The sequence below is a fragment of the Ambystoma mexicanum genome, chromosome 3p (genome assembly GCF_040938575.1).
Source record: "Ambystoma mexicanum isolate Mex_15411 chromosome 3p, UKY_AmexF1_1, whole genome shotgun sequence".
Taxonomy (NCBI): domain Eukaryota; kingdom Metazoa; phylum Chordata; class Amphibia; order Caudata; family Ambystomatidae; genus Ambystoma; species Ambystoma mexicanum.
Window position 1 is genome coordinate 666,089,129 of NC_090925.1, and position 72,089 is coordinate 666,161,217.

Below are 72,089 nucleotides of genomic sequence, written 5' to 3' on the forward strand. Positions count from 1 at the left end.
CCCCCTTTACCCCCACCCCCCAGCACTGAGGGGAACCTGCCAGCAGGCCCCACTCATGTCCCCCTGCACCCCCACCCCCAGCACTGAGGGGCACCTGCCAGCAGGCCCCTACTCATGTCCCACTCATGTCCCCCTGCACCCCCACCCCCCAGCACTGAGGGGCACCTGCCAGCAGGCCCCACTCATGTCCCCTTGCACCCCCAACACCCAGCAGTGAGGGGCACCTGCCAGCAGGCCCCCACTCATGTCCCACTCATGTCCCACTGCACCCCCACCCTCCAGCACTGAGGGGCACCTGCCAGCAGGCCCCCACTCATGTCCCCCTGCACCCCCACCCCCCAGCACTTAGGGGCACATGCCAGCAGGCCCCCACTCATGTCCCACTCATGTCCCCCTGCACCCCCAGCCCCCAGCACTGAGAGGTACCTGCCAGCAGACCCACACACATGTCCCCCTGCACCCGCACCACCAGCACTGAGGGGCACCTGCCAGCAGGCCCCCACTCATGTCCTCTTGCACCCCCACCCCCCAACAGTGCAGGGCACCTGGCAGCAGGCCCCCACTCATATCCCCCTGCACCCCCACCCCCCAGCACTGTTGGAAACCTGCCAGCAGGCCCCCACTCATGTCCCCCTGCACCCCCACCCCCCAGCACTGAGGGGCACCTGCCAGCAGGCCCCCACTCATGTCCCACTCATGTCCCTCTGCACTCCCAGCACTGAGGGGCACCTGCGAGCAGGCTCCCACTCTTGTCCCCCTGCACCCCCCCAACAGTGCAGGGCACCTGCCTGCAGGCCCCCACTCATGTTCCCCTGCACCCCCACCCCCCAGCACTGAGGGGTACCTGCCAGCGGGCCCCCAATCATGTCCCCCTGCGCCCCCATCCACCAGCACTGAGGGGCACCTGTCAGCAGGCCCCCACTCATGTCCCCCTGCACCCCCACCCCCCAGCACTGAGGGTACCTGCCAGCATGTCCCCACTCATGTCCCCTTGCACCCCCACCCCTCAGCAGTGCAGGGCACCTGCCAGCAGGCCCCCACTCATGTCCCCATGCACCCCCACCCCCCAACACTGAGGGGCACCTGCCAGCAGGCCCCCACTCATATCCCCCTGCACCCCCACCCCCCAGCACTGATGGGAACCTGCCAGCAGGCCCCCACTCATGTCCCCCTGCACCCCCACCCCCCAGCACTGAGGGGCACCGGCCAGCAGGCCCCCACTCATGTCCCCCTGCATCCCCACCCCCCAGCACTGAGGGGCACCTGCCAGCAGGCCCCCACTCATGTCCCACTCATGTCCCCCTGCACCCCTGCACACCCAGCACTGAGGGGTACCTGCCAGCAGACCCACACACATGTCCCCCTGCACCCCCACCCCCAGCACTGAGGGGCACCTGCCAGCAGGCCCCCACTCATGTCCTCTTGCACCCCCACCCCCCAATAGTGCAGGGCACCTGGCAGCAGGCCCCCACTCATATCCCCCTGCACCCCCAACCCCCAGCACTGTTGGGAACCTGCCAGCAGGCCCCCACTCATGTCCCCCTGCACCCCCACCCCCCAGCACTGAGGGGCACCTGCCAGCAGGCCCACATTCATGTCCCCCTGCACCCCCACCCCCCCAGCACTGAGGGGAACCTGCCAGCAGGCCCCCACTCATGTCCCACTCATGTCCCCCTGCACCCCCACCCCCCAGCACTGAGGGGCACCTGCCAGCAGGCCCACATTCATGTCCCCCTGCACCCCCACCCCCCAGCACTGAGGGGAACCTGCCAGCAGGCCCCCACTCATGTCCCACTCATGTCCCCCTGCACCCCCACCCCCCAGCACTGAGGGGCACCTGCCAGCAGGCCCCCACTCATGTCCCCCTGCACCCCCACCCCCCAGCACTGAGGGGCACCTGCCAACAGGCCCCCACTCATGTCCCACTCATGTCTCCCTGCACCCCACCCCCCAGCAGTGCAGGGCACCTGCCAGCAGGCCCCCACTCATGTCCCCATGCACCCCCACCCCCAAGCACTGAGGGGCACCTGCCAACAGGCCCCCACTCATGTCCCAATCATGTCCCCCTGCACCCCCACCCCCCAGCAGTGCAGGGCACCTGCCAGCAGGCCCCCACTCAGACCCCCCTGCACCCCCACCCCCAGCACTGAGGGGCACCTGCCAGCAGGCCCCCACTTATGTCCCCTTGGACCCCCACCCCCCAGCTGTGCAGGGCAACTGCCAGCAGGCCTCCACTCATGTCCCCCTGCACCCCCACCCCCCAGCACTGAGGGGAACTTGCCAGCAGGCCCCCACTCATGTCCCACTCATGTCCCCCTGCACCCCACCCCCAGCACTGAGGGGTACCTGCCAGTAGGCCCCCACTCATGTCCCCCTGCACCCCCACCACCCAGCACTTAGGGGCACCTGCCAGCAGGCCCCCACTCATGTTCCCCTGCACCCCTACCTCCCAGCAGTGCAGGGCACCTGCCAGCAGGCCCCCACTCATGTCCCACTCATGTCCCCCTGCACCTGCACCCCCCAGCAGTGTAGGGCACCTGCCAGCGGGCCCCCACGCATGTCCCCCTGCACCCCCACCCCCCAGCACTGAGGGGTACCTGCCAGCATGCCCCCACTCATGTCCCCTTGCACTCCCACCCCTCAGCAGTGCAGGGCACCTGCCAGCAGGCCCCCACTCATGTCCCCATGCACCCCCACCCCCCAACACTGAGGGGCACCTGCCAGCAGGCCCCCACTCATGTCCCCTTGAACCCCCACCCCTCAGCAGTGCAGGGCACCTGCCAGCAGGCCCCCACTCATGTCCCCATGCACCCCCACCCCCCAGCACTGATGGGAACCTGCCAGCAGGCCCCAACTCATGTCCCCATGCACCCCCACCCCCCAGCACTGAGGGGCACCTGCCAGCAGGCCCCCACTCATGTCCCCCTGCACCCCCACACCCCAGCACTGAGGGGCACCTGCCAGCAGGCCCTCACTCATGTCCCACTCATGTCCCCATGCACCCCCACCCCCCAACACTGAGGGGCACCTGCCAGCAGGCCCCCACTCATATCCCCCTGCACCCCCACCCCCCAGCACTGATGGGAACCTGCCAGCAGGCCCCCACTCATGTCCCCCTGCACCCCCACCCCCCAGCACTGAGGGGCACCTGCCAGCAGGCCCCCACTCATGTCCCCCTGCACCCCCACACCCCAGCACTGAGGGGCACCTGCCAGCAGGCCCTCACTCATGTCCCACTCATGTCCCCCTGCACCCCCACCCCCCAGAAGTGCAGTGCACCTGCCAGCAGGCCCCCACTCATGCCCCACTCATGTCCCCATGCACCCCCACCCCCAAGCACTGAGGGGCACCTGTCAGCAGGCCCCCACTCATGTCCCAAACATGTCCCCCTGCACCCCACCCCCCAGCAGTGCAGGGCACCAGCCAGCAGGCCCCCACGCAGGTCACCCTGCACCCCCACCCCCAGCACTGAGGGGCACCTGCCAGCAGGCTCCCACTCATGTTCCCCTGCACCCCTACCTCCCAGCAGTGCAGGGCACCTGCCAGCAGGCCCCCACTCATGTCCCACTCATGTCCCCCTGCACCTGCACCCCCCAGCAGTGTAGGGCACCTGCCAGCGGGCCCCCACTCATGTCCCCCTGCACCCCCACCCCCCAGCACTGAGGGGTACCTGCCAGCATGCCCCCACTCATGTCCCCTTGCACTCCCACCCCTCAGCAGTGCAGGGCACCTGCCAGCAGGCCCCCACTCATGTCCCCATGCACCCCCACCCCCCAACACTGAGGGGCACCTGCCAGCAGGCCCCCACTCATGTCCCCTTGAACCCCCACCCCTCAGCAGTGCAGGGCACCTGCCAGCAGGCCCCCACTCATGTCCCCATGCACCCCCACCCCCCAGCACTGATGGGAACCTGCCAGCAGGCCCCCACTCATGTCCCCCTGCACCCCCACCCCCCAGCACTGAGGGGCACCTGCCAGCAGGCCCCCACTCGTGTCCCCCTGCACCCCCACACCCCAGCACTGAGGGGCACCTGCCAGCATGCCCTCACTCATGTCCCACTCATGTCCCCATGCACCCCCACCCCCCAACACTGAGGGGCACCTGCCAGCAGGCCCCCACTCATATCCCCCTGCACCCCCACCCCCCAGCACTGATGGGAACCTGCCAGCAGGCCCCCACTCATGTCCCCCTGCACCCCCACCCCCCAGCACTGAGGGGCACCTGCCAGCAGGCCCCCACTCATGTCCCCCTGCACCCCCACACCCCAGCACTGAGGGGCACCTGCCAGCAGGCCCTCACTCATTTCCCACTCATGTCCCCCTGCACCCCCACCCCCCAGAAGTGCAGTGCACCTGCCAGCAGGCCCCCACTCATGTCCCACTCATGTCCCCATGCACCCCCACCCCCAAGCACTGAGGGGCACCTGTCAGCAGGCCCCCACTCATGTCCCAAACATGTCCCCCTGCACCCCACCCCCAGCAGTGCAGGGCACCAGCCAGCAGGCCCCCACGCAGGTCCCCCTGCACCCCAACCCCCAGCACTGAGGGGCACCTGCCAGCAGGCCCCCACTCATGTCCCCTTGCACCCCCACCCCCCAACAGTGCAGGGCACCTGCCAGCAGGCCCCCACTCATATCCCCCTGTACCACAACCCCCCAGCACTGATGCGAACCTGCCAGCAGGTCCCCACTCATGTCCCCCTACACCCCCACCCCCCAGCACTGAGGGGCACCTGCCAGCAGGCCCCCACTCATGTCCCATTGCACCCCCACCCCCCAGCACTGAGGGGCACCTGTCAGCAGGCCCCCACTCATGTCCCACTCATGTCCCCCTGCACCCCCAGCCCCCAGCACTGAGGGGCACCTGCCAGCAGGCCCCCATTCATGTCCCACTCATGTCCCCCTGCACCCCCAACCCTCAGCAGTGCAGGGCACCTGCCAGCAGGCCCCCACTCATGTCCCACTCTTGTCCCCCTGCACCCCCACCCTCCAGCACTGAGGGGCACCTGTCAGCAGGCCCCCACTCATGTCCCACTCATGTACCCCTGCACCCCCAGCCCCCAGCACCGAGGGGCACCTGCCAGCAGGCCCCCATTCATGTCCCACTCATGTCCCCCTGCACCCCAACCCTCAGCAGTGCAGGGCACCTGCCAGCACGCCCCCACTCATGTCCCACTCATGTCCCCCTGCACCCCCACCCTCCAGCACTGAGGGGCACCTGCAAGCAGGCTCCCACTCTTGTCCCCCTGCACACCCACCCCCCAGCAGTGCAGGGTACCTGTCTGCAGGCCCCCACTCATGTTCCCCTGCACCCCCACCCCCAGCACTGAGGGGTACCTGCCAGCAGGCCCCCACTCATGTCCCCCTGTGCCCCCACCCACCAGCACTGAGGGGCACCTGCCAGCAGGCCCCCACTCATGTCCCCCTGCACCCCCACCCCCCAGCAGTGCAGGGCACCTGCCAGCAGGCCCCCACTCATGTCCCACTCATGTCCCCCTGCACCTCCACCCCCCAGCAGTGTAGGGCACCTGCCAGCGGGCCCCCACTCATGTCCCCCTGCACCCCCAGCCCCCAGCACTGAGGGGTACCTGCCTGCAGGCCCCCACTCATGTCCCCTTGCACCCCCACCCATCGGCAGTGCAGGGCACCTGCCAGCAGGCCCCCACTCATGTCCCCATGCACCCCCATCCCCCAACACTGAGGGGCACCTGTCAGCAGGCCCCCACTCATGTCCCCCTGCACCCCCACCCCCCAGCATTGAGGGGCACCTGCCAGCAGGCCCCCACTCATGTCCCCTTGGACCCCCACCCCCCAGCAGTGCAGGGCACCTGCTAGCAGGCCCCCAGTCATGTCCCCCTGCACCCCCACCCCCAGCACTGAGTGGCACCTGCCAGCAGGCCCCCACTCATCCCACTCATGTCCCCCTGCACCCCCACCACCCAGCTTTGAGGGGCACCTGCCAGCAGGCCCCCACTCATGTCCCACTCATGTCTCCCTGCACCCATACCCCCAGCACTGAGGGGCACCTGCCAGCAGGCCCACACTCATGTCCCCCTGCACCCCTACCCCCCCAGCACTGAGGGGCACCTGCCAGCAGGCCCCCACTCATGTCCCGCTCATGTCCCCCTGCACCCCACCCCCCAGCAGTGCAGGTCACCTGCCAGCAGGCCTCTACTCATGTCCCACTCATGTTCCCCTGCACACCCCACCCCCCAGCACTGAGGGGCAACTGTCAGCAGACCCCCACTCATGTCCCCCTGCACCCCCATCCCCCAGCACTGAGGGGCACCTGCCAGCAGGCCCCCACTCATGTCCCCTTGCACCCACACTGCCCAGCCGTGCAGGGCACCTGCCAGCAGGCCCCCACTCATGACCCCTTGCACCCCCACATCCAGCACTGAGGGGCACCTGCCAGCAGGCCCCCACTCATGTCCCCCTGCACCCCCACCCCCCAGCAGTGCAGGGTACCTGCCAGCAGGCCCCCACTCATGTCCCCCTGCACCCCCACCCCCCAGCACTGAGGGGCATCTGCCAGCAGGCCCCCACTCATGTCCCACTCATGTCCCCCTTTACCCCCACCCCCAGCACTGAGGGGAACCTGCCAGCAGGCCCCACTCATGTCCCCCTGCACCCCCACCCCCAGCACTGAGGGGCACCTGCCAGCAGGCCCCTACTCATGTCCCACTCATGTCCCCCTGCACCCCCACCCCCCAGCACTGAGGGGCACCTGCCAGGAGGCCCCACTCATGTCCCCTTGCACCCCCAACACCCAGCAGTGAGGGGCACCTGCCAGCAGGCCCCCACTCATGTCCCACTCATGTCCCACTGCACCCCCACCCTCCAGCACTGAGGGGCACCTGCCAGCAGGCCCCCACTCATGTCCCCCTGCACCCCCACCCCCCAGCACTTAGGGGCACATGCCAGCAGGCCCCACTCATGTCCCACTCATGTCCCCCTGCACCCCCAGCACCCAGCACTGAGGGGTACCTGCCAGCAGACCCACACACATGTCCCCCTGCACCCCCACCACCAGCACTGAGGGGCACCTGCCAGCAGGCCCCCACTCATGTCCTCTTGCACCCCCACCCCCCAACAGTGCAGGGCACCTGGCAGCAGGCCCCCACTCATATCCCCCTGCACCCCCACCCCCCAGCAGTGTTGGAAACCTGCCAGCAGGCTCCCACTCATGTCCCCCTGCACCCCCACCCCCCTGCACTGATTGACACCTGCCAGCAGGCCCCCACTCTTGTCCCCTTGCACCCCCACCCCCCAGCACTAGGGGGCACCTGCCAGCAGGCCCCCACTCATGTCCCCCTGCACCCCCAGCCCCCAGCACTGAGGGGCACCTGCGAGCAGGCTCCCACTCTTGTCCCCCTGCACCCCCCCAGCAGTGCAGGGCACCTGCCTGCAGGACCCCATTCATGTTCCCCTGCACCCCCACCCCCCAGCACTGAGGGGTACCTGCCAGCGGGCCCCCACTCATGTCCCCCTGCGCCCCCATCCACCAGCACTGAGGGGCACCTGTCAGCAGGCCCCCACTCATGTCCCCCTGCACCCCCACCCCCCAGCAGTGCAGGGCACCTGCCAGCAGGCCCCCACTCATGTCCCCCTGCACTCCCACCCCCCAGCACTGAGGGGCACCTGCCAGCAGACCCCCACTCATGTCCCCCTGCACCCCCACCACCCAGCAGTGCAGGGCACCTGCCAGCAGGCCCCCCACTCATGTTCCCCTGCACCCCCACCCCCCAGCACTGAGGGGTACCTGCCAGCGGGCCCCCACTCATGTCCCCCTGCGCCCCCATCCACCAGCACTGAGGGGCACCTGTCAGCAGGCCCCCACTCATGTCCCCCTGCACCCCCACCCCCCAGCAGTGCAGGGCACCTGCCAGCAGGCCCCCACTCATGTCCCCCTGCACTCCCACCCCCCAGCACTGAGGGGCACCTGCCAGCAGACCCCCACTCATGTCCCCCTGCACCCCCACCACCCAGCAGTGCAGGGCACCTGCCAGCAGGCCCCCACTCATGTCCCACTTATGTCCCCCTGCACCTCCACCCCCCAGCAGTGTAGGGCACCTGCCAGCGGGCCTCCACTCATGTCCCCCTGCACCCCCACTCCCCAGCACTGAGGGGTACCTGCCAGCATGCCCCCACTCATGTCCCCTTGCACCCCCACCCCTCAGCAGTGCAGGGCACCTGCCAGCAGGCCCCCACTCATGTCCCCATGCACCCCCACCCCCAACACTGAGGGGCACCGGCCAGCAGGCCCCCACTCATGTCCCCTTGAACCCCCACCCCTCAGCAGTGCAGGGCACCTGCCAGCAGGCCCCCACTCATGTCCCCATGCACCCCCACCCCCCAACACTGAGGGGCACCTGCCAGCAGGCCCCCACTCATATCCCCCTGCACCCCCACCCCCCAGCACTGATGGGAACCTGCCAGCAGGCCCCCACTCATGTCCCCCTGCACCCCAACCCCCCAGCACTGAGGGGCACCTGCCAGCAGGCCCCCACTCATGTCCCCCTGCACCCCCACACCCCAGCACTGAGGGGCACCTGCCAGCAGGCCCTAACTCATGTCCCACTCATGTCCCCCTGCACCCCCACCCCCCAGAGGTGCAGTGCACCTGCCAGCAGGCCCCCACTCATGTCCCACTCATGTCCCCATGCACCCCCACCCCCAAGCACTGAGGGGCACCTGTCAGCAGGCCCCCACTCATGTCCCAAACATGTCCCCCTGCACCCCACCCCCCAGCAGTGCAGGGCACCAGCCAGCAGGCCCCCACGCAGATCCCCCTGCACCCCCACCCCCCAACAGTGCAGGGCACCTGCCAGCAGGCCCCCACTCATATCCCCCTGTACCCCCACCCCCCAGCACTGATGCGAACCTGCCAGCATGTCCCCACTCATGTCCCACTACACCCCCACCCCCCAGCACTGAGGGGCACCTGCCAGCAGGCCCCCACTCATGTCCCATTGCACCCCTACCCCCCAGCACTGAGGGGCACCTGTCAGCAGGCCCCCACTCATGTCCCACTCATGTCCCCCTGCACCCCCAGCCACCAGCACTGAGGGGCACCTGCCAGCAGGCCCCCATTCATGTCCCACTCATGTCCCCCTGCACCCCCAACCCTCAGCAGTGCAGGGCACCTGCCAGCAGGCCCCCACTCATGTCCCACTCTTGTCCCCCTGCACCCCCACCCCCCAGCACTGAGGGGCAGCTGCCAGCAGGCCCCCACTCATGTCCCCCTGCACCCCCACCCCCAGCACTGAGGGGCACCTGCCAGCAGGCCCCCACTCATGTCCCACTCATGTCCCCCTGCACCCCCACCCCCCAGCAGTGCAGGGCACCTGCCAGCAGGCCCCCACTCATGTCCCACTCATTTCCCCCTGCACCTCCACCCCCAGCAGTGCAGGGCACCTGCCAGCGGGCCCCCACTCATGTCCCCCTGCACCCCCACCCCCCAGCACTGAGGGGTACCTGCCAGAAGGACCCCACTCATATCCCCCAGCACCCCCACCCCCCAGCACTGATGGGAACCTGCCAGCAGGCCCCACTCATGTCCCCCTGCACCCCCACCCCCCAGCACTGAGGGGCACCTGCCAGCAGGCCCCCACTCATGTCCCCCTGCACCCCCACCCCCCAGCACTGAGGGGCACCTGCCAGCAGGCCCCCACTCATGTCCCACTCATGTCCCCCTGCACCCCCAGCCCCCAGCACTGAGGGGCACCTGCCAGCAGGCCCCCATTCATGTCCCACTCATGTCCCCCTGCACCCCAACCCTCAGTGCAGGGCACCTGCCAGCACGCCCCCACTCATGTCCCACTCATGTCCCCCTGCACCCCCACCCTCCAGCACTGAGGAACACCTGACAGCAGACTCCCACTCTTGTCCCCCTGCACCCCCACCCCCCAGCAGTGCAGGGCACCTGTCTGCAGGCCCCCACTCATGTTCCCCTGCACCCCCACCCCCCAGCACTGAGGGGTACCTGCCAGCAGGCCCCCACTCATGTCCCCCTGCGCCCCCACCCACCAGCACTGAGGGGCACCTGTCAGCAGGCCCCCACTCATGTCCTCCTGCACCCCCACCCCCCAGCAGTGCAGGGCACCTGCCAGCAGGCCCCCACTCATGTTCCCCTGCACCCCCACCCCCAGCACTGAGGGGCACCTGCCAGCAGGCCTCCACTCATGTCCCCCTGCACCCCCACCCCCAGCACTGAGGGGCACCTGCCAGCAGGCCTCCACTCATGTCCCCCTGCACCCCCACCCCCCAGCAGTGCAGGGCACCTGCCAGCAGGCCCCCACTCATGTCCCCATGCACCCCACCCACCAGCAGTGCAGGGCACCAGCCAGCAGGCCCCCACGCAGGTCCCCCTGCACCCCCACCCCCAGCACTGAGGGGCACCTGCCAGCAGGCCCCCACTCATGTCCCCTTGCACCCCCACCCCCCAACAGTGCAGGGCACCTGCCAGCAGGCCCCCACTCATATCCCCCTGTACCCCCACCCCCCAGCACTGATGCGAACCTGCCAGCAGGTCCCCACTCATGTCCCCCTACACCCCCACCCCCCAGCACTGAGGGGCACCTGCCAGCAGGCCCCCACTCATGTCCCATTGCACCCCCACCCCCCAGCACTGAGGGGCACCTGCCAGCAGGCCCCCACTCATGTCCCACTCATGTCCCCCTGCACCCCCAACCCTCAGCAGTTCAGGGCACCTGCCAGCAGGCCCCCACTCATGTCCCACTCATGTCCCCCTGCACCCCCACCCTCCAGCACTGAGGGGCACCTGCCAGCAGGCTCCCACTCTTGTCCCCCTGCACCCCCACCCCCCAGCACTGAGGGGCAGCTGCCAGCAGGCCTCCACTCATGTCCCCCTGCACCCCCACCCCCAGCACTGAGGGGCACCTGCCAGCAGGCCCCCACTCATGTCCCACTCATGTCCCCTGCAACCCCACCCCCCAGCAGTGCAGGGCACCTGCCAGCAGGCCCCCACTCATGTCCCACTCATTTCCCCCTGCACCTCCACCCCCAGCAGTGCAGGGCACCTGCCAGCGGGCCACCACTCATGTCCCCCTGCACCCCCACCCCCCCAGCACTGAGGGGTACCTGCCAGCAGCACCCCACTCATATCCCCCTGCACCCCCACCCCCCAGCACTGATGGGAACCTGCCAGCAGGCCCCCACTCATGTCCCCCTGCACCCCCACCCCTCTGCAGCGCAGGGCACCTGCCAGCAGGCCCCCACTCATGTCCCACTCATGTCCCCGGGCACCCCACCCCCCAGCAGTGCAGGGCACCAGCCAGCAGGCCCCCACGCAGGTCCCCCTGCACCCCCACCCCCAGCACTGAGGGGCACCTGCCAGCAGGCCCCCACTCATGTCCCCTTGCACCCCCACCCCCTAACAGTGCAGGGCACCTACCAGCAGGCCCCCACTCATATCCCCCTGTACCCCCACCCCCCAGCACTGATGCGAACCTGCCAGCAGGTCCCCACTCATGTCCCCCTACACCCGCACCCCCCAGCACTGAGGGGCACCTGCCAGCAGGCCCCCACTCATGTCCCATTGCACCCCCACCCCCCAGCACTGAGGGGCACCTGCCAGCAGGCCCCCACTCATGTCCCACTCATGTCCCCCTGCACCCCCAGCCCCCAGCACTGAGGGGCACCTGCCAGCAGGCCCCCATTCATGTCCCACTCATGTCCCCCTGCACCCCCAACCCTCAGCAGTGCAGGGCACCTGCCAGCAGGCCCCCACTCATGTCCCACTCATGTCCCCCTGCACCCCCACCCTCCAGCACTGAGGGGCACCTGCCAGCAGGCTCCCACTCTTGTCCCACTGCACCCCCACCCCCCAGCACTGAGGGGCAGCTGCCAGCAGGCCCCCACTCATGTCCCCCTGCACCCCCACCCCCAGCACTGAGGGGCACCTGCCAGCAGGCCCCCACTCATGTCCCACTCATGTCCCCCTGCAACCCCACCCCCCAGCAGTGCAGGGCACCTGCCAGCAGGCCCCCACTCATGTGCCACTCATTTCCCCCTGCACCTCCACCTCCAACAGTGCAGGGCACCTGCCAGCGGGCCACCACTCATGTCCCCCTGCACCCCCACCCCCCAGCACTGAGGGGTACCTGCCAGCAGCACCCCACTCATATCCCCCTGCACCCCCACCCCCCAGCACTGATGGGAACCTGCCAGCAGGCCCCACTCATGTCCCCCTGCATCCCCACCCCCCAGCACTGAGGGGCACCTGCCAGCAGGCCCCCACTCATGTCCCCCTGCACCCCCACCCCCCAGCACTGAGGGGCACCTGCCAGCAGGCCCCCACTCATGTCCCACTCATGTCCCCCTGCACCCCCAGCCCCCAGCACTGAGGGGCACCTGCCAGCACGCCCCCACTCATGTCCCACTCATGTCCCCCTGCACCCCCACCCTCCAGCACTGAGGGGCACCTGCAAGCAGGCTCCCACTCTTGTCCCCCTGCACACCCACCCCCCAGCAGTGCAGGGCACCTGTCTGCAGGCCCCCACTCATGTTCCCCTGCACCTCCACCCCCCAGCACTGAGGGGTACCTGCCAGCAGGCCCCCACTCATGTCCCCCTGTGCCCCCACCCACCAGCACTGAGGGGCACCTGTCAGCAGGCCCCCACTCATGTCCCCTTGCACCCCCACCACCCAGCAGTGCAGGGCACCTGCCAGCAGGCCCCCACTCATGTTCCCCTGCACCCCCACCCCCAGCACTGAGGGGCACCTGCCAGCAGGCCTCCACTCATGTCCCCCTGCACCCCCACCCCCCAGCAGTGCAGGGCACCTGCCAGCAGGCCCCCACTCATGTCCCACTCATGTCCCCCTGCACCTCCACCCCCCAGCAGTGTAGGGCACCTGCCAGCGGGCCCCCATTCATGTCCCCCTGTACCCCCAGCCCCCAGCACTGAGGGGTACCTGCCAGCAGGCCCCCACTCATGTCCCATTGCAGCCCCACCCCCCAGCACTGAGGGGCAACTGCCAGCAGGCCCCCACTCATGTCCCACTCATGTCCCCCTGCACCCCCAGCCCCCAGCACTGAGGGGCACCTGCCAGCAGGCCCCCATTCATGTCCCACTCATGTCCCCCTGCACCCCCAACCCTCAGCAGTGCAGGGCACCTGCCAGCAGGCCCCCACTCATGTCCCCCTGCACCCCCACCCTCCAGCACTGAGGGGCACCTGCCAGCAGGCTCCCACTCTTGTCCCCCTGCACCCCCACCCCCCAGCACTGAGGGGCAGCTGCCAGCAAGCCCCCACTCATGTCCCCCTGCACCCCCACCCCCAGCACTGAGGGGCACCTGCCAGCAGGCCCCCACTCATGTCCCACTAATGTCCCCCTGCAACCCCACCCCCAGCAGTGCAGGGCACCTGCCAGCAGGCCCCCACTCATGTCCCACTCATTTCCCCCTGCACCTCCACCCCCAGCAGTGCAGGGCACCTGCCAGCGGGCCACCACTCATGTCCCCCTGCACCCCCACCCCCCCAGCACTGAGGGGTACCTGCCAGCAGCACCCCACTCATATCCCCCTGCACCCCCACCCCCCAGCACTGATGGGAACCTGCCAGCAGGCCCCCACTCATGTCCCCCTGCACCCCCACCCCTCTGCAGTGCAGGGCACCTGCCAGCAGGCCCCCACTCATGTCCCCCTGCACCCCACCCCCCAGCAGTGCAGGGCACCAGCCAGCAGGCCCCCACGCAGGTCCCCCTGCACCCCCACCCCCAGCACTGAAGGGCACCTGCCAGCAGGCCCCCACTCATGTCCCCTTGCACCCCCACCCCCCAACAGTGCAGGGCACCTGCCAGCAGGCCCCCACTCATATCCCCCTGTACCCCCACCCCCCAGCACTGATGCGAACCTGCCAGCAGGTCCCCACTCATGTCCCCCTACACCCGCACCCCCCAGCACTGAGGGGCACCTGCCAGCAGGCCCCCACTCATATCCCATTGCACCCCCACCCCCCAGCACTGAGGGGCACCTGCCAGCAGGCCCCCACTCATGTCCCACTCATGTCCCCCTGCACCCCCAGCCCCCAGCACTGAGGGGCACCTGCCAGCAGGCCCCCATTCATGTCCCACTCATGTCCCCCTGCACCCCCAACCCTCAGCAGTGCAGGGCACCTGCCAGCAGGCCCCCACTCATGTCCCACTCATGTCCCCCTGCACCCCCACCCTCCAGCACTGAGGGGCACCTGCCAGCAGGCTCCCACTCTTGTCCCCCTGCACCCCCACCCCCCAGCACTGAGGGGCAGCTGCCAGCAGGCCCCCACTCATGTCCCCCTGCACCCCCAACCCCAGCACTGAGGGGCACCTGCCAGCAGGCCCCCACTCATGTCCCACTCATGTCCCCCTGCAACCCCACCCCCCAGCAGTGCAGGGCACCTGCTAGCAGGCCCCCACTCATGTCCCACTCATTTCCCCCTGCACCTCCACCTCCAACAGTGCAGGGTACCTGCCAGCGGGCCACCACTCATGTCCCCCTGCACCCCCACCCCCCAGCACTGAGGGGTACCTGCCAGCAGGCCCCCATTCATGCCCCACTCATGTCCCCCTGCACCCCCACCCTCCAGAACTGAGGGGCACCTGCAAGCAGGCTCCCACTCTTGTCCCCCTGCACACCCACCCCCCAGCAGTGCAGGGCACCTGTCTGCAGGCCCCCACTCATGTTCCCCTGCACCCCCACCCCCCAGCACTGAGGGGTACCTGCCAGCAGGCCCCCACTCATGTCCCCCTGTGCCCCCACCCACCAGCACTGAGGGGCACCTGTCAGCAGGCCCCCACTCATGTCCCCTTGCACCCCCACCCCCCAGCAGTGCAGGGCACCTGCCAGCAGGCCCCCACTCATGTTCCCCTGCACCCCCACCCCCAGCACTGAGGGGCACCTGCCAGCAGGCCCCCACTCATGTCCCCCTGCACCCCCACCCCCCAGCAGTGCAGGGCAACTGCCAGCAGGCCCCCACTCATGTCCCACTCATGTCCCCCTGCACCTCCACCCCCCAGCAGTGTAGGGCACCTGCCAGCGGGCCCCCATTCATGTCCCCCTGCACCCCCAGCCCCCAGCACTGAGGGGTACCTGCCTGCAGGCCCCCACTCATGTCCCCTTGCACCCCCACCCATCAGCAGTGCAGGGCACCTGCCAGCAGGCCCCCACTCATGTCCCCATGCACCCCCATCCCCCAACACTGAGGGGCACCTGTCAGCAGGACCCCACTCATGTCCCCCTGCACCCCCACCCCCCAGCATTGAGGGGCACCTGCCAGCAGGCCCCCACTCATGTCCCCTTGGACCCCCACCCCCCAGCAGTGCAGGGTACCTGCTAGCAGGCCCCCACTCATGTCCCCCTGCACCCCCACCCCCAGCACTGAGTGGCACCTGCCAGCAGGCCCCCACTCATCCCACTCATGTCCCCCTGCACCCCCACCACCCAGCTTTGAGGGGCACCTGCCAGCAGGCCCCCACTCATGTCCCACTCATGTCTCCCTGCACCCCTACCCCCAGCACTGAGGGGCACCTGCCAGCAGGCCCACACTCATGTCCCCCTGCACCCCTACCCCCCCAGCACTGAGGGGCACCTGCCAGCAGGCCCCCACTCATGTCCCACTCATGTCCCCCTGCACCCCACCCCCCAGCAGTGCAGGTCACCTGCCAGCAGGCTTCTTCTCATGTCCCACTCATGTTCCCCTGCACACCCCACCCCCCAGCACTGTGGGGCAACTGTCAGCAGACCCCCACTCATGTCCCCCTGCACCCCCATCCCCCAGCACTGAGGGGCACCTGCCAGCAGGCCCCCACTCATGTCCCCTTGCACCCACACTGCCCAGCAGTGCAGGGCACCTGCCAGCAGGCCCCCACTCATGACCCCTTGCACCCCCACATCCAGCACTGAGGGGCACCTGCCAGCAGGCCCCCACTCATTCCCCCCTGCACCCCCACCCCCCAGCAGTGCAGGGTACCTGCCAGCGGGCCCCCACTCATGTCCACCTGCACCCCCACCCCCCAGCACTGAGGGGCATCTGCCATCAGGCCCCCACTCATGTCCCACTCATGTCCCCCTTTACCCCCACCCCCCAGCACTGAGGGGAACCTGCCAGCAGGCCCCACTCATGTCCCCCTGCACCCCCACCCCCAGCACTGAGGGGCACCTGCCAGCAGGCCCCTACTCATGTCCCACTCATGTCCCCCTGCACCCCCACCCCCCAGCACTGAGGGGCACCTGCCAGCAGGCCCCACTCATGTCCCCTTGCACCCCCAACACCCAGCAGTGAGGGGCACCTGCCAGCAGGCCCCCACTCATGTCCCACTCATGTCCCACTGCACCCCCACCCTCCAGCACTGAGGGGCACCTGCCAGCAGGCCCCCACTCATGTCCCCCTGCACCCCCACCCCCCAGCACTTAGGGGCACATGCCAGCAGGCCCCCACTCATGTCCCACTCATGTCCCCCTGTACCCCCAGCCCCCAGCACTGAGGGGTACCTGCCAGCAGACCCACACACATGTCCCCCTGCACCCCCACCACCAGCACTGAGGGGCACCTGCCAGCAGGCCCCCACTCATGTCCTCTTGCACCCCCACCCCCCAACAGTGCAGGGCACCTGGCAGCAGGCCCCCACTCATATCCCCCTGCACCCCCACCCCCCAGCACTGTTGGAAACCTGCCAGCAGGCCCCCACTCATGTCCCCCTGCACCCCCACCCCCCAGCACTGAGGGGCACCTGCCAGCAGGCCCCCACTCTTGTCCCCTTGCACCCCCACCCCCCAGCACTGAGGGGCACCTTCCAGCAGGCCCCCACTCATGTCCCACTCATGTCCCCCTGCACTCCCAGCACTGAGGGGCACCTGCGAGCAGGCTCCCACTCTTGTCCCCCTGCACCCCCCCAGCAGTGCAGGGCACCTGCCTGCAGGCCCCCACTCATGTTCCCCTGCACCCCCACCCCCCAGCACTGAGGGGTACCTGCCAGCGGGCCCCCACTCATGTCCCCCTGCGCTCCCATCCACCAGCACTGAGGGGCACCTGTCAGCAGGCCCCCACTCATGTCCCCCTGCACCCCCACCCCCCAGCAGTGCAGGGCACCTGCCAGCAGGCCCCCACTCATGTCCCCCTGCGCTCCCATCCACCAGCACTGAGGGGCACCTGTCAGCAGGCCCCCACTCATGTCCCCCTGCACCCCCACCCCCCAGCAGTGCAGGGCACCTGCCAGCAGGCCCCCCACTCATGTTCCCCTGCACCCCTACCTCCCAGCAGTGCAGGGCCCCTGCCAGCAGGCCCCCACTCATGTCCCACTCATGTCCCCCTGTACCTCCACCCCCCAGCAGTATAGGGCACCTGCCAGCGGGCCCCCACTCATGTCCCCCTGCACCCCCACCCCCCAGCACTGAGGGGTACCTGCCAGCATGCCCCCACTCATGTCCCCTTGCACCCCCACCCCTCAGCAGTGCAGGGCACCTGCCAGCAGGCCCCCACTCATGTCCCCATGCACCCCCACCCCCCAACACTGAGGGGCACCTGCCAGCAGGCCCCCACTCATATCCCCCTGCACCCCCACCCCCCAGCACTGATGGGAACCTGCCAGCAGGCCCCCACTCATGTCCCCCTGCACCCCCACCCCCCCAGCACTGAGGGGCACCTGCCAGCAGGCCCCCACTCATGTCCCCCTGCACCCCCACCCCCCAGCACTGAGGGGCACCTGCCAGCAGGCCCCCACTCATGCCCCACTCATGTCCCCCTGCACCCCCAGCCCCCAGCACTGAGGGGTACCTGCCAGCAGACCCACACACATGTCCCCCTGCACCCCCAGCCCCCAGCACTGAGGGGTACCTGCCAGCAGACCCACACACATGTCCCCCTGCACCCCCACCCCCAGCACTGAGGGGCACCTGCCAGCAGGCCCCCACTCATGTCCTCTTGCACCCCCACCCACCAACAGTGCAGGGCACCTGGCAGCAGGCCCCCACTCATGTCCCCCTGCACCCCCACCCCCCAGCACTGAGGGGCACCTGCCAGCAGGCCCCCACTCTTGTCCCCCTGCACCCCCACCCCCCAGCACTGAGGGGCACCTGCCAGCAGGCCCCCACTCATGTCCCACTCATGTCCCCCTGCACCCCCAGCCCCCAGCACTGAGGGGCACCTGCCAGCAGGCTCCCACTCTTGTCCCCCTGCACCCCCACCCCCAGCAGTGCAGGGCACCTGCCTGCAGGCCCCCACTCATGTTCCCCTGCACCCCCACCCCCCAGCACTGAGGGGCACCTGCCAGCAGGCCCACATTCATGTCCCCCTGCACCCCCACCCCCCCAGCAATGAGGGGAACCTGCCAGCAGGCCCCCACGCATGTCCCACTCATGTCCCCCTGCACCCCCACCCCCCAGCACTGAGGGGCACCTGCCAACAGGCCCCCACTCATGTCCCACTCATGTCTCCCTGCACCCCACCCCCCAGCAGTGCAGGGCACCTGCCAGCAGGCCCCCACTCATGTCCCCATGCACCCCCACCCCCAAGCACTGAGGGGCACCTGCACACAGGCCCCCACTCATGTCCCAATCATGTCCCCCTGCACCCCCAGCCCCCAGCAGTGCAGGGCACCTGCCAGCAGGCCCCCACTCAGACCCCCCTGCACCCCCACCCCCAGCACTGAGGGGCACCTGCCAGCAGGCCCCCACTTATGTCCCCTTGGACCCCCACCCCCCAGCTGTGCAGGGCACCTGCCAGCAGGCCTCCACTCATGTCCCCCTGCACCCCCACCCCCCAGCACGGAGGGGAACCTGCCAGCAGGCCCCCACTCATGTCCCCCTGCACCCCACCCCCCAGCACTGAGGGGTACCTGCCAGTAGGCCCCCACTCATGTCCCCCTGCACCCCCACCACCCAGCACTTAGGGGCACCTGCCAGCAGGCCCCCACTCATGTCCCACTCATGTCCCCCTGCACCCCCAACCCTCAGCAGTGCAGGGCACCTGCCAGCAGGCCCCCACTCATGTCCCACTCATGTCCCCCTGCACCCCCACCCTCCAGCACTGAGGGGCACCTGCCAGCAGGCTCCCACTCTTGTCCCCCTTCACCCCCACCCCCCAGCACTGAGGGGCAGCTGCCAGCAGGCCCCCACTCATGTCCCCCTGCACCCCCACCCCCAGCACTGAGGGGTACCTGCCAGCAGGTCCCCACTCATGTCCCCATGCACCCCCACCCCCCAACACTGAGGGGCACCTGCCAGCAGGCCCCCACTCATGTCCCCTTGCACCCCCACCCCCCAACAGTGCAGGGCACCTGCCAGCAGGCCCCCACTCATATCCCCCTGCACCCCCACCCCCCAGCACTGATGGGAACCTGCCAGCAGGCCCCCACTCATGTCCCCCTGCACACCCACCCCCCCAGCACTGAGGGGCACCTGCCAGCAGGCCCCCACTCATGTCCCCCTGCACCCCCACCCCCCAGCACTGAGGGGCACCTGCCAGCAGGCCCCCACTCATGTCCCACTCATGTCCCCCTGCACCCCCAGCCCCCAACACTGAGGGGCACCTGCCAGCAGGCCCCCATTCATGGCCCACTCATGTCCCCCTGCACCCCACCCCCCAGCAGTGCAGGGCACCTGCCAGCAGGCCCCCACTCATGTCCCCCTGCGCCCCCACCCACCAGCACTGAGGGGCACCTGTCAGCATGCCCCCACTCATGTCCCCCTGCACCCCCACCCCCAGCACAGAGGGGCACCTGCCAGCAGGCCCCCACTCATGTCCCCCTGCACCCCCACCCCCCAGCAGTGTAGGGCACCTGCCAGCAGGCCCCCACTCATGTCCCACTCATGTCCCCCTGCACCTCCACCCCCCAGCAGTGTAGGGCACCTTCCAGTGGGCCCCCACTCATGTCCCCCTGCACCCCCACCCCCCAGCACTGAGGGGTACCTGCCAGCAGGCCCCCACTCATGTCCCCTTGCACCCCCACCCCTCAGCAGTGCAGGGCACCTGCTAGCAGGCCCCCATTCATGTCCCCATGCACCCCCATCCCCCAACACTGAGGGGCACCTGTCATCAGGCCCCCACTCATGTCCCCCTGCACCCCCACCCCCCAGCATTGAGGGGCACCTGCCAGCAGGCCCCCACTCATGACCCCTTGGACCCCCACCCCCCAGCAGTGCAGAGCACCTGCCAGCAGGCCCCCACTCATGTCCCCCTGCACCCCCACCCCCCAGCACTGAGTGGCACCTGCCAGCAGGCCCCCACTCATGTCCCACTCATCCCACTCATGTCCCCCTGCACCCCTACCCCCCAGCTTTGAGGGGCACCTGCCAGCAGGCCCCCACTCATGCCCGACTCATGTCTCCCTGCACCCCTACCCCCAGCACTGAGGGGCACCTGCCAGCAGGTCCACACTCATGTCCCCCTGCACCCCTACCCCCCCAGCACTGAGGGGCACCTGCCAGCAGGCCCCCAATCATGTCCCACTCATGTCCCCCTGCACCCCACCCCCCAGCAGTGCAGGGCACCTGCCAGCAGGCCTCTACTCATGTCCCACTCATGTTCCCCTGCACCCCCACCCCCAGCAGTGCAGGGCACCTGCCAGCAGGCCCCCACTCATGTCCCCCTGCACCCCCATCCCCCAGCACTGAGGGGCACCTGCCAGCAGGCCCCCACTCATGTCCCCTTGCAACCACACTGCCCAGCAGTGCAGGGCACCTGCCATCAGGCCCCCACTCATGACCCCTTGCACCCCCACACCCAGCACTGAGGGGCACCTGCAAGCAGGCCCCCACTCATGTCCCCCTGCACCCCCACCCACCAGCAGAGCATGGTACCTGCCAGCAGGCCCCCACTCATGTCCCCCTGCACCCCCACCCCCCAGCACTGAGGGGCACCTGCCAGCCGGGCCCCACTCATGTCCCACTCATGTCCCCCTGCACCCCACCCCCCACAAGTGAGGGGCACCTGCCAGCAGGCCCCCACTCATGTCCCACTCATGTCCCCCTGCACCCCACCCCCCCAGCAGTGCAGGACACCTGCCAGCAGGCCTCTACTCATGTTCCACTCATGTTCCCCTGCACCCCCACCCCCCAGCACTGAGGGGCAACTGTCAGCAGACCCCCACTCATGTCCCCCTGCACCCCCATCCCCCAGCACTGAGGGGCACCTGCCAGCAGGCCCCCACTCATGTCCCCCTGCACCCCCACCCCCCAGCACTGAGGGGCACCTGCCAGCAGGCTCCCACTCATGTCCCCCTGCACCCCCACCCCCCAGCACTGAGGGGCAACTTCCAGCAGGCCCCCACTCATGTCCCACTCATGTCCCCCTGCACCCCACCCCCTAGCAGTGCAGGGCACCTGCCAGCAGGCCCCCACTCATGTCCCCATGCACCCCCACCCCCAAGCACTGAGGGGCACCTGCCAACAGGCCCCCACTCATGTCCCAATCATGTCCCCCTGCACCCCCACCCCCCAGCAGTGCAGGGCACCTGCCAGCAGGCCCCCACTCAGAACCCCCTGCACCCCCAACCCCAGCACTGAGGGGCACCTGCCAGCAGGCCCCTACTCATGTCCCACTCATGTCTCCTTGGACCCCCACCCCCCAGCTGTGCAGGGCACCTGCCAGCAGGCCCCCACTCATGTCCCCCTGTACCCCCACCCCCCAGCACTGAGGGGAACCTGCCAGCAGGCCCCCACTCATGTCCCACTCATGTCCCCCTGCACCCCACCCCCCAGCACTGAGGGGCACCTGCCAGCAGGCCCCCACTCATGTCCCCCTGCACCGCCCACCCCAGCACTGAGGGACACCTGCCAGCTGGCCCCCACTCATGTCCCACTCATGTCCCCCTGCACCCCCACCCCGCAGCACTGAGGGACACCTGCCAGCAGGCCCCAACTCATGTCCCCCTGCACCCCCACCACCCAGCACTGAGGGGCACCTGCCAGCATGCCACCACTCATGTCCCACTCATGTCCCCCTGCATTCCCACCCCTCAGCAGTGCAGGGCACCTGTCAGCAGGCCCCCACTCATGTCGCACTCATGTCCCCCTGCACCCCCACCCTCCAGCACTGAGGGGCACATGCCAGCATGCCCCCACTCTAGTCCCCCTGCACCCCCACCCCCCAGCAGTGCAGGGCACCTGCCTGCAGGCCCCCACTCATGTCCACCTGCGCCCCTACACGCCAGCACTGAGGGGCACCTGTCAGCAGGCCCCCACTCATGTTCCACACATGTCCCCCTGCACCCCCACCCCCCAGCACTGAGGGGCAGCTGCCAGCAGACCCCCACTCATGTCCCCCTGCACCCCCACCCCCCAGCACTGAGGGGCACCTGCCAGCAGGCCCCCACTCATGTCCCACTCATCTCCCCCTGCACCCCCACCCCCCAGCAGTGCAGGGCACCTGCCAGCAGGCCCCCACTCATGTCCCACTTATGTCCCCCTGCACTTCCACCCCCCAGCAGTGCAGGGCACCTGCCAGCAGGCCCCCACTCATGTCCCCCTGCACCCCCACCCCCCAGCACTGAGGGGTACCTGCCAGCAGGCCCCCACTCATGTCCCCTTGCACCCCCACCCCTAAGCAGTTCAGGGCACCTGCCAGCAGGCCCCCACTCATGTCCCCATGCACCCCCAGCCCCCAACACTGAGGGGCACCTGCCAGCAGGCCCCCACTCATGTCCCCCTGCACCCCCATCCCCCAGCACTGAGGGGCACCTGCCAGCAGGCCCCCACTCATGTCCCCTTGCACCTCACCCTCCAGCAGTGCAGGGCACCTGCCAGCAGGCCCCCACTCATGTCCCACTCATGTCCCCCTGCACCCCCACCCCCCAGCACTGAGTGGCACCTGCCAGCAGGCCCCCACTCATGACCCACTCATCCCACTCATGTCCCCCTGCACTCCAACACCCCAGCTTTGAGGGGCACCTGCCAGCAGGCCCCCACTCATGTCCCCCTGCACCCCCACCCCCAGCTCTGTGGGGCACCTGCCAGCAGGCCCCCACTCATGTCCCACACATGTCCCCCTGCACCCCCACCCCCAGCACTGAGGGGTACCTGCCAGCAGGCCCACACTCATGTCCCCCTGCACCCCCACCCCCCAGCACTGAGGGACACCTGCCAGCAGGCCCCCACTCATGTCCCTCTCATGTCCCCCTGCACCCCCATCCCCCAGCACTGAGGGGCACCTGCCAGCAGGCCCACACTCATGTCCCCGTGCAACCCCACCCCCCTCAGCACTGAGGGGCACCTGCCAGCAGGCCCCCACTCATGTCCCCCTGCACCCCTACCCCCCAGCACTGAGGGGCACCTGCCAGCAGGCCCCCACTCATGTCCCACTCATGTCCCCCTGCACCACCACCCCCCAGCAGTGCAGGGCACCTTCCAGCAGGCCCCCACTCATGTCCCCATGCACCCCACCCCCAAGCACTGAGGGGCATCTGCCAACAGGCCCCCACTCATGTCCCACTCATGTCCCCCTGCACCTCCACCCTCGAGCACTGAGGGGCACCTGCCAGCACGCCCCCACTCTTGTCCCCCTGCAACCCCACCCCCCAGCAGTGCAGGGCACCTGCCTGTAGGCCCCCACTCATGTTCCCTTGCACCCCCACCCCCCAGCACTGAGGGGTACCTGCCAGCAGGCCCCCACTCATGTTCCACTCATGTCCCCCTGCACCCCCACCCCCAACACTGAGAGGCACCTGTCAGCAGGCCCCCACTAATGTCCCCCTGCACCCCCACCACCCAGCACTGAGGGGCACCTGCCAGCAGGCCCCACTCATGTCCTCTTGCACCCCCACCCCCCAGCAGTGCAGGGCACCTGCCAGCAGGCCCCCACTCATGTCCCACTCATGTCCCCCTGCACCCCAACCCCCCAGCACTGAGTGGCACCTGCCAGCAGGCCCCCACTCATGTCCCACTCATCCCACTCATGTCCCCCTCCACTCCCACCCCAAGCTTTGAGGGGCACCTGCCAGCAGGCCCCCACTCATGTCCCCCTGCACCCCCACCCCTCAGCACTGAGTGGCACCTGCCAGCAGGCCCCCATTCATATCCCACTCATGTCCCCCTGCACTCCCACCCCCAAGCTTTGAGGGGCACCTGCCAGCAGGCCCCCACTCATGTCCCCCTGCACCCCCACCCCCCAGCACTGAGTGGCACCTGCCAGCAGGCCCCCACTCATCCCACTCATGTCCCCCTGCACTCCCACCCCCAAGCTTTGAGGGGCACCTGCCAGCAGGCCCCCACTCATGTCCCCCTGCACCCCCACCCCCAGCACTGAGGGGCACCTGCCAGCAGGCCCACACTCATGTCCCCCTGCACCCCCACACCCCCAGCCCTGAGGGGCACCTGCCAGCAGGCCCCCACTCATGTCCCTCTCATGTCCCCCTGCACCCCCACCCCCCAGCACTGTGGGGCACCTGCCAGCAGGACCCACTCATGTCCCCCTGCACCCCCACCCCCCAGCACTGAGGGGCACCTGCCAGCAGGCCCCCACTCATGCCCCCCTGTACCCCCGACCCCCCCCAGCAGTACAGGGCACCTGCCAGCAGGCCCCCACTCATGTCCCACTCATGTCCCCATGCACCCCCACCCCCAAGCACTGAGGGGCACCTGCCAGCAGGCCCCCACTCATGTCCCAATCATGTCCCCCTGCACTCCCACCCCCCAGCAGTGCAGGGCACCTGCCAGCAGGCCCCCACTCAGGTCCCCATGCACCCCCACCCCCAGCACTGAGGGGCACCTGCCAGCAGGCCCCCACTCATGTCCCCTTGTACCCCCACCCCCCAGCAGTGCAGGGCACCTGCCAGCAGGCCCCCACTCATGTCCCCGTGCACACCCACCCCCCAGCACTGAGGGACACCAGCCAGCAGGCCCCCACTCGTGTCCCACTCATGTCCCCCTGCACCCCACCCCCAGCACTGAGGGGTACCTGCCAGCAGGCCCCCACTTATGTCCCCCTGCACCCCCAGCACTGATGGGCACCTGCCAGCAGTCCCCCACTCATGTCCCACTCATGTCCCCCTGCACCCCCAGCCCCCAGCACTGAGGGGCACCTGCCAGCAGGCCCCCACTCATGTCCCACTCATGTCCTCCTGCACCCCCAGCCCTCAGCAGTGCAGGAAGCCTGCCAGCAGGCCCCCACTCATGTCCCACTCATGTCCCCCTGCACCCCCACCCTCCAGCACTGAGGGGCACCTGCCAGCAGGCCCCCACTCATGTCCCCCTGCACCCCCACCCCCCAGCAGTGCAGGGCACCTGCCTGCAGGCCCCCACTCATGTTCCCCTGCACCCCCACCCCCCAGCACTGAGGGGTACCTGCCAGCAGGCCCCCACTCATGTCCCCCTGTGCCCCCACCCACCAGCACTGAGGGGCACCTGTCAGCAGGCCCCCACTCATGTTCCACTCATGTCCCCCTGCACCCCCACCCCCCAGCACTGAGGGGCAGCTGCCAGCAGGCCCCCACTCATGTCCCCCTACACCCCCACCGCCCAGCACTGAGGGGTACCTGCCAGCAGGCCCCCACTCATGTCCCACTCATGTCCCCCTTCACCCCTACCCCTCAGCACTGAGGGGCACCTGCCAGCAGGTCCCCACTCATGTCCCATTCATGTCCCCCTGCACCCCCACCCCCCAGCACTGAGGGGCAGCTGCCAGCAGGCCCCCACTCATGTCCCCCTGTGCCCCCACCCACCAGCACTGAGGGGCACCTGTCAGCAGGCCCCCACTCATGTTCCACTCATGTCCCCCTGCACCCCCACCCCCCAGCACTGAGGGGCAGCTGCCAGCAGGCCCCCACTCATGTCCCCCTACACCCCCACCCCACAGCACTGAGGGGTACCTTCCAGCAGGCCCCCACTCATGTCCCACTCATGTCCCCCTGCACCCCTACCCCTCAGCACTGAGGGGCACCTGCCAGCAGGCCCCCACAAATGTCCCCCTGCATGCCCACCCCCAGCACTGAGGGGCACCTGCCAGCAGGCCCCCACTCATGTCCCCTTGCACCCCCACCCCCCAGCAGTGCAGGGCACCTGCCAGCAGGCCCCCACTCATGTCCTCCTGAACCCCCACCCCCAGCACTGTGGGGCACCTGCCGGCAGGCCCCCACTCATGTTCCACTCATGTCCTCCTGCACCCCCACCCCCCAGCACTGAGGGGCACCTGCCAGAACGCCCCCACTTATGTCTCCCTGCACCCCCACCCTCCAGCACTGAGGGGCACCTGCCAGCAGGCCCCCACTAATGTCCCACTCATGTCCCCCTGTTCCCCCACCCCCCAGCAGTGCAGGGCACCTGCCAGCAGGCTTCCACTCATGTCCCACTCATTTCCCCTTGCACCCCCACCCCCCAGCAGTGCAGGGCACCTGCCAGCAGGCCCCCACTCATGTCACACTCATGTCCCCCTGCACCCCCACCCCCCAGCAGTGAACTGCCGATCTCATGACACAAACCAAAAGTCAACTATGGACATCAACACATGTCCGTCACACACATACACTGGTTGTCATTGCTTGTGTATTTTCACATGCATCAACCCAATGAGCGAATCCCACACATGGAACTAAAAAATGAAACTGTATTATGTACATGAAATCAAAAATGAAATGAAAGCATACCAAAATATGAAACATGAAATGAAAAGCATGTGAAAAAGATGATTGAATGAAAATGATAACCAATCAAAAAATAAATAAAAGAAAAACAGTCCAAAGTCAGTGACCCTCCAACAACGCAAATCCAAAGGAAATGTAAAATAAAATCTCCATTGCTTCATGTTCATAATAAAAAAAAAGAGAAATCAATCCATAGTCCAACTTTTTACAATCCATTGTCCGGAAAAAATAAATCCATTGCTTTTGTCCATAATGCAAAAAAAAAAAAATGAATACATGATGAAACTATATACAATCCATTGTCCAAGGATGTAAAGGGTCCATGATCCCAACCAAAGAAATGAAACGTGCCTAACAAACTACCTAAAAATATAACTATATACAAATTTGTGTGGCATTGTCCATTGACCACAAATAAAAGGAAAACGAAAAGGAAACCTAACTCTAAAAACTATTTACAAGGGCAACGGGCTATTCCGACGGCTCACTTTTGGATGTCCCGGTCCAGGGCATCATGGAACTCCTGCTCAATGTCCTGGAGGGGGTCCTCTTCCATGGCCCTGAGGGTTCGCAGGGACAATGACATGTTCTCCTCCAACTCCCTGGGAATTGCCTCGAGGCACTCGGCCCGCCTCAGGGCCCTCCGCATGGAGATCTCCGCCCTGACCATCATGAGCCATGCCTCTTCTGCCCGCTGCCACTCCGCATCTATAGCATGGCCTAACCGCTGCCACAAGGAAGACACTTCCAGTCCTGGGTCCTCCTGCCCTCTGGCCGATGACTGCCCCTCTGATGTTGATGGCCCTGAGCCATTATTGCTCCCATCTAGAGCCTGCTCCTGCTGCTGCTGTCCATGTGCCATGTCTGATGGTGCCTGCACATCCTCCATCAGCTGGTCTACAGTTGTGGTGTCCACCCCAGCTGGGCCGCCGACTCCCGACTGTGGCAGGGATGTGAGCTCCACCAAGCTGGCTGTGTTGGTCGGGCCAGGTCCACAGGTGGCCCTGGTGGAATCTGGGCTGGAAGATGTTGTGGAGAACGACTAGCACATAGTCTCCACAGAGGAGGAGAGGTCCGAAATAGTGCGCGACACATGTAGGAACCCACCAACCAGGGCCCCTCCCAGCAGTGCCACGTCATGACGCTGCTCTCCATGATGGCGTGCGTTCTCCACCCAGGAAGAGCGCACGTCATCATGAATGACACGCGTGCACAACGCGACACCAACCAGGACGGAGCCCATACGTTTGTGGGAGCCCTTGTCCGCAGGTAGTGTAGAGCCAGATGACATGGCACTCTCCCCTTCCTGCAGAGAGGCATGGGACGGGGCCTCCCTGCTGGTGCATGGTGGTGCAGTCACAGGGTCAGGGACAGCAACAATCACAGGCCCCTCTACGGTGACCTGTGCTGCCTCCTGACCCTGGCTCTGCACTGCACCACTTGCACCAGTGGTACTACCCCCACCAGGCCCCATGTGCGGCTCAGTAGTGGGCTCCTCCTCCTCTGTGGAGATCATCAAACCTGGATGTCTCCACACCGTCTTCCGCCATTGGAAGCCCCTGTGGGGGCTCACCCGGCCCTTCCGCCACAGCCGTTGTGGCAGACGCAGCAGCAGCCCCCTCGCTCCCAGATGATGGTAATTCCTGGGAGGGTGGCTGGGCCTTGCGTCGCCACCCAGTGGAGGCATCCCCGCAGCTTGGCTCCACAGCGCTGTTTCCACCCTCTTCTTCACTTGACGCTGCGTAGAGGGAGACATAGAACACAAGAATCAGGGTACAGTACAAAATACCCTAGACAGGAACCAATAACACATGAGTGGCACTGTCAAATGTCACTTCTATCCTCTCATTCCACAACACATGGGTGAATGCACACAACACACATGCAGAAACAGTCCTGGTACCTGCAATCAACATCAACATCCATGTAGAAGGGCCCCTGTAAACCAAGATGTTGCCTTCAAAGTCACATGCATCCATGGTGTTTCAAAGTCACACACACACTTCTCAGGCACACACACATGTGCACCATACATGTACATGACATCAGCACCCATTCCTCACCCCCCTTCATGTCCAGTAAAAGAGACAGCCATGCTTTCATATGTGCATTCTGCATAGAGCTCCCCATGTTGCATTGAAACACATGCACCAACCATCTGGTTCACATATAACTGGTCTCACATGCATGACCATGATGTCCCTGCACACACACATCCATACATGGCCTATGTCACACATACAGGCAAGCATCAGACTACCAGCACACTGCAACATGCACTGTCTCACACAGCAATGCTTGGCCACTTACCGCTCAACTCCAGATGGGTCTGCCTCCGAAGGATCTGGGCGTGGAGCGCTGGGCCTACGCCTTCCAGGACCCTCATCTGGATGTTACTCATGCATGTCCGGCCCCCCTCCGCGAGGCGCCAGGCCTTGTGGAGGGTCCTGGACCTGAAGTCCTCCCAGCGCTTCTTGACATGCTTGATGTCACGGGTTGACACCCCCTCCGTGTTGATGGCAACCACTACATCATCCCAGATCCTCTCCCGTCCTTCATTGTTGGCGGGGGATGTTCCGAAGAGGGCATCATAATGCCCCAGGACATGCTCCAACAGGACAAAAACTTCAGTGGCAGTGAAGCTGGTGGCCCTCTGCCTCTCTGGCTGGGGGTTGCCAGTGGTGCCAGATGGAGATGTGCCCGACATGGCAACCCCAGAGGCAGGAGTGGGTGGGCAACTGGGTCCTGGGGCTGGGCTGTGGAGAGATGGTATCCCAGTTGGGAGTCTTCTGTTTCAGCAGGGGTGGACACAGCAACTGGACCCCTGCAGATCGCTGATGTGCAGGTACCAAATAGCAGGGCACGTGGGCAGAAGACAGTCAGCCAGCTGCAGATGGTAGGTGGGAGCGTGCTCGGGGCTCTGGGGGCAGGAAAATGGCCTGCAGGGCAGGAGTGTGGTCTTCCGTGTGTGTATGTGTGGCCAGCTTGATACGGAGTGATTTGGCACATGAAAAAATTGCACGTCAGTGTGTAATTCGAGGAAAGACCCTTAGCGCGTAAGCCGTCAGCACACGTACGTGATTTCATTGGACCAAAGGCCCTTAGCGCGTAAACGCGTCTGTGACGTTTCATGCACGGGCGTTGCCATTTCGCATGTAAAACTTCACGCAAACCCCAGGAATACAGGTACCCCACTCGCACAGGGCCCTTTCGCATGTAAAACTTCACGCGAACCCCAGGAATACATGTACCCCACTCGCACAGGCCCTTTCACGCGTGAAACTTCCTGCAAACCCCGTAATACACATACCCTGCTCCAATCGCGTGTGAAACTTCCCACGAACCCCAGTAATACATGTACCCCGCTCACACAGGGCCTATCGCGTGTGAAACTTCCCGCGAACCCCATTTATACACATACCCCTCTCGCACAGGCCCTTTCGCATGTGAAACTTCCCATGACCCCCCGTATTACACGTACCCTGCTCCAATCGCGTGTGAGACTTCCTGCGAACTCCCGTAATACACCTACCCTGCTCCAATTGCATGTGAAACTTCCCGCGAACCCCAGTTATACACGTACCCCACTCGCACAGGCCCTTTCGCGTGTGAAACTTCCCACGAACCCCAGTAATACACGTACCCCACTCGCACAGGGCCAATCGCATGTGAAACTTCCCGCAAACCCCAGTAATACACGTACCCCACTTGCACAGTGCCAATCGCGTGTGAAACTTCCCGCAAACCCCAGTAATACACGTTCCCCGCTTGCCGTGCTGGTACAGGGTTAGCGCAGCCCTTTGCGCTGGATTGGGTATTTTGATGGCTTTTCTCTGTGCGAGGGGCGTTCTTGGGGGCGTATCTGGTGCTGCTGCAGGGTCGCTGCGCCACTGTGCGCCACGGCTGGTTTTGGTAGCTAAAATCCATGAATACGCTGTGCGCGGAAATGGATTTTAGCGCACGCGGCTGGTGCAGAGATTCGCACGCGCACACTGTGCGCCAGCCGCCTGCGCCACTTGTACGCTAAATTATATGAATTACCCCCATGGTGTTTTCTACTTCTGTCATGGATAATTCTGCCTCATTTGCTATTAGTGGCTGTCCAAGTGGTTCTTGGCTTCCTGTTACAGAAGGTTGACTACTGTCAGGAGTGTCCACTTGTAGTTGGGCCTGCAGTTTTTTTTTGTGTTGCTGTTCATTGTGCAACATTGTTTGGTACTGTGTAAAGTTTACGTCTGTTATAGTGCTTTCATTTGCTTTGAAAGTATCTCCATAGGTTTCATATGTATCCAGTAACTCTTCCTCTTTTCTGCATGGTTTAAAACGTTGTAGCAGGGACATGTAATACAGTTCTTTATGTTGAGGAGTTTTTAATGACAATCTGATATGATTAAATAAACTGTGTTTGGTAAGTTTCACTAATCTGCCTTCACAATTTCAAACTATGTATCTACCTTTCTTTTCATCTGGTTTAATATTATTTTTGAAAGTGAAGTTTTGGGCTATGTGGTAGAGACACGTGGTTTCCAAAGTGGCACTCCTGTTTGGGTAGTATGTGTCTAGTACATTTTCTTGGTTGTTGGGCTCATTTTTGGCTATTGTTTCTATGTCCTCACATGATTTGAGAACTATTTTTCTAGATTTAGCCGGACCAGGACTTAGCCATACTGTATTGTCAGATTTTCCATACAAGGCAGTACCAGTTAAACGGTCTGCAGCTTCATAGCAGCCACATTCTCCATGAGAGAGCATTTTTATGCCTAAGCTGTACAATTTGTGTGATAGTGTTTTGTCAGATGATATGTCATCCCAGAGGTCCTGGACCTCTGTTTTCTTTGCTTTGGTCAAGTAGGCTTTGACATATCGTGCAACTGCAGTGGAATTGACTGCAATGTACTGCACATCTATGTTTGCATTCCATAGGAGGGCAATGATTTCATTGTAATCATTGATGTATTTTGATTATTCTGTTCTTTTCATGTAATATGTGTTCTTAGGTGATTTACCTTTGACACTATGGCTAACTGAAGACATGAAGTAGCTTACTTGACCTGTTGCTGAAACTGGTCTAGGGAAACCAAAGCAGCATTTGGTGTAGTATTTATAATAATAATTATGATATATATATAATGCCAACAGTAATATGGCATATATATATATGCCATATTACTGTTGGCAACAAAAATGCCACTACATTTTGCAATAAAAAAATGCCCTTACATTTTGGTAAAATATATATGTCTTTACATACCTTCCTTTTCCGACAATTCTGGCTACCCAATTCCACAATTGGAGGAAACCCAAATTGTTCTTCTTTCTTTCCATCATATGAATCACAATTGAAATAATAGCAACTTAATAAAATGAAAATTGCAATATTTCATAATAAACCACTGCTTAATCATAATAACTGTAAACATATCCCAAATGGGTCCATAAGTCCTCATAATGTGCATGTGCATGTATAACTTTCTGTTCCACCGAAGTGTCCGCCATTTACATTTCATTTTCATGTATGATAATTAAAACAATAAAGTAAAATAAATAAATAAAATAAATGACTAATATAACTAACTAAAAAAAATATATATATATATTTTTTTAAACCTGTGATTCTCCACCACCCTCCTTTTCAGTCCCATAAAATAATACTATGCTACATCAGGAACGCTGTAGAATTAAGTTCAATTCACTACTGTTCTTTTTAAAATGTTTATCATTTTTATGGTTGCACCTCTACAATGTTCTGATCATCAACTTATCGTTATCTGGTTTATTCAGTGAAATTCTTTCATCCTGGCACTCTTGGATTCTTTTCCATAGAAGTCATCTCTTTGGGTATCCCTGTTACTTTGTCTTCACCTCCATACTTCGGTCCCGAGGCTTTACTTGAGTTTCATCCCGTGGACTCCAGGACTCTGTCATCTCTCGTGTCCTCCGGTCCTATGACCTCCGACCCCAGAAGATCAATTAATGTTTCTAAATTGAATAGAAAAGAGAAAGATTAAGTACATAGCATAATACCAATTTTACCTTTTCTACTATAAAAAATGTAGTCCTAAACATTTTGCTTGAGTCTTCTTATTTCTGAAACTAAGCACATGTTAAAGAGAAAACAATAATATATTTAAGACACCATTATACATCAAAAATATATTTCAACCTTGTACCATAATAATTCAACCTGCTTCAGCCCCTCATGTCAATGTTTATCACCTATGGTATTTTCATTTACATTTATCTCTACAATAAGGACCACATCTATTTGTATTTCTATGGTTTGGGATACTATTAAGACAGCTACTGTGTCTTTCTTTTGTGTATTCAGGACACTTAAGCTGTTTCTACCTGCTCAAGCCTCCTGATTTCATGTTTGGGGTGACAGGGCTTGATTTGGTTAAAATGAACAAATTGCTCTGTCACTGTTTCTCCCTCTGAGGACTGATACCTGTTGCTTTGGCAGGAGTCCATCTGATTGCCATCAAAACCAGGGGTAATCATAAATCCCAGCTGGAACCTGCCTCCGCTACAAACTTCTTTAATATCTCCACAACAGACCTGTTAAAACGTTCAGTATTTCCAGAAGAGGCGGGCCGGTACACAATATGCAGTTTCCTTTTCAACCCCAATATCTGCCACACCTTACTCATCAAGGTGCTTGTGAAATGACTTCCTCCCTATGACTCTATTCTTTGTGGTAATCCAAATCTTGAAAATATATGATTTACCGGTAATGTAGCTGACGTTTGTGCACTACAATCTGGTGCAGGAATACACTCTACCCATTTCAACATCAAACAAACTACGGTGAAAAGATAACGGTTCCCCCTACTCGACCTTTTTACAGGCCCTACATAGTCAATTTGCAAATCTGACATGAAAGAGTTAAGCCTCTTTTCATCAGTGGAGCTTTATGCATTGGTGAAGCGGGTTTAAATTGGGCACATGCTAGACACCCCCTAGTGTATAATTCCACATCTTGGGACATATCCAGTAAGCATAATCTTTCAGTATTTCTAAAGTCTTTTGTGAACCTCTGTGTCCTGCAGTTATTGCATCATGTGCATGGTGTAGCATTAGCCCTCTGAATGAAAGGGGTACCACCCACTGTGTCTGTCCTGGTATGGATTCCCTGATCATGAGTCCATCCTGTAGTCTAATTCATTTTTTGTTCTTTAATAATATACTCAATTCTTCTTTTCCTGTACAATCCTTTTCAGTTAAAAGATTGTGTTCGGGGTCCATCAAATGATTTTAATAGATCCCCAATATAGGATCATCTTTTTGCGCCTTAATCAGATCTTGATCTGGTGTATCATAACTCCATTGCACTACTGGTTGTTCTACCTCTTTTGGAGCCTTAGAGCGTGCAACTGCATATATTTGTATTTCACAAATTAAGTGTTCAATGGGTAACAACTCTCCCATAACAGCCCCAATCGTAGCTAAGTGATCTGCTTTATCATTTCCCTCCTTATCTTTTCCTGGAGTTTTTAAATGTCCATGAATTTTCCTCCAGTATATTGTTAAATCATTCTCTGACACTAATTTGTCTATAGTCTGTATAATTTTTCCATGCTTGAGGGGATTTTTTTATTATGTGCAATCATGCCTCTTGCTTTCCAACCAGGCAAATATTCAACAAAGCTATTTTCAGAATTAGTCACCAGCACAATTTCACTGAATTTATTATCAACTGCCGTAGTAATTGCTTTATAAATGGCTGCTAATTCTGCTATCTGGCTACTCCTAGCCCCAATTCTCATCCGTATACTAGGAATGTCCTCACATTTCAACCAGACATTTCCTATCCCTTATACCAACTGTTTATTGCTGTCATTTTTAATGTGAAAGGCACATCCATCAACATATACAGTTGGTAAATTCTTGCATGTCTTTTCATCAAAAGCTTTTTGGGGTGATTTTTCAAACTCCTGCAAACCAAATTCTACTTCTATTTTGTTTGATATACATTCAGCTGCACAGTCATGTACATCTACTAACCCTTGAGCAACTGGGCTCTTTTTATTTTGGTCATATATCACTTCTACAGGAAAGCCTTGCAATGCCAATGTCCATGAAGTAATTCTGGACTGTGCTAAATTTCCTTACCTAATCCTTTTACTCTGTAAAAACTGCAATGGTTGATAATTTGTCTCAATAATTACCCTTTCCCCTTGAACAATGGGGCAAAAATGCTGCAACGTCCACACCATGGTCAAAAGGGCCTTTTCACATTCTCTGAATTTGATCTCAACCTGGTAAAATGCCTTACTTGCATAAGCAATGGTTTTATGGTTCAAATCATGTTTTTGATATAACACTGCTGACATACAATGTTCAGTGAAACCTATTTCTATAAAGAAATCTCTGTTTTGTATGGCATACGCTAGACATGGTGCCTTTCTGAGACATTCCTTCAATTTAGCAACTGCCTCAGATTGCTCCTTTTACCATTTCCCGGGTGTATTCAGCTTCAATAGTTTAGTTAATGGTTGAGTAATTTCGGCATAATTTTCAATTAATTTCCTGTTATATCCCGTCATTCCTAATAAACATTTTAAACCTTTCACATTTCTAGGATCTTTCAATTTCTGTATGGCCTCCACCTTTTTCTTTTGTGGGTTTAGCACATGTTCAGTTACTTCATGGCCTAGGAAATTCACCTTTTTCTTGCACCATTGGGCTTTCTGCAAAGATACTTTGGCACCCGCCTTTTGCAATTGGCCAAGTACATGTCTAATTTCATCAAAATGGCTTTTCAAATTTTCATTTTTTATCAGGACATCATCCACATAAACTATAGTTCCTCTTTCCGCTGCATCAGGCATAGCCTTTCTCAAAAATATGCCAAATTCGCTCTCACTATTGACATACCGGAATGGTGTTCTAGCCCATGCGTATGGTGTTTTATCAAATTAAAATGAAAATAAATTCTGAACATCCTCTGCCAGTGACACACACCAATATCCAGATGTGAGATCTAATATGGTAAATACCTTTGAGCCATCCACCTGAGCAAGGCCTTGATCAATGAATGGCAGCAGCCATCTAGAAACTGACACTCTTTAATTTAATTCCCTCAGGTCTGCACACAGATGCCATTGATCATTTGGCTTTAACACATCCAAAATAGGAGTGTTCGAGGTACTATGAATGGGCCTGATGATTCCCCTAGACTCCGAATTCGTAATGATCTCTGCCAATGACTCTAAGCATGCCAGTGGTAATCGATATTGGCACACACATACTGGATTTCTACCACACCCCTCTGGTAATGTGGCAACTGGTAAATTAGTTAGGCCGCAGTCATATACATCTTTGGCAAAGACTTCCTTAAATTCCATAAATATTTTTCTCAATTCATTTTTATCCTCTTTGCTATCACATGCATCTGATAACAGAATCTGCTCCTCTACCATTTTTGAAAATTCTGGGAAATCCTTCAGTGGAGGAATCTCTGTGCTCTCTTCTAACTGTGTGGCTGTATACTTTTAAATATTTTGGCATATCAGCTTCCACTTCAATGTGCTGATTTTCTGTTCCATTTTCATTTAAATCAAATACTATACATGTCTCTTGGTGACAGCACACTGTCTCATTTGAATCTTAAGGGTACACAGATTGAATTTTAAAGATCCCCTTGGGTTGAAAATCCAGATACTCTGGCAATACACCCTGTCCATCTACATATCTCTCAGGGAGATTTCCAATCACCATGTTATTGAAGTCTACAGTATAATGTGATTTTTGTATGGCCATCCCTAATAAAGAATTCTCTTCTAAGTGAATATCCTGACATCCTTTATTATTCACCATCATTTTGACGGACCCTTCCCCAACATCTACCAATGGGGTTTATTCATAACCCAAGCCTTGCTGCTTCATGGATTCATTCAAGCACACAAATGCATCAGAATCTTTCCTTTGCTGACCACTCTTTCACTTTAGTGTTATAGCAACCTGCTTGGTGAACACAGGGATAGTAATTTCCTTCTTCACCTGTAATTCAATTGCATATGGTACCAATTGTGCACAATGATTAGCCTTTCTCTTGTCTTCAAATTTGGGTGCAGGCCCTCCTAGCCGGGGCGATATTTTTTGGTTACGAAAATCTAAAACCATACACATTCTGTGCATGATATCATTGCCTGTGTAAAAATCATTTTGTGTTCCACTCACTATCCACCCATTGTGGTAGATGATTTTCTGTCCAATATCAATTTTTAGCATGCATCTTCCTGCAATTCGGTTTTCAAAGTCTGGATTGTCCAAACCAGAGACCTACTGGTTTCTAATTCTAAATTTTGGGATCTCGTCCCTCTCCATTATTGTCTGCATTAGTTTCTCATTAATAAAACTCCTTTCCTGTTTAAGCGCCAAAGTGGCTCACTTTAGAATTGTCATTTATACCAATGCTGCTCATCTTCCATGTATATTTCAACAAGGGTGGTGATGTGTTTTTCTGTGTCTGCTTTAGGAATAGTGTTCTGTTTGCATTTCTTCTCTTTTAAATAGAAGCGCAATGTGTGTTCATCTATTTCAGTTTGCCATTTCTTACTCGGATCCAAATAAATCTGCACAGATTGTTTTTCTTTTTCACTTTGCATTTTATCCTGACACATCAAAATGACATTGACACTAGGCACACGGCTATTTTGTAGATACACCTCCACTGCATCATTTGTTTTAGCACCAGTGTGACATTCACTTACATTGCTGTTTTGGGACCTTATTTTCTAAGGTCTTAATGTTTTTTTTGTTAAAGACCACAGTACCACATTTACCCCATCTATAAAAGGAGACCATTTTTTCACGCAATCTGTTCCCATCAGGAATGGAATTTTACAAATAGATGTGATCAACACTTCCTGTTTCATCCTGTGGTTTACTATCTTTATGTCAACCTCAGTGACACCCACGATAGGCACCTCCTCACCGTTAAAGTTATGCACTGGGCCTTCACTTTGCCTCACTGTGATCTGATTCTGTGGAGATCTCCCTTCATTGATACTTTTTACCAATTCTTTGGACATAATTGTGGCCTGTGCGCCTGGTTAATCATTGCAAATGTATTGCATTTCTCTTCCACAGTAATGGGAGCATAATATCTGTCTTCAACTTCCTCTAACTCACACAAAAGTGTGAATTTTTACTGATTTCAGGATTCACTTTTCTCAGACATTTCTCACTTTTGGCTAAGCACATTGGTAAATGAAAGGACATTTTTTACTCCTTTCTGTCCATTTTCGTTTGAGAAACCTTACTCATTTTCCCATATTCAGAGCTCCCTTGGAGTGTGGCCACTGTTCGCCCTTCCATCCGGGAATCATCAGAGTTCACACAACAATCCTCCAACTTAATATGCATAGAAACATTACTTGATAATGTGTCATTTTCTAATTCTGGGCATTTGTGGGCATTTGGCATGGTCCAGTCTCTTTAACTTCCTCAAAAATCTGTGGCTCAATGAACTCGTCAGGTGACTGATCTGTACCCTCCTTTTGAGTACTTTTTCTTCCTGCCTGTATTTTATTAGCGTCTTCACTGTCTAGGGAGAGCGTTCTAACATCCCCACTGACTCCCTGATCAATTGAATTGCCCATACATGAGTTGTCTTTCTTAAATCTGTCTCTTTGTTCTTTACAATTTAAATTTTTCCTTTTTCATTTGTGCAAATCTCCAATGTTTGATTTAACTCCAAGTTAAACCAAACTTCTTTTTTAGATGTATTTGCAATTTCTGTCTGATGTTTATCTGCAGGTATTTTTGTTTTTAAATCATTCAGTATCTCAGAGTCATTATGCAAAACCAGATCAGGGAAATCTGTCTTTTTATCATCGCAGGTATCATGAAGATTTAGTCACTTATTATCGGAAGCCACCCGGCCACTACTATGGCCTTGTTCTCTCTCCTTTGATGACTGTTTTTGGGCCGTACAGAGCTTTCCTATTTGTTCAGCCAACATTTTCACTTGGGCCTCGAGACACTGGAATCTTTCCATCTCTCTAGAATCTTCTCTCTGCGGCCTATGCCGATATTGATTGTTTTCCCCCTGGTTGAATCTATTCTGATATCTCTCAGGAGAGTGATTTCTATTGGTATTGTTTCTGAATTCTTGATTCATGTGGGGCGGGGAGTGGGGTGCACTTATCCTTTGGTTGTAGTCCCCTGGTGGCGATGATTGATTGTATTGAGGTGGGGCATAATTCATACTCTGCCTCATGTCCTGTCTCTCATTTTGTGAGTAATGTCCCCTATGCTGATTCCCATTTTCAGTAAATCGATCTACGTACCGTGGTCTGTCCTGATTACCATAGATCATGGTGTTGGGGTCAAATCTGCTCTGTGTCGCCAACGTCTGGTAGGGACCATTATTTCTTTGATCCTGGCTTTGTCTCTGATTATTGTTCATACCTGACATGTCAGGCCGATATCCTGACCAGGGGCTGTCTCCTAGGTATCTAGGGCTAATGTAGCTCTCCCTATTACTAGGATCATGTGATTGAAACATCGGTGCAGAGAGCGGCAACCTTTGTTGATTACCCCTCTGTTCGGGTATCACATTATTTTTACCTGGACTTTGAGCGGACTCAAGTGACATATTAGCTGACCTGATCTCCATCACTGTTGCTGAGGATTCTTTAGATTTTGGTCTATTGTCTTTCATTTTATCACTCTCTCTACCCTGACAATACAGCACTTCATATAGTTTTGTACTTTGGTGCACAGTCCACTCCAGGGACTGGTCACGGTCAAATTCACGGACTAACTGTGATATGATGTCTTTCTGCAACCCATAGAAATAGGCAGTTTTAAACTCATTGGGATTGGGATCAAAAGAAGCAAGAAAAAGCTCTTTTTAATCCTTGCAGAAATTGGCGAGGGGACGTATTTGGCCCAGCCATAATCATGTATGCTACTTTCTTTGCCTCCTGTAATGACTGGAATGGAGAAAATGACGTCTAATCTCTTTTTCAAACTCTGCCCATGTCATGTTCTGCTGTTCATTTAATCCTCTAATGATACTGGCTGTGGGAGCATCCAGAGTTAAATGAAAGTATTGTCTGTATTGTTCTTTAGGTATCTGGAGGGCTTTAAATATATTGTGCACCACTTCTAAGTGGTCATCTATACAGCACTCCCCTCCTTTTTTGAATTGTTTGATGAGGGCCTTGATTGATTTTATTATTTTGGTAGGGCTACTTGTTGCTATACATGGGATTGCAGTACTTTGTGATTCAACCCTTGTTTCAGGCGTATGGGATTGGTGGTGGCCCCCAATGGGTGTGTCAAATCCCCCAAGGGTGCTGCAACCAAGTTCAGTCACCGGCACAGCCACTGGGGCACTATCTCTCCATGTAGAAACAGAATTCACCTTGACTCCATTGAATGTGGTGCCCTGTCGTTTGTCCTGGGACCTGGAAATGCATATTTGTTGTTCCAAAACCTTAGACTTTTTAAGGAGTCGATATGCCTCCTTACACAAGTAATTGTTTTCATCACCCATCTTATTAATCACATTTTGCATATCACTCATTTGCATTTGGCATTCATTGAACTCTTGGTCTCATCTGTCTTGTTCTTGAAACATTTTAACTATCTCTTGTTCAGCATTTTGAAGATCACTTTCTTTCTCACAATGTTCTTTTTGTAAATTCTGCATTTCCAAAATAACCTCATCTTTATCTTGTCTAATATGATCTACCAACCCTTTCAAGTGTTTTAATTCTTGCTCACTATCCTCAAACTGTTTCTTTCTTTGGGACAATTGAGTGTCGAGGTCTTTACATTTTGACTGCATGTCCTTTTGACATACCTCCAGTTCTGCTCTTAACTTTTCCTCTTGTTCATTAGCTCCATCCAGTTCAACTTTTAATCTGCTAATCAGCTTGGCATAATTTTCTTTCATTCTCAGAGACCTATTTAAAATTAACCATATCTAGGCACATAGCCATATCAGACAATCTTTCTCTGCATGTGTATCAGCAGCATTTAATAATCTCAAAAGGCAGACCTGAATTATGCTACCTTCTGCGAAAATATTATCCAATGGTTCTTTCTGCACTTCTGCATATATGCGGTCATGGCACTCTGTGGTGTAATTTGAGGACCATGTTCCATGTGCATATAACTTTGCCTCCAGATATTGCACTAACTCTGGGAATGTGGCCTCCATTGGAGACATTCTGAAATTCACTTCTAGTGTCACGCTGCTCACATAAAATGGTTTCCCTTCAATGCACGTATGGTATAGTGTTAGACACACTTGCCGCGCCCAGTAGGTGCTCTACAGTCACTTTCCCGGCCAACACACCATTATCTGTAATAGATTTTTGTCTTATTGGGATAAATTTGGGATTGCCAGTATTTTCTTACTGTAAAAATATTGGTGGTAATTTGGTGGTAAATTAGTCGTGCACTTAGATTGGTTTGGCATCACATTATTTTAGTGACCATACCTTGTTAGCTCATATTGGTGGTAGTTTTAGTGGTATTTTGTTTTGCAGTAATTATTTCTGCGGTATAGTGGTGAGCATGGTTTTCTTCTTTATACTATAACCCCATCATAAAATAGAACTTTCCTTTCTATTAGAATACCTCTTAGTTGTCTGTAGAGAGCCCCAGACTTATGCACTGTTAGAACCCATTGATTTTATTCAGAGCGCCACCTACAGTTTGTGGCTGGTATCACTGGCTTATCTACATCTAGTAATCTATGTGCCCTTAGGCATCACTGGCTCATGGACGTCAAGTAATCTATATATCATATCAGACTCCGTCCCATCCGCATGAAAGGAAGGCATACACACGCACAAACCTGCCTTATCACTGAATTTTATTAGCTTCTTCTGGGTTGTTATTTTACCTGCAGTAGTAAATTGACAAATGCACTACTGAACAGAAATGAACCTCCCCTGTATACTTTATATATGTAAATGAATTCACAGATGCAAACATGACACTAAATCCCATTTGTTTTCATGGATACTTATTATATTGAATCTTATTTACATGTCATTAAATCTGGATACATTGCATCATCATCTGAAATACAAAAATGAAAACGAAACAGAACAAACAGGCCTTTTGAAACATGGGTTAATGTTCCCACATTCTGAACATGACGAAAAAAAATAAACATGCAGTGATTTCTTAACCTTTCGACACTGTAATAAATCTTAGCCAAGCATACGGCATTAAAATGATCCTCACTTGGCACATATCTTACCAAGATTAGTATTTCTTTGAAGTTCTCAGCACGGAACACTGTCAGTCTTCTCAGCCCAACACAAACTAACTATTTCCCTGCATTTCTTGTCCCAAGAAACCTTCTGTCCTTCCCATTTTGGCATTTCTTGTCTGCCTATAATTTCCACCAATCAGGTAAACAAGAATGTGTTTTGTATCAACCCTCATGTTTAGAACAATGAGGGCTTTAGGCCTCCCTGAATAGATGTTTCATTCTATTTCCTGCTGCCTCTTTCCCTCTGATCTCCACAAGCTAATACAGAAAAAAAAATGCCAGTGTGCATTTAAAAATGAATTACAGGAGATGTTCACCTCATTTTGCATATGAGACTGCATTATAATGTTAGGGAAGTTAGAATTTAGTATTTTAACAATGTTAATTATGTTAGTATATAACTTAATGTAGTCTCCATGTATGAGGTATCCAAAAAATATGGTGCACTTCATTATTTGGCCTGGCAGTACTAAGCTTTTCTATGCGTGCATTTAGTTCTCTGAAGTTTCCCTTTAACACAGTTTTTTTCACTGAATATATATATAAGTGCTGATACTGACCTTTATTGACGTAACTCTGTGTGCTGGATACATAAAGCATAGAAAAAGTTACTCACCTGCATTAATTTTTCTTATATTCATTGATTCCATTCCCCATTGAATGTAATTAATGGTTGCTGTATTTTATATTTGCTTTTGTGCCTTGTGTATATATAAATAAATATATGTTGACATAACTTTATTTGAGTAAGTGTTTACTTGGATACCCATGTGAGCTGATTTCACTGTACTGGTATACAGCTCACATTACTCCTTCCTAAGATAATCCTGGTTGTCAGCCACTCTACTGACATGTGCAGTACATGCCTACATCAAGAGCTGGGTTTATAATACCAAGAGATAGGTTTTATGAAGTCCTACACAGGTTGGACTTTAAAAAAATGCACCTAGCACATGTACTTGTATTTTTACGAGAATAAACCTTGTTCTACTTGCTAGACGTGTGCTGGGTCTTTTCCCTAGTGTGTTGTATTTTTTTTCTGGTGTGAGCTTTGAGGGGCTACTCTACAAATCGGTGAAGCTGATGTGATCCCAGATTTTACGCAGAGACAAAGGTTTTCTGTCCCACATCTGGAGGGACCATGCCCACCTGCAGTGATCAGTCCCAAGCGCGCAACCCGTAGTGGTGTACAAAAGCAATTTTGACAGAATTCCCATCTGCATGCAGGCCATTAATGGGACCCCGTGACGGAGGAGCTTGTGTGAACACACAGGCATAAGAATACCTCTTGCAGGAGAAAACAATGGAGGTGGACCCTGAGAAGGGAGTGGGGGAGTTGGGGAAAAGGTGTATGGGCTTACGTGTGTTGAAGAGGATGGGGTGAGTGTGCATGGTGGAATGGTGTGTGATTGAATTGAGTAGTGTGAAAAGACCATGTGGTGAATATATATATTCTTATTATATGAGAAGAGAAATGGAGAAGTGGGATCCTTTCCGAGGCAGGGAAGAAGATGGTGTCATATTTTGAAAAAAGATAAGAGAATACACAAGTAGGGGCTCTGTATAATTAGAGGGTTCAAATTCCTGTGCCCAATATATTTCGGGTGGTGGAATAAGGTGAAGTAGTGATTGTTATGTTCATTGTTTTATTTTGTTGTTTTAGTGTTTTTAATTTATATTGTGCAGTGGAAGGGGACCAAGTAAGGGCCTGTAGAAAAAGTGGCGCAGGTGGTGTGTGTGTGGAAAGTGTGTGTGTGTGTTTGTGTGTGTATGTGTGTGTGGAGTGAGTGTGGAAAAATGGGCTTTTGGTAGGGGGCAACAGGTTAGCGGGAGCAAAGAACTTGTAGGAATATTTAAGACAAACTACATTTTGATTATGGTGTGACATTTTCATATTTAAAGTTGGTTAACATGGGAGTAGTTACACCGTTATAATTCATGTGTAGTACATTGTCATTGTATAAGGATACAATTGAAAAATATCATAAGCAATGGGTGGTGGGTACACAGGGGGGGTGTTTTGCCCATGGCCAGAGTAGGGGAATGAACAATAGAGGGATATTGAAACAAATGTGCACATTTATGTGCGCTAAATATAAAGGTCAAAAGCTTCAATAGAGAAACAAGATTTTAGAGTTCTGGAAAATGGTGGAGGATATGGAAGAAAATGAGTGTAAATCACAGTGTGACAATGGCCCGACCCTGAGTGTAGTTAAAGCCTCAGTATGTGAGGAAAGACAGTAACCTCTGCCCTCTGTTGGACATTATCCAACCCTTCCCGCCACCGGATATACCAGTCCAACATATCTGCGCTTGTCTGCCACTCCCCCACGAGTTAATGCCCCCATACCAAACGAATACTAATGCTGCCATACCTGTGAATATAAAACCACAGTTAGAAGAGACTTTAAAGGCAGCACAAATGGAATTGGTGTGGTTGAGGGGCCTCAGGGAAGGAGGGAGCAAATTGGGGGAGTGGATTAGACAAATGGTAGGCCAGAGACATTTTGTTTATATTGGATAGCACTGCGTTCAAGGATGTTCACATTGAGAAGGCAAAGGGAAGGTGTGACGAATGATGGGCAGGAAGTGTAGACTACAGGACAGTGAGGTAGGGTGGAGATACACGTAGGGAGTTGCAGGAAAAAAGTGGGACATTATTTTTGAATTAGAGGATGAAGAGTAGCTGCTGGCAATTACCCTATTGGTATATAGCTTATGGGTCCATAGTAGAAGAGCAGATATGGGTGGGCAGCAGTGGCAAGGAAAAAGCTGTGTTGGCAAGAAGGGGAGAACGAACACAGTTGCCATTATTGCATAAAGGCCGAGGAGGGTGCAGTATGTACCTTGGGCTCAGATGGAGAAAAAAAACAGATTAAAGTGCTCACACTGCAGGGGCTGGGAAATGGATATATATATATATATTTTTTTTTAACAAACACCTGGTATCCCTTTAGCAGTGGGAGATATAAAAAGTTTGCCTGTAGCAACTGTGTGGGATAAGGAGGGTTTGTTTGGGTTAAGGCTGGATACTCAGGAGTTAACATAAATGATGATGTACATGATGGGGCGCACCTTAACGACATCAGAGTGCAGGCGTGCACTGCCCTTCGGCAGACATACCCTGAAACACCGGACCTGTGGTCCATAATGTACTATACAATGTGGGATGATGAAGACCCCACTCAATGCCTTTTGAAAGTACAGGAGATTTAGAGAAGCAGAGACGGGGGAACAGTGGGACCAGTCGGTGCTACTTTTGTACTTTGTTATCAAAAGGGGATTGCCCAAGGAAGTACAGAAAGCTCTTTATAGGATTGTGGGTAAAGAGGCAAAATGGTGCAATGAAATACAAACTATAATTTTACAACACTGTAAGGGGATCAAAGAAAGAGACAAGGAAATGTAACAAAGGTTGAAGGATGTGGAAGCGAAACGAGTACAGAAGAAAATAGCAAAAATAGCAGTTGAAGGGGTGGTTGTGGCAGTTACTCAAAAAAACTCAGCAGAGAATGCAGCAGCACGACAGACGCAAGCATAGTGGCATTATGGCCAGGCGGTAGGGAATGGAACGGAGGGTCTCAGTCACAGTTTCCTTAGCGGTACCAAGGAGGTCAGCATCGTGGAAGAGGAGGATTTCCAGGAGAAAGGGGGCAGAGATGGATTTGGAGAAATGGGGGCAGAGATGGAGAGCCGGACCAGTTCACTGTTGGGAGTGCAGAAAAATATTGGTCATTTTGTGAGGGATTGCAGAAGCAGGATGGGAGCAGGATACAAGCTGTACATTCCTGGCCCAATACCACAGCAGCAACACTTTTCAGCACCCCCGATGCCCATGTCAATACCATATGAAATATACCAAGCATATACACAGCTGCCACCATGAACCCCTCAGACACAGTTGTCTGCCTCACCTGGCATCCCAACACAAGTTGCACTTCCACGCCAATCATAAGGCACTGAGATGCCTGGAAGCAATGCATTCCTAATGGGACAGTGACACATTATCGAGGAGTAAGCATCCTGGGATGCAAACCTTTCGCGTTCCCAGGTACAAATACATATCCTGACTAGCACATCCCACAGAAATCTCTTGCATGACCAGTCTTGTCCATAACTACCCACCAAAATAATGGACCCTTGGTGAGTGCTGAGATAGAAAATAAACAATTAATCTTCATGTTTGAAACGGGTGCCACTAAATCATGTATTAGTGAAGGACATCCCATTATCAGGTGAAACTCTCGACATACAAGGCTTCTATTGTGCTGTGGCAACAGTTCCTTTTACAGAAAATGAATCCATCAGAATAGGAGGCAAAGTGCTTTGTGTACATCTATATTATTTTTGAAAACCTCACCAGTAAATTTGTTAAGGCATGATATCTTGCGCAAACTTAGTATGACCATCTCATTTACAGATTGGCGAAAGGTATGTGCTAGCACAGGAATGTTTACTGTGAGAGTAATGCTGAGAATACATGCTAGGAGGAGGTGGTGGTTTGTGGTATTCCTGTTCAGCCAATTTGTTTGAATATAGGATTACAGATTGACTTGATGCAGTGCCCTGGATCGGAAAAGTTGGTTGGTGGCTACCATCTGACTTTATCTTCAGACTTGTTGTGACCCCAGAGCTTGTGACAGGGACAACAATTTCACTGGATCTGCAAGGGCTGGTGGTGTCAGGGACAATATAGGCCTATTACATGGAGTGGCAACCCTTCGAATCACACTTAAACAAGATGTGGTGTTATCCTGGGCGAAACAATATCCACTGTCTGAAGAAGCAGAGGAGGGAATAAGAGATACCATTTCTGCACTCCTAAATAAAGGGATTATCATGCCCTCCGGCTCCCCATCCAATACACCCATATATCAGATAAAGAAGGCTAAGGGGTCAAGTTGGGGAATGATCCAAGATCGCTGTCCCTTGAATGACATCTTACAGGCGGAATTTTCAATAGTTCCTAATCCTGCAACCATTATGTGCAATATTATGTGCAGCATTCCAAAACAAGCAATGCATTTTACTACACCCAGACTCTCAGTATGTTACGCTCACCTGGCTCCCACAGAGGCGTCGATCAGAACTGGACGGCTGCGGTCTCCACCAATGTGACGCATAGGGCCGAGATGACAGACTGGACTGGCCCACCTAACTTCGTTTGCTTGGCCCATAGGAATATTCTTCTGCAAATGGAGAAAGGGAATTAACCACCCATGGAGTTGAGCGTAAATCCCCCCACACCCGCTGTTCTCCCCACTGATCACCTTTGATGTCCCCTCTTATAGTATCACCTGATGGTTTGAAAAGATGAGCTCTCCATCCTGCATGGAGCGCAGGGGCGCGTAGATAACCAGTTGCTTCACTGGCTCGAAGGAATTGGTGAGTTCCAGAACAATATTGACTCAGAGATTCCCGGCAAGACGCCGTAAGTATGTAGTTCATAAGAGTTCAAATGCCTGACTTTCATTCTTGTCCGATTCCAGGTTGCAGCTTGACCCTAGTGAAGAGTTCCTCGTGGCAACTGGTAATATTCTGGTAAGGATTTGTATTATCCAACACAGTTCGATAAAATAATGTCAATATGTAACCTGTTTCTTTCTCCCTTATTCAGGAGCTGAGAGAAAGTATGAAGTCTCGGGGAATAATACCTTAATACCTCTGGCGGTAAAATCAGGTAAGTCTATTGTGGTGAGGAGGGTTCCCCTTGTTAGTCCCTTTGTTTCACCTTGCTGTCCTTGTGTTTCCCCTTAGGGGCCAGGGTTCGGCGAAGATGCAGTGGAAGCTGCGCCGACCCGTGAAGAGGAATATTACCCCTGGTGGTAAAATCAGGTAAGTCTTTCAGGGGTAACTAATATTCCTCTGTGTATTCCCTTGACTCACCTTGCTTTTCTTGTCTTCTCCTTAGGTGCCGGAGTGCAGCGGGAACATGCAGGAGGATGCGGTGGAATGTGAAGATACTGCGAAGGCCGATGAGTTCAGCGCGGCACTGCAGCAGGCGAGGTGACACACATAAAATAACTTCTTTCTTCCAGCTCGAAGGCGCAATGGATCGGGAATTCAGGTAAGGATCAAAGGTTTTGCTCTTGTTCTAACCTTTTCTCCTTCTTTCTCCCTTTTTCTAGGAGCTCCAAACTCGAGGCGGGCGTGGCAGAAGGCTGGATGCAGACTTGCAGGCACGGTGAGTGTTACGCTGCTGGTTGCAGAATAACGCGAAGCGTGTGCTGCTCTTCGGGTGTGGTTTAAATAGCCTCCAAAGTAGTCGCAGGTAAGTATTCCTCCCCAGCCCCACCCAAGTAAAAAAAATAGTTCCTAGGTAAAGTAGTCCCTTCCAAGCCTCTTTTGGCTTGGAGCTCTTGCAGCATGGTCTGCATCAGGTAAGTTTGCAGCATGTTCTGCATCAGGTAAGTTTTAATCTATGAGCCTGGTGCCTATGGCACCAGGACTGACTTCCATATGAGCCTGGCGCCATAGGCGCCAGGACTGCACCCAAATAGCCCCTAGCAGGGGTTGTTGGGCTTGCTTGGGATAACTTGATGCCTGCTTCCGGGGTTGCTGGACTTGGTCTGGGTCCCCGGGGGTAGGCATCATGACACAGTATTCCACTGCATTTACACATGGTGGAAAGCAGTATGAGCACACAAGATTACCACAAGGTAGGAGATACTCAGAATCTGGCGGGGACAGGGGACACCTAGGGCACTTTGCTACAGACACAATCCAAATTGCCATAGGGCAAAGTGCTGAAGCTTTAACACCCCTATACACATATCTGTTGTTAGATTTATTTTAAGAAAGAAGACCAAATAATGACAGTTTTAAAAGCACAGGTACACATCAAATAAATGTTAAGATTTCTCCCATATGGCACAACATGTAAAGATGATTGTAATCTTTATCAAAACAGAAATAAAGTATGTGTGCACTGCTGAAACAAATGGTCAAACATTTGAAACCTAACAGGGATTTTAAGGAAACACAATTCCCTAAATCACTTTGAAGATCACAATGTATTGAGGGAGATTTGATATTGTTGTATTGTTCAACTGATGTGTTGGACTTGACTAATTCTTTATAGAGGGTCAAAGTAATTGATTGTCTTTCATGCAAAAACAGGTCAACATCAATATTTGAACGAGGTTCCTACAAATGAGGAAATAAAGTTAATAGATATGTTTCTGCACTGCTGGACTCCTGTGACATTGGCCATAGGAGGGAGAAGCTTACAAGTGCCTCAAATAATCCATTTTGGATTCAAGTCAAATAATGTAGATGAGTTTTTTTAAATGTACCTTTGGAACTATTGCTACAAAAACTACTTTGGTGACTTATATCACTGACAATACATTGGTGGAAAAGCCACTCTGCCGGTGTCCGATAGCACTGAGGTGGCATAGTTGGAAGGAACCCACATAGTGTGATTTCTGTTTATGGGGTGACAGGAGCACTCATCTTTTTTTATTTATTTTTTATTGTATTTAGTTTTATACAAAACTTTTTAACAATTCTTCAACATCAAGTTTCCTCATGTTTCCAACATGACATAACACACAATTAATTACATTTAAAAGGATAAGTAGAGAACACAAGTGGATATGCATCGATCCATAATCATTTGGCCATTCTTTAATTGAATAGATCAAGGTTCGTCTAAACACATACATCTTCAAAGTGTTAGAGGACTCCATAACTTTAGTTGTTTAAAAATCATTACAGCCCAAATGTCCAGTCTCTTGTTAACACTTTGTTTAGATAATTCACTGTGGCACATATTAGCATATTATTTTGGCCAACTAAAAGTACAGACCACCAGTCATCCATATTGTCATTAATTGGAGCAAACTTTCCCAGGGCGACAGTTTGTTCCGTTTTTAAAGCTAAGCAATCAGCTACCAAATGTCTCAACATTTCCCCGTGGATTCCACAGTGCCGGCATAGGTTGTTGGTAGTTTCTTTATCTTGTATTTGCCATAGCCTCTCTTTTGTTGGCAGCAGGTTCAATCGTAGACGCATGAACTGGTCACGATGTTATCTTGACGGAAACTGTTGCAGATATTTTGGAACATGATTTACAAAGACGATGTCGCTTATTGATGTCATCACTGACTTTAACGTAGAGCGATCATCCAGAGTCTTAGTCCAATCACTCTGGCTCACCTTTCTTTTTTCTGCACAAGGATTTGAATGGAAGAGCTCGACGGAGGCGTCTATGTGAGTCAGGTTATTTAAGATGTTAGTCACCCAATCCTTTAGTAGACCATTATAAAGAGTTTTCGGTTTTCCTTCAATATTAGGTACGGAACAGCTTGTATTGGTACCGACATCTTCCGAAATAAGGCAAAAGATGTCCATAGGACCATGGCGTTGAACGAATCTAACCCCAGTTCATATCTCTCTGCTACTATAGAGATGTTCAATGGGAGGCATCACATCTTCTTCCAACATTTCCCTTCAACCAGGCTCCATATCCTATAGTCGATGTTTAGGCCTGCTTCAGAGCCAAAGATAACCAATGGTTGACTTTCTGTCGATAGAACTGTATCATCAGTAAAAGTGTGAATTTTCCATATTCACGTTGTAGTTTTGCACCTTAACGGGCAAGGGTGTTTACTTTCGTTTTCAAGTCATTGATCCACTACCATTCTCTTATTGATGTATTGAAAGAAATCCCCAAATATCGGATGGTTTCAGTTCTTTGGAAGCAACAAACCATTTAAAGTTCTTCCCTCGGTTTCCTTGTTTAATTGCGAAACAGACTATCCTAGATTTCTCAAAATTGACTTCCATACAATTTGTTTTTAAGTATGTGTCCATACTGGATAATAAACATTGGAGGCTGATTAAATTTGAGTCAACAAGCACTATATCATCTGGTTATGTCACCTGACCATTTACCTTTGGAGGAAAGCTCTTGCATTCACCGAGTGCTTCTGGTAAATCTGCAATGTAGAGCTTGAAAATGAAAGCAGCCAGGGCAATCCCTGCTTAATGCCTCTTTCTTTTATGATGTTTACAGAAAGGTCACCATCGTTGTTTAAGCAAACTTTTATTGAGGTTTTTGTGTGAAATTGAATTAACATCTGCAGCATGTCAAGAGGGCATTTCCATTTGATTAATGTGTCCCACAGAAGTGCTTAATCAACTCTATCAAAGGCCTGACAGAGGTCCACGAAGGCAAAGAACAATGGTCTTTTATGCTTTATTGCTTCCAATTTCCTGAGGCTCAAAAGTGTCAAGTTAAGCTCTATTACAACCCCTCTCGCGAAGCCTATTTGTCGACTATCAATGATCTGAGCTTCACTTGCCCGTTTTGTCAATTTGTTTTGCAGTAATGATGAACACATTTTCCCGATCACATTTAACAATGCAATCGGACTTTAGTTGGCTGTATCAGCACAATCACCTTTCTTGTAACTAGGCACAGCTACCGCTGATGGTCAAGAAGAGGGGATTCTTCTATGTCTCACAATTTGTAGGAACATCGTTTCAATAAACAACGCCCACTAAGTCTTATGTTTTTTTTAGTTCCAAATTGGTAAGACCATCAGGTCCTAGAGCCCCAGAAATTTTTAATTTTGTGATAGGTTCTTCAATCTCTGAGCTGTTGTAATTAAAGTTCCAAGGCACTGAGGGGTCTAGGTATTTCATCGAATTATATGTGGAATTTGCTTTGAAGACAGTTGACAAATGATGCATCCAAGCCTTCTTAATAACACCAGCTACCATATTGGGAGCTAGGGATCCTGATCCGGCATTTATAATGGCCCAAGTGTCTTGACTTCTCTGTGTGCAAATGAATCCGAGCATCGTTTCGGCTTGCTCTTGTTCACAATGATTTTTTAACATTAACAGCCAATACCGATATTGTTGTTGCAGCTTCTTTTTTCCTGCCTCCAAATTGACCATTAGAGAAGTTTTTTTTAGTGATTTGATATCACTCTGGAGCTTTTTCTTTTTGTTGTTTATTGTTTTGCTATATGGATATTTGTGTATGTGCTTATTACTGCAATACCCATTTGTCAGTTGTTTATATTGAGCCAGTAGAAGCATATACTCAATGTTTCCATCATTGATCAAGGATTCTGCGCCTATTATTGTAGTGATGTTCTTAATCTCTGCTGATTGAATTCTAAGGCAATTGGGTCCTTGATTTATCTCAAGAGGTGTATTGTAGCATTGGGTTCTGTAAAATATCTTCGTGGTCCATCGCATATTTACGGCATTGTGATCACTCTGCTGCATTTCAAGAATTTCCAGTGTGTTAATTTTTGCAATTAGGTCACATGATACCCATAAATAATCCAATGTCTTGTAGGAGCCATTTCGATGCAATGTAGGGCGAGCTGGAATATTGCCATGGATTTGGCAATTTAGCATAGTACAATTACTGCTTGCTAATTCGTTGGACCATTATCTACAACTACTTGAAGTTCACCACATATCATCATTGACGCATTTGGATAGGTTGTCATAAATTCGTCAATTAGTGATGTCACTGCAGAAATGAAAGCATGTGAGGAAACTTTAGCCGGATTCCAGTAAACGTTCACTATCAGCAGGAATTTACATTGCTTAGATGTATTGTTTGTTATTTGAATCGTAGTTTCCTGTACTTAGGCTTTTGGATACTGGGACTTTGGATCAACCAGCCTGGGACGTCCTTTATCAAGGTTATAAATCCAGAAAAGGGACATCCAGTTGAATTTTTCAGGGCTGGTGTGACCGTTATCGAGAATCCCTCACATATCTGCACATTTCTCATCCAAGTTTCTTGGAGGCAGGTTATAATGTGCTAATTTTTGTTCAGTTCATTCTCTTGGAATAGGTGAAGAAATCCCCTTGTGTTCCATGATACCAGCAATCCTTCCTATTCTCGGTCTTCTGAAGAAAGCTAATGTTGTTTCAATTGTTTTTGTTTTTGTTTAGCTTTGTAGAGTAGGGAAATTTGTTATCTGAGTGATATTGTGTTGACTCCTTCTCTCTATTGGACCTCCCAAAATGCTCCTGGAAATCTCGTCTTTTCTTGATTCATTTGTTTTATGGGGGCTAAATCGCTGCGATGTCGGTGTCGATACGATCGTTGGAATCTTAGGCTCCATGCCTTTGTAATCAGATCGATCATAACCAAATGCTAAAAGCTTGTTTTTCGCATTTCTAATTGTCTGTGCTACTAGATGGGATTGCGCACGAAGAACCACCCAGTCAAATCATTGTTCTCATTGATATTCAACGATGTTGATGTCGTTGGACTTGATGGTTCTAAGACTTGGTACACAGCTCAGCAATTTCATGATGTTACTTGATGGTTCTAAGACTTGGTACACAGCTCAGCAATTTCATGATGTTACGCCGATTCAGATTGACCTCTTCATTGTTGTGCAGAATACATTCAAGTTGTAATTTCCTCATATTTTCAGAGTTTACATTTCCCGACTATTTGTCGTTAAGTTTGGATTTCCGGCTCTAGTCGCTTGTGCCACAGTACACCTTGGGTTCAGGTTTGAACTGCTCAGTTTGGTGTGATTGGTAGTTGGTTTTGTTGCTCGTTCAGCTGGGGCTGAGTCTGGTGTTCCCGTGCTGAATTTTGGCAGTTTTAAACAGCCCGCTTTCTTTGCCATTTGATTTGCGAGCTGGAGTACTTTCATTGGTTACTTCTGATTGCAGGCTGGACTCATCGCTGTCCTCGTTGATTGCGCCAGATTGAGTTCCATCATCTTCTTCATCAATTGAATATGTTGAAAGATTGGCCAAGTCTACAGAAGTAAAAGAGGCATTATCCTTGTCCTCATCGCCATCAATTCTTGGTTGTTTAGCTGGAAGGATGGTTCTTTCTGCAATGCTTGAGGTTATAGGAGGAGAGAACCTTTTATTTATTCTGGTCTTCTTCTGTGGACATTTGAAGATTGCAACCCGGAGATGGCGTAGTTAAGTTCCTGATGAACTTCTTTGCAGTGTTGGATTTACATTTCAGTCCTTTACCTGCAGGCTTTGGTTGCTTCTTGGTAAGATCTATTGAATTCGTTACCCTGGATCCCGGGACTGAGGACATGGCATTACCAGCTGAAAAGATACCAAATGTTCCGTTTTAGGCATCTTTTCTACGACTGGTGGAGATTTTGCTGTCACAATGGGTGCTTTTGGAACCGCATTCGAGAAAAGAAAGTCAGAAGGAATCATTACAACTCCAGTCAATGCGTTTGATTGCATATTCAAAGCAGCAGACTTGTTTGAGGGAATTACAGTCAATTGACGTGTTTCTAACGTGTCAACTGTAAATTGTCTTTGACTGAAAATATTTTCATAAGGCACTCTTGATTCAAGTCTATTTTTCTCAGGCAACTTGGTTTGTCTCTCTGCGGTGTTGCTCCACGGCGTTATTGATTGAGGTTGATTAATCACGTTGACATTGGACAGAGTCTCACCACGAGTTTGTGGGAACTGACACTTGCAGATCATGGGTCCATCTTTTATGGTGGACCTCCGATCATTGTGTCACATCCATTTTGTGCATTCTAGCACTGATTCCATTAGGTCACTGCTATGAGCAGTCTCATGTCTTATGATGTTGCTTATGCGGTGTTGCCATTTGGCAGAGGTGTCTGCTTCAAAATCAAGGCATTTAGGAATATGCTCTGCCATCGTCTCAAGTGCACCTACTTTGTGATTTACAGCAGCAATCAAGGCTGTCTGGTCCTGCATGGCTTTGTGTAATGATTCATATAGTTTAGTATGCTGGAACACACTCCCCATGATAATCAGGGCTGAAGAATCATTATGGGCTTTCAGAGCTAAAGTAAAAACATGGCTCTCATCGCAGTAAGAATACAAGTCCTACTCACTCACATACAATGTACTTCATAACGCATTCTGTAACCTTGTCACAAACCACTGTGTAACCCGGTTCTCTTGCAACCTCTATGTAACTTTGTTGTTCACCATGTCTATGCGCCCAGTTACCCTTGAGTTTGGCTGCGCTCTACAACTAACTAAACTAAACTAGTACAAGGAATTAGCGCTGTTGAAGAGGCCATCAATACGTTATTATAGATTTGTAAACCACCAGCAACCGATAAGTGCTGTTTGTTAGTTTGCAGATAGTCATTGTCAATTTGGCAGGGAGCGTTAGACGTGGATGCAGAGGTGTTTGCATCCTCTTTAGATCTCCCCTTTGAACGTTCAGTGTCATTTAGCTTATCATTTCATTTTCTCTGGGTCTTTCGGTGGAATTCAAGTTTGTACTTGGCGTTAGAGCTTTACCAGAAATTGGGGTACTAGTCAGTTTGCCTGCCCTTTCAGAGAGGTTTATATTTTGAGTTCGTCTCAATTCACCTAATGAAGGTGAGCAAGATAGTGGCGAGGGCGAGGTTCCATCACGTTTGTTTCATGTTCGTCCATCTGATTGAATGAGCAATTTCTACTCTCAGTTATGGTAGATTAAATGCTTAAAATGTCCGCTTTTAACCGCGCTGCTAATTTAGCCTCAAGGGCTGCGGCATCAGCGAAATGAAATCTTAATAATCCCAGCCCTGTCTTCCTTGTCCCAGCGTTAGTACACATTATTTGTTGCTCGATTCTGTGAGTCTAGACCGAAGTAGCAACTTGATCAGGAATACGGTTGTCATCTTCTGCCCTGCTCACGGACTGGCATAACAAGGGAACAGATAGATCTCAGACAAGCGCATAGGGGCAGCCTTTCGGCGCAGAAGCAGTTGTGTCAGTGGCACATATGCTCGTATTATTTCCAATTCATGCCACATTGGGACGTTTGCTGTTGGTGTCGGACATTCCAAAACACGCTGTGTTTCTTTCAACCAGTGGTGTAGGTTTGGTTCCATGGGCACTGAAAGTTCTGAAGCACTCTTTTTCGCGGCAGCTACTTCCTGTTATTGAAGTTACGTTGACATCAGCAGGGGAATTATTATCATTGACCACAGGAGGGTAACTATCCACTGCATCAGTTTTTGTTTTTTACGTTTTTTTGTCATCATATGTAAAAGAACCATCTTGCAAACTGGTTACGTGTTTTGCTTGATTCTAACAGTTCAAGATCTGTCAGCTCTGTCTGAAATCTCTCCGTCAACTCCTGGTTTATACATCTCATTTCAGAAGTGAGGGGGAGAGTTACGCAAAATGGCGTTTGGGACGGAGCAGCTTGGGGGCACTTCAGATGTTAAGTTACAATTCAGCGGTATAGTATTGCAACTATTGGTAGCTGACTCTGCAATACAGTCTGCGTCTAACACAGCAATCTTAAGCATTTCAAATGCATCTGATTTGATGATGGTGATGTCCCCGTGCAATCTGGACATAGGCGAACATGAGGCAACTACAGACACACTCACATTCTTATCAAGCACAGCGCAGTCAAGCTCACCTTGAGTGCATGAGAGGTCAGCGTTCCGCATTTCTAGCATTCATTTCTGATGAGTCAGTGGACCAGCTTCATGCAACGCAGCGCTTCGCTGATGAGAGCCATTGCCATCCTTGCTATCCTTCGAGCTGATTCAAAGAGTCATGATAGTACCTGGCATTACTGGAGAGTATTGAGAGTCAGTATTGAGAGTCATGCCTAACCTCTTACCGACTCAAAGCCGGTAAGACTCTGCATCGACGCTGCATCAGCTCCGCGGACACACAGGGTATTTCAGGTGACGTAGAGCAGTTATTGACAACAGACTTTCTCCAGTCAGCACAGCTCACAGTAGACGCTAAGACTCTCCGTTGACTCCGTGGATGCACAGGGTATGGTGAGTGAGAGGAGATCAAGGCAGACCCATCCTCACACCATTCACATGTATACACCATTGATGTTGTCACCAGTATTCAAAGGCAGCATTAAGAGTGTGGTGGGTGCTGATCTGCTTATTGATAAAACATATCACCTATCCACAAACAATAACCTGAACCAAAAAATAGGTTGTGTTTCACAATATGGATTTTGTTTTCATTATATAAAATACATTCAATATGACAAATAGGATAAATATGAAGTTGCATCTAGACCGATCAGCCCCATCTCCATGGCTGTTTGCCTTCTCCTTCACCATCTCCCTTTGGAAGAATAGGCACATAGTACAAAGGGCCAATTATTTCATAGTCAGTGAGGATCATGAACATTTGTTTTGTTTTTTGTGGCATTCAGTGTGCATGACAAGTTATTTTTCTATTGCTTATATTTCTTTCAGATCCGTGTTATCTTTATGTGATTTGCACACAGCAACATGAGTCAGGCTTTTCTGGGACATTGCTTAATGTAGCAAGAGTTTTGGTCATTACAAAGCACTGAATCTTCTAGCAGGACAAAGCTTGAACTGTTAAGAGGCTCCACAGTGGTTTTACCTGTGCAAAGAAAGCTATTTCAATGGAAAGGATCCTTCCAAAATATGTCCACCAGTTCTGAGTTCAAGAATACTTGTTGATGCTGGATAAGGTTGTTAATTATACAGAGACAAGGAAATATGCGATGTTTGGATATATAACAATAATTTCAGAGCCTCTCACTGGTTGGTCGAAGGGTTGAATGGAAAGTGGGGGAGGGAGAGAGTGAAAGAAGGGAGCAGACAGGAGGAGAGTTGTTAACAAATTAGAGTGAGAGTGGTGGTAAAAAAGAGGATCTGGGTGGAGGAGCATTTGAGAGAGGGAGAGGAGTTGCAGATAATAGGGCTGAGAAGATAGCTCTGGGGAAACAAGCTGTCTTTGAAGAAAGACAGCACCAAGCAGCATGGGTTCAAAACCTGCTCCAAGGCACGAAACGTGATTTAAGAACCCAATTGTTTATAATGAGCACAATAAAGGTCACCAGATCCACTTACTCATTTGCCTATTACCATACATGCTGCAATACTTTGGTCAGCACTTAGCACAAGTATCAATGAAGCCAACAGTTTTGGTTCATCTTTAAGCATTTTATAGGCATTGTCATCATAACTCTGGGCACTAATGCTAATTACCATCTATTTCCATTATGAGCCCAGAGAGCAGCACAATTTGTCAGATACTCTCATGACGGGCTCCGGTACTCACACCATGTACCATATCTTGCTTCCCTATACCAGGTAATGACATCAAAGCCCTGACACTCAACATTTAAAGGTTGTCTTATTGAAATTCAAGGTATGCATACCATCACCTGGGACTGCCTTCAATAAACTAGGTTTTGCACCATTAGCATTCAATACCCAGGTGCACACACCAATGTAATGGCTATTCACAACTAGTATAACAGTTCAAATCTCCATAATAAGAGGCAGTGCCAGGTTCCCTCGTCTCTAGATAGCACAACAGTGAAAGATTTCATTACACCCAACCTGGACATCAATGGCAGCTTCCATTATGCCCACTTTGCACAGAAAGACCAGATACCAATAAGCCAAGTTATCAAAAGATATGGAGGTTTAAATGTACCAAGTTACCACAGTGAGGACATATTCCATTATTTGCACTTATCACAATAAAGCAAGATATCATTATGACCACCAGCACAGTAAGCCCAGACCTCAGTATGTCCATTAACCATCAAAGACAGATCCTGTAGGTGTGTGTGTGTGGTTCAGTGGGATGAATATATGTTGTGCTAGGGCAGAGTGAGCTGCAGGGAAATATGTGTGTAGTGAGAGAGTGTGTGTGTGTGTGTGTGTGTGTGTGCCTGCAGGCACACAGAGTGCAGTTCTGAGGGTGGTGTGCACAGAGCATATGCGAGGTGTTTGTGCAGTACCCGGACAGTGTGTGTGCTTGAGGCCATGGTGAAGCAGTACTATGTGTGCTAACAACGCTGAGGCAGTTTGTATGTGCAGTGTTGGGGCAGTATGTGTGTGCAGTGTGGGGGAGGTCCGTGTATAATGCAGGGGTGTGTCTGTCTTTGTACACTACAATGAAGTGCTGGGGACAAGGTGTGTGGCGGCGAGGTTGATTTGTGTGTACAGTACAATACTGTTGACAGTGTGTGAGCATGTGTGCAATGAAAGAGCCTGTGTGAGTGCTGGAGACAGTATGTTAGTGTTTACAGAGCAGTTCTGGAGATTTAAGACTGCATGCAGTTTAGATATGGTGTGAGTGCAGGGAGGGAGAAAGTTTGTGAAGAGTAGGGTTGAGGCTGTGCACATTCATGCATTCTGTGAATGATGCGAGTGTAGAGCAGTGTTGGGGCTGTGTTCATGTGTCTAGTGCAGGGGATGGTGTGATTGTAGAGCAGTGTGGGTGTGCAATGGGGGACATATGAACTGTGGGATGCAACAGAGTGTGCAGTGGGGAGGTGTGTATTCACAGTGCTAGGTGGTGCAGGTGTGCCATGGAGTATGGTTTATGTGCAGTAAGAGGTGTTGTGGGTGGCAATCCAGTGGATTGGTGTATACACATGCTGGCGAGGTTTGTGTTCGTACATGTCTAGGGGCTTGTGTTTGCAAATGTGCAGTGCTAATATCTCCCTGGTGAGTTCTGGTATGTTTATTGCCAAAGCACACTTGGGCAAATGTTGTATCTGCTTCATTTTTTATAATTAAAGGAGGTCAATAATGGTAAACACATCTCAGAACAGATTTCCGTTCAATGTACCTAATACATCAAAAAGAAATGCCATTCTCTCGCTGTTTTGCTTTGCCAACTTTTAGCCAAAATCAAAAATAAACGTATATATATTCAAAAAATAACATTGTTATTATGACTTATGACTATTATGACTATTATGACTATTATGACCATTATGACTATTACGACTTCCTGACACAATCATGCAGCTTCTTAGCAGTCTAGTAATCAACATATATTTCTAAGACCCACTCAAGGGCACTCGTTTGATCACTTTCAGTAGGAAGAAAGTCTGAGTTGGCTAGGATGGGATGGGATGCAGCTGGTGCATCAACTCACTCAGCTATTCTACCACCTATATCATGTAAATGTAGTAAATGTCCAGCAAAAAAGCACAAGCACACATGTACTGAGAGTATGTACATGTGTTTATGAGCAAAGTAGCTGGGTTCTGTATTATTTGGGTCAGTCTGGCAGGTGGCTGTGGGGCAGGGCCAGCTGTAGATTTATAAGGCTGGCAGGGATTTTTTTAGTATGATGTTAGGAGCCCACTTAGAACTGGAGGCCCTGCTCTGGGGTGATTGGCGAAGTTAGCAGGCAGCAGCTCTTCTCCAGGAAAAAGCAAGTAGGTCAGTAGGAAGTGAGACCAAGAAGTAGTGTTTCCAGAGCTGGGGACTGAAACGCGCCTTCAGGTACAGGTTGGAAAACTGCAGCTCAGCCAAGACTCCTCTTTTCAGGTGGTAAATTATGTTTTACTCAAGCATCTATCTTTTATCTGTTCTTTCATGTTGAACCTGGGTTGTGATTTGCAGAAGATATTTTGCCCTCCCAACCAAAATGTTTAGGAAAGGTCACCTTCCTTCTTAAAAATGTGGCTTCCGGTAATGATTGTCACATCTTCTTTCTGTGGCAACCTGTGCCACAGATTTCTGGTCATGCCCTCGGCAGCAACTGCTAATGAAGCACCGTCTTTCTTAACGTGTGATGTTTTTGTATCCAGGTGGTACAAAAGCACATGTCGCCTCTCCTACACATCACATACAAAAAAGAATCAGCGTGTGTTTAAAAGGAGAGGAATTCTAACCCTGCTAAATCTAAATAAAGCAAATTAACGGTAAATGTGTGCAGGAAAATCTGAAATCATTTGGCACCCAAAGATGGCCCTGACTGTGTTTTTGTCACAGGTCAGTGGATGTGGTGAGAGTGAGGAGGGGTTAATGGCTTTTATTTGCTTGTAATACATTTCGAAATTACAGCCATTCTATTTGAATATTAATATCTTTTAACTCTGAATCATACTAAGAAAATATTACTTAGTGAGTGTAACATTACAATCTTTTCACTATCCTTGAAATTGTGCTTTGAAGAATTCCTTTGATTTCTCGGATTAGCCTTCCAGTCTCTGAAAAGAAGGTGGAACAGAGTACAACAGCATCCAGCTATGGACCCAGTCAGCCCCTAATCCACAGGACAGTGACCTTAAAGGGAAGTTATGTTTAAATTGTGCTACTAAACACCTATCCCCTTTACTGAAAAAATTATGCTAAAGGAACTTTATGGTTAAAGCGCCCTACTGAAAACTTATGAAATTCACTAGAAAAAAAAACGTTGTTAAAGGGACGTTATGGTTAAATTGCCGTAATAAAACCTATCAAACTCAGTACAACAACTATTTGAAAGGGAAATTATAGTTGCTTTGCACTAACAACAACCTATCCATATTATGGTTACAAGTACAACCGAAAAACCCCAGAACTTCACCAGTGATGGTAAGCTAAGCAACCATGGGCCTCATTACACGGTAGGTGTTAAGTTACGTCATTACCGGCATGTCACTAATAACGTGTCCGGGTAGGAGCTTGCCCGCTAATTGCGTGGCATCACGAGTACGCGGGCACAAGCTTAGCGCCATGCCGTTAAAGCACCCATAAAGTCCCTTAGCGGCATCCAGGAAAGAGCTGTTAGCACTTCCGCTGTCCTATAAAACGGCATTAGCAGTGACTGTTAAAAGCTCTGACCGTTAATAGCGGTCATCGCTAATAGCAGTGACCATCAATAAGCGGAACCGAAAGTAGCGTCATCGCACAGGAATGGGAAATAGCATGGTGGCCATCTTTAAAAACAGAATCCATTGCCATCCTCTGCCCCCAGGACCTCCATCCATACCAGAGCCTTAGTAAATCCTTCAGAGACACACTGACAATGCCCAAGGCAATTAAAAAAGGAGCAGAGCGGCATTGTAAGGAGCGTTTCACTAATGAAGAGCTCACAATGCTCGCAGACACGCTTGCTGCCAACGCAGAGGTGGTGTTCGCAAATGACATGCGGTGTGTCACCCTGATAAAAAAAAGGCAATCTGGCCATAGCTGGCCCATAAAGTCAGTGTGGTGGGCACCACCCCCCACACTGTGAAAGATTGCAGGAAGCGGTGGGATGATCTTCGCCTCCGTGTACGCAGCATCCTGGCTGCCAACCGGAACCTGGGCATGGCCACAGGAGGCAGTGGAGTGGGAGGAGACCTGCTCAAGCACATAGGGGTCGAATCCATCGAGGGAGTCGGCGACATGGAGCGTGGTGCGCCAACATCATCAGATGGAGATGAGTGTCCACACCAAACACTGCACTGTGAAAGATGAGGTACCTCCCCAAATGTGAGTCCTAAATCATCTCAAGGATGTGGCCATCAAACATACATGCACACAACACTGCCCATATGTGATTCACATCCCAACACACACACATGCATGCATTACCACAGACACGTGTCACCCAGACTCATGCATGAATGACCCACCCAACAGTGTAACGACCTGTATGCCCAAACATGAAGTCCGAATGCATAGAACAGCATGAACAACAACTGCATGAAGCACGTTTACCAATCACCAATGCCATCCCCCTCTTTGTCCCCCACAGGCTCACAAAGTGACAGCGATGAGCAGGACACTGCGACGCAGGCTCCCCCTGCCAAGAAACAACCCAGGACAAAGGAGTCAGGCAACATTGCCGCCACGTCGAGGGGCACAGGGAAGAGTGCCCTCCCGCATTGGTCCAAACCCACCAAGCCACCCACGCCACCAAGACGTGAACCTACGCCAGAAGCAATTGCAGCACCCACTGTAGTAATCCCCCACGCATGATCCACCTGCAGAAGGGACACTGTCTGCTGCCAATAGTTCCATTGGTGAGGCAGCAGCCACAGCACCAATGTCCGATGTGGAGGACACCTGTGACTTGTCCATACAAGAACACACACCCAGCCCCTAGCAGTCAAAAGAACCGAGCTCATGCCCCACATCGCATTCCAGCAGCCATGGCCAGTCTGGTGATTAAATAGTGGCACAGTGCTGGAGTCCACCGGTGCCATCACCTGATGCTGGATCAACAGAACAGGACGCCGCACCCACCCCACGAGCAAGACACAGTGCCCATGACATGGCCATCATCAGACAGCGGCAGGAGGACATCACTGCGCTGGTTGGCCAGCATGTGGATGAGGCAGCACGTTTGAGGGAGGAGTGCAGGGAGCATGCAAGGGACAACAGGCAGTCCATGGAAGCCAGCACCAACAGGCTATGTGATGAGATGTCACTTGTGAGGCAGGTCCTCACACGCATAGCTGACACAATGGACAGACAGAATCCCCCCACCAGCCCTGGAACAACCGTGCACCTCCTCCACTGCCAGCTCAAGGCAGACCAGCCCCCGGTGCAGGTTCTTGTGGGCTAGACGGTGCACAACCCCTCAACCCCCCAACGGTGGAAGTGGGGATGGGAAATAGGGCCAGCCAGTTGTTGCTGACACATGTACAGCTGGGCAGCACTGTTGTAGAAGCCATTCATGGAAGTGTTATGAGGGAGGGGGTGTTAGGAAGAATCCTCTGCAGTGCCCTTAGGGACCACTACACCTGATTAAGACTACAGGTGGCAATACAAGTTTTACCTTTGGTACAAGCCCATACTACTAAGTTATAGTGGTAGCAGTAGCAGAGTAGCCAGGCTTATCTCAAGAGTGTATGAGCAGTAGCAGAGATTACACAACACAACTCAAAATTACTTTGACTCAAGCAAACACTGGCTCAAGGTTTCAGGTAAAAAAAATATAAGTATATTTATTTTTAAACCATCAGTTATAAACACAACACCTCTATTAAACTTTAAACAAAACCACATGTTTAATATACTACAACTAACGAATTCACTTTGTACAGTAAGTCTCAAGGTAAGTACCCTCTGTTTGAATGAACCGGTGTTATGAAGAAAACACGATACCGCGGATACGGTTGCAATCACTTTTTGACAGTTCGGTCTACTAAATAAACGCGTATCCGTGACATGAAATGCTACCGGGGCAAAAACACTCTTAGCACCTGAGATACCCAGAGGGAGTTGGAGGCCAAAATCACAGGCAATATTTAGGTTAGGCAGGCAGTATCGAGAAACACTCAGAAACAGGAGTTCAAAAGTCAAACGGTCGGAGCCAGGTTTAGGTGACACCGGAGGCCTGTGCCGAAGATCACACTGTCAGACAGTTCACGATTCCGTGTAGCCAAAAAGTACTTGAATATTGTCAATGTTCGGAAGCAAAAGTTATAAGGAGGAGGGAAGACAAGAACGAGCCTTGAGGATGAAGAAAAGGGAGTCACCCAGTTTCCTCGAGTAGAACACAGTACCTTATTTCCATGATGCAGCTGGTGCCCTGGCAGTTGTTCGTGTTGGTTTCCCGCAGACCCACAATTCCTGGAGCTTCATTGTGAAGGAGGATGTCTGAAGGGGGTCTGCACCACACAGGAATGAAGCCGACAGCAGTGACAATGCAAAGGTATGCTCCTTAAGAACAGGAGAGGCTCAGCAGGTGGCTATCTGGACCACTACAGCAGTTTGCAGCGATTTCAACCACGGCGGAGATCTCTGGCTGAAGAAGATGATCTGGTTATCCCCACCAGGCTCAAGGGAAGAAGACTCTGGACTGGATCTTCTCTTAGTCGTCGAAGGGTAGATAGTTCAGGACTGCAGCAGGGCTTCACCGGGACAGGGTAATTGCAGCAGCTGTTGTTCTCTCCACTTCTCTTCGGTTCCTTGTAGTTCCAAAGGCGACTCTGACTTCTAGCCCAAGAGAACTGCCTTTTATGCGCAAAACCCCCATTCAAACAGCCTGCCTGTCAATCACGCAGCAGGGGGGTTGTCCGGCCGGGACAACCACCTCAGCCAATCATGGCAAAGTGCGACTTGGGTTCCCTAGGATACCCTTTGCAGGGGGTGACTACACCCCTTCCCCACATTCAGTCTACCTAGACACCCAGGCACCAAGAGGAGGGCATCTCTGCAGAAGCCCGGCAAAAGACGGTGAACAAAGAAGGCGAACTTAGTTTGCAGCGCAAAGTAAAACACAAGAAGGACTTTAACAAAAAGAAATGGCGAATAAACCCAACCGGAGCCAAAGAAAGACGATTTGGTCAAGCGGGTTTATGTTCGAGGCTAATATAATAGCCAAGAACGGTACCACGTTTAACTAATATAATCGTGGTAGAAAAGTTAGGGTAGATACCACTGCCACCAGCCAAGTCTAAATGTTAAAAGAGCAAAACAATGCTCAGGGAGGTACAGACAGAAAAGGGGTACAGATTATCCCTTTCCAGTACTCCATGTAAGATGGGGTGTACTGGGTGTGTGGTAAAAATGACTATATAAAGTAAATGGCAACTTTAACTTTCTCTGGGGGACAGTAGTCAGCCCCAGTGAAATGAAGTCAGAGGGAAGTCTAAAAGATACCCCTGGGTTACTACAATAAAGGTGCTGTGTAACTCATACAAGAAAAGGGGCACTTGGAGTGGTGTGCTCCAGTGCCCAAGATCACACAATGAGAAACAACACATAAGCCAAAACACATGTAAGAGAGGAAAAATGATGTACACTCTTACCAGGTGGAAAAAATAAACTCCAAAAATCCAGCAAAGCTGCTGGGGCACTCACTAGGTAAGGGAAATTATCCCTAGAAGGAGAATTCTCCTTAACAGGGGTAAGGGCTTTTTGGGAGTGTTGTGGGGGGAGGGGGTAAGGGTCTTTTGAGAGTGTTGTGGGAGGAGGGGGTAAGGGTGTTTTGGGAGTGTTGTGGGGGAGGAGGGTAAGGGTGTTTTGTTTTTGTTTGATATGCGTAGGAAATCATGTAAATCTTCCCATGCATATTCTGCACAACTTAATGTAACAAACCAAGTGGGTGTACCAATGTTTCTGATCATACAACGTACATTTCCATGATGTTGAAACCAGTACTCTTTAGTACCACGCATACTTGCTAATAGATTTGTAATATTTGATTGTAAAACCTCATCTTTTTGTTGAACTTTTTGTGATAATTGTGTAGCTGTCATATTTTGAAAGTGCGATACTCATTTTAATATGTGTGCAACTCCGTAACATAAAGTTGCTAGTTCACTTTCAAAGAGTAGGTGGAATATGTATTCCACATTTTGTCTAAATCTGCGATCTTCAGAATACATCCGTAATGAGCGGTATTCTGATGCTGATATTTGAATAGGTCTATCATCGTACCTTCCTCCTTTGCCAGTAGGAAAGAGTAGAGGAAAAGCATGTGCTTTTATACTTTTTTCCCATATGCTGATTGGTGATCCTTTTGTTTGACGCATTTGGTATGTTTCCAGTGCATCTTCTATGGTGTCATTAGAGTGCAATGGATGAATTGTATAAAGTGTTTGATATTGTAGCAGGATCTAGGAGCTCAAATTGACCAGATTCTTGTGTCTCTTGAATTATTTCAGTTGTATCCTTCAAGTTTTCTTCAATATTAATTTCTTTGTAATATTTATTATTTTCTTTAAGCAAGGCTTCTCTAACTTTATGTAAATCTACCAGCTGTTGCCAAATTTTTTTGTCTTTTGTAGGTACTCCATTTACCAAGATAATTAAAGATTGTTGCATTGGACGTTGCACTCGTAGAGTTTGCACATTTTCTTTTAGATCTAATGGTAAATACACAACTTTTCCACGAATACCTTTCCCTAATTCAGAGGGAGGTAATTTTGGTTGAAGGCGTATTATTGCTTGAAATGGGTGCACTGTTTGAATTATGATGCTCTCATATAAATTAAGTTGTTGAAGGGGTTTTGGTAGTGGATATAATTCCAAATTATTTGTGATAGCACGTGAAGGAGTTTGGTTGTTGTCTGTAGTGCAGTAACTGCAAAGTATTACGGGGTCAGTTATTTCAAATGTTTTTTTCTGCAATAAGGTAGAGAGCTAATTCAAATCATTTAGAATCTTCATTGTCTTCTATTCTGTATGATAGGTCTACAGTTTTTGTGTTACTTTTATAAACATTTCTGCGGCAACATACACACACACATGGTTTGGTACTTCAGCTGATGTACTTTAAAATTTTAGTATTTCTTTTTTGTATGTGTGTAGTAAAAGGTTGCCATGTGTAGAATTGTTACTAATTTGGTTTACAGCTATTTCATTCTGTAAGTGGGTTTCACTTCCAAAATATTTTTTCTGGATATAGTCGATTTCTTCTAGTAGGTCTTTTGCTGTACCATGTAGAAGAATGTTATTAGAATTGGCTAGTGCTAAAGCAGGACTTTTAGCATAGTACAGTTTATAAACTAGATCTCCTATAGTTGAATGATGTGTTGATATCCTTTTGATATCATGGAAGGTGGTTTTGCAAATAGGTCCTGTAATGCAGGCCAATGAATGTCTTTGTAGTCCTGTGTACTTGCGTACTGGACAGGTATCCATATTTTGCAGTAGTTTAATTTTGATTTTGTCTTTGCTTTTCACATATTGATTGAGGAATTGGCGTAAAGACTTGAAAAATTGTTCGGGAATGTTACACATTGACGTGCATGGCCATGTGTACACTAGATGATCTGATTCAGTTGAATGGAGGGGTAATTCTAAGTTTTCAGAGAATATATTTGTAAGGAGTACTTCTTGTTCCATTATGGTATTATTAACTTTTTCATAACCTCGACCACTGCTATGTATGGCAATTGTATTTGTTTGCTTTTGTTTGTACGCTTCTTCATTAAAGTATGGTTCTGTGCTCGTAGTGTGACTCCATTCACCTCCGCAGATACTTAAGAAGTTCTTTCTGTTGACATTTCGTTTATTGAGAAGTCTTTTTTGTAATTTAGTTATTGGTTTTGTTAGTGCTTTCATTTTGTTTAACACTAAATACATAACTTTCTTTTGAGAAGAATTGCACTGTCTATCAACGCTTCTAAGATTAATTTCCTACGATAGGTTTTAAGCGTTGAACCTGTTTTCTCTCCTGTTTTTATAAGATTTTGAAGGACTTTGTGATGGAACATTTTGGCTAAAATACTTTTCTGGTATGCTTACTTTTGTACTATATCAAGATTTAAAGAAGCAGTTTTATCTGTAGTGATAGCTGATTTTCTGTTATTTTTTTTTTTGGTTTGTTTTACATTTTGATAGAGGAGGCAAAGTTTTTGTACTTGAAATTTCTTTTGTTTCACTAAATGACTGTATTAGCTGTTTTGTTTCAACTTTTTTTTTACAAATTCTGCTGGATATGGATGCTTATGTTGGACACTTATTTTAATTTGCTCTACTTCTGTGTTGGTAGGCATTCTTTAGGGTCTGTTGAAAAATATAAAGAAGGTATGGGTTGGGGTGTTCTGCAATGTATGTGTGCTGTGTGCATGAGTGTTTTAGTAAGATGATAAAGATGTATGTAATGATGTGTGATTGTGCATTGGGAACTACAGCTAGTAGGGATGGGGGTTCTTGAATTAATGTGTTACTAAACTGGGTTTCCGATGACAGAAAAAAATAAGCTAGTGGTGTGGAGAAGTATAACTAATATATCTAAATGCTATACAATTAAAACAGTTGTTTGTTCTATAACATCTAAATACTAGCGGATGAGTTGGGTAATTTGTGTGTCGAAAAATAGGAATTTGTGGGCCATTCTGGCTGTAAATCCCTGTTTAAAACATGGGGATTTTTGGACAGAATGGTGCAGAATCTCTATTTTTAGGCACAGAAATAGCATGAATTAACCTTACAGTGTGTTAGTAATAATACAAATATTATTGTGAGATTCTACTTACTTTTTTTCTAAAATGAGCAGGTTACTTCTTAGTTGTTCTTTGTACTTCAAATTTGGCTGCTTCTTTTCAGGAGAATGGTCTTCACTGCAATTGTAAAAGAAACACATTAGTAATTTTGTTCGTATATAGCACTGTTTTAGACATTGATTTTTTTTAATTGAAATCCTCAGCGCCTTCCTCAAAACCATTAAAACTATCTTGTTTACAGAAGATACATCGCACCAGTTGAATACATATCATATGTTCTTAATGAATAAATTGTATTGCAATGACTAACTGTAGCAAACAAAATATCTTTACTATGCCTTGTGAAATTCACAATGTACCACTGAATACCACTATTCTTGTTACTAAGCTCTTCCAAGTAATAGTGTCTCAATGTCATGGGATGCTTGACCTATATAAATGTAAGTAATTAAATAAATAAAGAAATAAAAGAATAATGTAATTGTACAAGTATTATTGTTTGAGATTTGAACATAGAGTGTGCATACAATTTTGTTTGACTATATGTAGTCTATGGCCCTCATTACGACTGTGGCGGTAAGTGAAAAACAATGCCGGTAAAGGATTACCGGCATCGCTTACCGCTTCGGCCGATTATGACCCGAGATAGCGCTATTAGCAGCACCGTAATTAATTACGGTGCCGGTAAAAGCACCAAGGGTGCGGGCACGCGACCCCCATGACGTAAATACTGCCATGGCGCTAAGAGGGGACATTACGAGTCACAAAGACATGCAAATAACACCTTTGTGAAGGCCGTAAAGTACCTTACCGCCATGGTGCTAATACCGCCATCGTGGACCAACCGTAAATGGCCATGTGCAGTGTTCCCAGCTGCCACAGGTGCACACAATCAGCACATGTGGAGGCAATACAGACTGGCAAGCACAAAAGGAGCACACCTCACCCCTTCCCACACCCAGTCACACTCCAAAATGAATCCAATACTACTAGCAATGCTGGGGCTCGAGGACCTGATTGCAGTGAAAAGTGCTACAACAACAACTACAAGAAGAACAACAACAGGCAGCACAGAGGAGACACAGGAGGAGGAGGGCAAGGCAGGGCCAGCATGCCCCACCAGCACAGCCAGTGCCACCACGCAGGCAGCCCCCAATCCCATGCATCTGAGCCAGTCCATTCAACCTAACCGCTGAGTAGATCCACACCCTTTACCGTCTGGATCGGAACACCATCACCACCATTGTGGACATGATACATGACGACATTGTCAGCCTGATTGAAACACGCACCGCCATCCCACCCCTACTGAAGGTAGTGTTTGTGCTCCACTTCCTGGCCACAGGCACCTACCAAAATACAGTGGGGCAACTGCATGGCATTTCACAACCATTATTCTCACATGCGTTGAACCAAGTGCTTGATGCTCTCCTCAAGCACACAGACGAACACATTTCCTTACCACGGTCTGCCCAGGAGATCTCAAACCCCAAAGTGGGTTTCCATTCACTGGCCGGCCTACCTGGTTGCATTGGCGCCATCGACTGCACCCATGTGGAATTGGTGGTCCCACATGCCATGGAGCTAGCGTACCGCAACCGTAGGCTATACCACTCAATCAACCTGTAAATGGTATGTGACTCGAACAAGATCATCACACATTGTTGTGCAAGATTCCCCGGATCAACCCATGATTTAATGGTCTTGCAGAATTCCACGATTTCATGCAATATGGAGCAACATGCAGGGCAGAGATCCTGGCTTCTCGGTGAGTCGCATGTTAGGCTCATGGAAATGTGATGTGGGTAGGTGATTGAGGCATAGATGCATACTTCACCTGGCTGAGATGGGGGGGTGCATACCTCACCCAGCTGCGAGTGCCAGAGGGAATGGAGCAAGCTCATACCCCAAAAGCAGCCCAGACTGGACCTGACACCTGACCACATAATGCAAGATGTAAGCAGCCCTACCATGCGAATGAAGAGGTGTCCCAACCATCCCACAGACATCTGCATGTGCACTGTACCAAATCAGACCGCATTCCCATCAACAGAATGCAGCTACAAGCAACGACTATAGCCAATACACAGCACAAAACACCATGAACTGAAAGGCCAGTCCCCCATTACTGCGTACAAAGGAGTCACATGAGGGTCAAATACATCAATACACCACTACACTGACACAAAGGCCCAACTAAATTGCATGACACCATTTGTTGTGCATAGTGAGAGCATCATGAGGCTGACATCGACATTGCCAGGATGGAAGCATACAAATTACTGGACATCTGCAAGATCACAGAAACAGCCGTCGTGGACTAACACAGTGCATTTGCACTCACAAGGAACTGGACCCCCAGCGCACACTAGTCAATGGCATGCAAAACAGTCCATGAGCGGAATACACACATAGCAGTCACATCGTGTGACTCCATTCATGCATGGAAATGGGGTTGAGATGAAGATATAAATGCATGCCATGGTGTCACTTATTGAGGTCAAATATGATGTGATAACTTACACATACATTGTTGCCCACATGCAGGTGATGCAGGCTATCTCTTGAAGAGGTGGCTCCTTACCCCAGTCCGGAACCCACAGAACAGGCACGAGGAGGACTATAATCGTGCCCATACACGAACCCGTGTGGTGATTCAGCAGACATTTGGCCTCTTGAAGGCGCGTTTTCGCTGCCTCAGCAGGTCTGGTGGGGCACTCCTGTACCGCCATGAGAAGGTGGCAAAGATCGTCATAGCATGTGTGATGGTACACAATATGTGCATCAGACAGAATGTGCCCTTACCCCCTGACGCTGAACAGAAACCACCTGACAAAGAGGATGTGGAGGGTGGGGATGGGGCAGCACCTCAGGGAGGAAGCGATGCACAGGAGGGACATGACATGTGTCGGACTCTGATCACCAATGTTTCTAGCACACATGGACGGGAATGTCACATGGAGATGGCACTTGGGGCACTGGGTGTGTCAGGGACATGGACACTGTAGACTGTTAACCAATAAAGCACACATACCCAATAAGCAATGTCCACACATGTGATTTCTGAATAACCAAAAAGTGTATTGAATAGGTATACCTAAGTGAACACACCCACCACCCCACACACCCACTCCCCCCTCTACTCCCCAACACACCCACTCCCCCCTCTATTCCCCAACACACCCACTCCCCCTACCCCCTTTACTCCCCAACACACCCACTTCCCCCTCCCCCCTCTACTCCCCAACACATCCACTCCCCCCTCGCCCCTCTACTCCCCAAAACACCCACTCCCCCCTCCCCCCTCTACTCCCCAAAACATGGTGTGGATGACTGCGCACAAGTGGATCATGTGGCACCAGTACACAAGGCTGCGCCTATTGGCATCCCCCTCTCCCAGCACCCTGTGCACCCCAGTCCGATCACCACAGATTCCTGCCCGACCTGCGCACGGGGCTGTTCCTGGTTGAACTGGCAGCCGAGGAAGAACTGGGTTGCTCACATGGACATGTCCCCCATTGTTTGTACCAACTCAGACAGTACGTGCCGCACCACGGCCAGTTCAGCACATATGTCCTTAGAACTGGACTTGATAGCAGACCTAAGGGTAACAGCACAATCACGCATTTCCCCACTAGCACTGGCGCATTCTGTGACATGCTGTGTCAACAGGGCTGTTAGTTT